This window comes from Muscardinus avellanarius (genome assembly GCF_963383645.1).
Source record: "Muscardinus avellanarius genome assembly, chromosome: 10".
In the NCBI taxonomy this organism is placed as follows: domain Eukaryota; kingdom Metazoa; phylum Chordata; class Mammalia; order Rodentia; family Gliridae; genus Muscardinus; species Muscardinus avellanarius.
Window position 1 is genome coordinate 39,353,903 of NC_137796.1, and position 72,089 is coordinate 39,425,991.

A 72,089-nucleotide genomic window follows, 5' to 3' on the forward strand; every position below is an offset into this window, starting at 1 on the left:
GGAGGTAGAAAGCCTCTGGGTTCTAACCCCAGTACCACAAAAAAGAAAGAAAGAAAGAAAGAGAGAAAGAACAAAAGAAAGAAGAAAGAAAGAAGGAAAGAAGGAAAGAAAGAAAAAGAAACTGCAGCTGGGTGTGATGGCACATGTTTATAATCTCAGTTCTTGGGAGGCTGAGACAGGAGGATCACAGGCTTGAGGCCAGCCTCAGAAAATTAGCAAAACCCTTACCAACTTAGCAAGACCCTGTTTCAAAATGAAAAATAATCCGGGCATGGTGGGTTATGCTTGTAATCCCAGTACTTGGGAGGCTGAGACAGGATTACTCAGGTTTGAGGCCAGCCTCAGCTACTTAGTGAGGCTCTCAAAAGCTTTGTGAAACTCTGTTTCCAAATAAAATATAAAATAGGTCTAGGAGTGTAGCCTGGAGGTAGAAAGCCCCTGGGTTCCACACCCATTTCTGGATTTTTAAAACGTAGCACTCATATTTAAAAATTTCAAAGCCAGGCGTCGTGGCACACGCTTGTAATCCCAGCATTTGGGAGGCTGAGACTGAAGGATCGCGGTTCCTCTGAAACTTAGTGAGAACCTTTTCCAAAATAATGAATAAAAAATAGGGCAGAGGGTGTAGCTCGGAGGTCAAATGCCCTGGGTTCCATCCCCAAAACCCACACACACAAAAAAAAAATTCAAGACCTCTCTTATAATCTATGGTTATTCTTTTTCTATATAACATTCTTCTTATTTTTTATTTTTTGGTGCAAAAGGCTGAACTCAGGGTCATTCTCTCTCTGAGGTTTATCCATAGCCTGGTGTGTGTGTGTGTGTGTGTGTGTGTGTGTGTGTGTGTGTGTGTGTGTGTGTGTATTGCTGGGAATTGAACCTGGAGACATTTTATCTCTGAACTACATCTTGCTAGGTTGCTGAAGCCTTGATAAATTGCTAAGGCTAGCTTGGAACCTGTAGTCCTCCTGTCTCAGTTACCCAAGTACTGGGATTATAGGAGTGCACCATCATCCCTGGCTCTCAGCCTATTTTTAAATTTTTATTTTGAAACAGGGTCTCCCTAAGTAGCTGAGGCTGACCTTGAACCTGCAACCCTTCTGTCTTAGCCTCCCAAGTACTGGGATTATAGGTATGCACCAGAGTGCCCAGTTATAACATTCTCTTTTTTTTGTGGCACTGGGGATGGAACCCAGGGACATTCCACCTCTGAGCTACACCCTCAGCCTATTTTTATTCTTTATTTGGAAACAGAGCCTTACTAAATTGCAAAGTGCCTCACTAAGCAGCTGAGGTTGGCCATGAACCTCCTGTCTCAGCCTCCCAAGTACTGGGATTTCAAGTGTGTGCTACCACGCCTGGTTTTACATCCTCTTTTAATAGAGGGAATAGCCTTTTATACTTTTCTGTGGCTATGGTTATGAATGACAACTTTTTAAAAACTTTCTCCTGCTGGGTGTGGGGGGGCTCGCTTTAATCCCCGCGCTTGGGAGGTTGAGACAGCTTCTCCAGAGACTGTTTCTGACGCTTAGGGAGAGGAGATGCTTTGGCCAGGTTCCATGGCACGGAGGTATGGAAAGGAGGTGGGCTGGGATGGACTCTGGTATTCTGTACTGCTGCCCAGCCTGGGGCTTCAGGTCCATGGCTTCTTTGTCTTGTACAGGGCAAGCTGACTCTACACCTCCTGTATTAGCTTCTTTGCCCAGTTAGGCTGTGGTTTTCTCTTTCTTGTTTTTCTAGTTACCTCTTCTCCGACAGCCTTCATCTTTTGAAGATTTGTGGATAATACTCATCTGACAGTGGCTCCACTTCCATGTTTATGTTCTTTCTTTACTATCACTTTAATCCAGTCTCTGGGAGGGAAGAAGACTGTAATCCCAGCATTCAGGAGGCTGAGACAGGAGAATCTGGGTTCACGGACAGCTTCAGCTACTTAGTGAGGCCCTTTGCAACTCAGTGAGCCCCTGTTTCAAAAGAATAAAAAATGGAGCTGGAGGTAGAATGCCCTGGGTTCAATCTCTGGCAACACACACACACACACACACACACACACACACACACACACACACACACACTGATCTGAGTAAGTCTTGATATCACTGGAAAATGAAGATATTGCAGTTTGCCTTATTTCCTGAGCCCCGAGACTGTTAGGTCACCAGAAGACCAGGGAAGAATCTTGGGGTTCAGTCCACACTATCCCCACCCTAGGGCAAGCAGATCTCAACCTATCTTTTTTTCCAGGAGTGGATCAGCTAGCTGCCCTGTCCTCACCCAGGACAGGGATGTTAGTGGATTTCAGACCAGTCCGGATACCTGGTCTTCTTGCTCTTGGCTTTGGAAGTGGAAGGTCTCCCCTATCCTCTGGGCGGGACCGATGCCCCCCAAATTGCTGTAATATGTGCTTTGTCCTGTGAGAGGTGGAGAGAGGCATACATCAGCCTTTGGGGAGCCCATGTGTGCACAAATTCATTTCTCCTGTAGGGTAAGAAATGAAAGGGATTCAAAGCTGGCCCTCCTGGCTATTCTTTTTCGCGCAGAAGGCTTCAGGACGTCTGCCAGTGTGTTCTGAGCTTCCTCCAGAGGGTTCTAGAGCTTACTTCTGGGGACTGTCAGGGTTTCTTCCCTTTCCTCTTCCTTCTTATATTTAGGATCAAACCCAGGGGCATTCTACCTCTGAACTATGCCCCCAGCTCTCTTTTTATTTCTTGTTTAAAAACAAGGTCTGCCAAGCCAGGCGTGGTGGCGCACGCTTGTAATCCCTGTGCTTGGGAGGCTGAGACAGGAGGATCACACGGGTTTGAAGCAACCTCAGCTACTTAGTTAGTGAAGCTCTCAGCAATGTAGTGAGACTTTGTTTCCAAATAAAAATATAAAATAGACCTGGGAGTATAGCCTGGAGGTAGAAAGCCCCTGGGTTCTGCCCCCAGCACCACCAAAAAAAAAAAAAAAAAAAAAAAAAACAAAGTCTGCCTAAGTTGCAGAGGCTGGCCTTGAACCTGCAATCCTCCTGTCTCAGCCTCCCAAACATTGGGATTACAGATGTGTGCCATACGCCTGGCCTAGTACTTCTTTTGATTGTCCTGGGGAAGCTCAGCTGTTGTCCCTTCCTGCAGGTGCTTCCTGCTATGGTCTTGTTAGTTTATGCCTTCATTACAATTCCATTGAATACCTGCCACGTGACAGGCACATTGGTGCATCTGAGGGTGCCAGGCAAGCTGAAGTGATCTGCTGTGCCCCAGGGAGCTTCAAGGCGACTCTGTGACAGTTTCCTTTGGGTTCCCTTGAACTTTCAAGGTCTTTCCAGGGCTTTATTACCTTAGACTTGCTGTTTGCTCCAAGGAGTTCCACAGCAGTGATAATGTTGAAGCAGCCTGCAGGATGTGTTAATAGGAGCTCTCTCCAAGAGTCTTTCTCTGTAGACATTGTACCAAAATTATTCACACATACTAGAAGAGAGGCATTGGGCTGTATGAGATTACTCTACGCAGACATTTTTCAAAGTTTGATTCAGGGAATTCTGGTTTCACGGGGAAGCATTAATTGTGTAAGAAAATAGTGGTTCTCTGGTTAAATGCAGATGCCTTTTCTGTGGCAGATGAGGTCTTGCACAAGAAGGACTAGAACACAGCGTTCCCCAAATTTCTTTTCCAAGGATACTTTTTTATTTCTGTGTTTGTTTGTTTTGGATACTGGGGATTAAACCTGGGGGGCATTCTACCTTCAAGACATAACCCCAGCCCTTTTTATTTTTTATTTTGAAACAGGGTCTCACTAAGTTGCTAAGGCTGGCCTCAAACCTGTGATCCTTCCTTCTCAGCCTCCCAAACGTGTGTGTGTGTGTGTGTGTGTGTGTGTGTGTGTGTGTGTGTGTGTGCATATGTTTGGTTCTGGGGATTGAACTCAGAGGCATTCTTCACCTTCAAAGGCTTTCACCTTCAAAGCTACACTTCAGCCCTTTTTACTTTTTGTTTTGAAACAGGGTCTCTCTAGGTTGGTGAGAGTCTAAGTTGTTTTTGAACCTGTAATTCTCCTGCTCAGCCTCTCAAGTACTGGGATTATAGGCGTGTGTCACTACACCTGGCTGTGTCTTTGTTTTTAATTACAGTGAATAGAACAGACCAGTATCCTTTTGAACATGCCAAGAGTCATTGAGCCAATGACACCTGTTCTGTTCCCAGAAACTATTTTGGACTTCTATCTATGTGAATTGCTTCAGGACAGCTATCCTGCGAGGGAGGAGAGAAGGATGGGAAGAAGAGGAGCTGTGGTCAGACTGCATTTTCATAGCAAACATATTGTGTTGATAGGTTACCTATGGCTTAAAATGACAAAATCATCTAACAGTGCTTTTGGGTGTCAATTTTCTAGATCAGAGTTATCATACTTGCTTTTATTCAAAAAGAGGAAGAGAAGTGGTGTGTGCACGTCTTTATGCATCACTTTGAATTTCACTTGATGTGTAATTACAATCCATCAATAAAAGGATATATGTTTGTAAAAAAAAAGGGGGGGGGAAAGATGCAGGGAACACTAAAGTCCCTCTCTTTCTGATCTGGCTGACTGAGCCATCCTCAGGAAGCTGTGTGTCTGGGTCCGTGTGACCTTGGACACATTTCCTTCTTGGGGCTCTACTTTATTGTCGATGAGGGGCTGGACGACTGTGGTGTCCTTTGACTCTGAGGTGGCCCTTTGTGCCTCATCTCAGTTTAAACCCAAGCATGTCTGCATGTCTGCTTGTATCGCTTCTGTAAAAATTTCATTCAAACCAAGGATTTCTGATACATTTGGAAACCCCAGGAAGCAGAGGCCTCGTGGCTCTCTAGGCCTCTACTGAATCTGTGTTAGTTTAGAAACTGGGTGCCTGATACCTGAGTAGTTACTATTGGAGTACCAAAGGTCACTGATGAATGTGCCCCAAGGCTTTGCAATGAACATGACCTGTGGTGTGGTCCTTGGTAAGCATCCTAGGTCCTTGTCCCTCAGTTTTATTTTGATTTTTTTTTTTGTGTGTGTGTGTGGTACTGGTGATGAAACCCAGGGGCAGTCTACTCTGAGCTATACCTCTGGCCCTATTTTTTACTATTCTTTCTTTTCTTCCTCCCTCCCTTCCCCTCCCTCCCTCCCTCCCTCCCTCCCTCCCTCCCTCCTCTTTCTTTCTTTCTTTCTTTCTTTCTTTCTTTCTTTCTTTCTTTCTTTCTTTCTTTCTTTCTTTCTTTCTTTCGGTCTGTGGATGGAACCCAGGGGCATTTGACCGCCAAACTATACCCCTTGCCCTATTTTTTTATTCTTTATTTTGAAACAGGGTCTCACTGAGTTGCAAAGGGCCTCACTAAGTAGCTGAGTCTGTCGGCAAACCATGATCCTCCTCTCTCAGCCTCCCAAATGCTGGGATTACAAACCTCAGTTCTATTTTTAGATACAAATGACTAGTGACTGAGAGCCCTCTGTGGGAAGGGACCTGCCTCATAGGCACTCTCCAAACCCTGTGTGGCACCAGGAATTGAACTCAGGGACATTCTACCTCCAACCTACCAGCCTCCCAGTCCTATTTTACTTTTTATTTTGAAACAGGGTCTAAGTTACCATGCACTGGCTTTAAATTTGCATCCTCCCCTCTCAGCCTCCCAAGTACAACATTTTCTTTTAATTTGTAGAAGCATTAAAATTTGTGGCAAAATCAGAACTTGGTTAAAACTGGGCGTGGTGGTGCATGCTTGTAATCCCAGTACTTGGGAGGCTGAGATAGGAGGATTTCAGGTTCAAAACCAGCCTCAGCAACTTGTGAGGCCCTTGAAAACTTAGTGAAACCATGTTTCAAAATAAAGAAAAAAGGGCTGAGGATATCGCTCAGAGGTAGAATGCCTCTGGATTTAATCCCTAGTACTACAAAAACAAAACAAAACAAAAAACTTGGTTGAATGGTCTCAGGTTTCTTTCTATTTTGGTCTTGCTTTTTAATTGTGATGGACCTGTGGTGGTGGAACCCCTATCTCCTCAGTGCCTGAGATCTCAAAAGCCCCCTTGTAGAGTCCAACTGATGAATATATTACCTAAAGGACACTTTTCTTCAAACCTTTAGTTTCAACTATACGAACCCCTGACTGCCCTGGGCAGATTCTTAAAATACTTGCCCGTCAGCAGCCTCTCAGAGAGGAATGTTGAACACTGCCTTGATGTCAAAGGGGCCCCAAGGAGAAGGGCCTGGGCCAAATTAGCCTGTCACTCACAGGTCATGGCTGAGTAGGAGATAAGCAAGAGGCCCTGAGAGAACCTGGTCCCCTGGGATCCCCAACAGTTCAGGCTGTCGAAGCAGGTGGGTGCTGTGGAGTGAGGCCGGCAGCTGCCAAGGACAATGCTCTCCCAGACACCACCGCCTAAGTGAGAACTAGAGGTCCGTGGCTCAGCCGTGTCGTGCTCTTGTCTTTGTCAAGCCTGAATCAGGATGTCAGGAGCCTCCAAGGACACTTTGGGACCCCGGGGTCTTCCAGTGTTGGGTAAGGCCTGCTTAACCACCATGGACAAAAAGATTAACATGCTGAGCGAGAAGGTCGACAGACTCTTGAATTTCCAGGAAGATGTCACAGAGAAGCTGCAGCACGTGTGCCGGGGCATAGGCCACCTGGAGCAAGGCCTGCACCGGCTGGAGGCCTCCCAAGGGCTGGGCCCCATGGCGGCTGACGGCACTACTCCAGCCGACACGCAGGCTGGGTGGCCCGAGGTCCTGGAGCTGGTGAGGGCTGTGCAGCAGGATGGTGCCCAGCATGGTGCCAGACTTGAAGCCCTCTTTAGGATGGTGGTGGCTGTGGACAGGGCCATGGCCGTGGTAGGAGCTACATTCCAGAACTCTAAGGTGCTGGACTTCATCATGCAAGGGATTGTTCCCTGGAGGCAAGGTAGCCTGGCTGACAGCCCCGAGGAGGTTGGTTCCTGCTTCACTGCACTGCCTGGAAGAAAGACCCAATGACCCTGTGGGTGCCGGTGTGTGTGTGTGTGGGTGCGGATGTGTGTGTGTGTGTGTGTGTGTGTGTGTGTGTGTGTGTGTGAGAGAGAGAGAGAGAGAGAGAGAGAGAGAGAGAGAGAGAGAGAGAGAGAGAGAGAGAGAGGCTGGCCAGACATGCATGGGTCTTAGGAGAGTTAGAGGGATGTTGTCCCCTTCTTGTGACTGTCCCATCTGCGGGGAAAGAGACTTGGAATCTTAGAGGTCACAGGTGGTTTTCCAGATATTCCGCTGGCCATTGTTCTCCCTGAGAAAGAGAGAGGTAGTGCAAGCCAGGACTGTGGAGCCTTGCCCAGCTCCAGGCAACTGAGATGTGGAGGCGGCCAATTGGCAGCCAAGGAGAAGTGGGCGTTAAGTTCCTCCTCCTCCTCCTCCTCCTCCTCCTCCTCCTCCTCCTCCTCCTTCTTTTTTCCGTACTGGGGATAGAACCCAGGGGACATTCTACCTCCAAGCTACACCCCAGCCCTATTTCTTATTCTTTATTTTGAAACAGAGTCTCACTGAGTTGCAAATGGCCTCCTCACTAAGTAGCTGAGGCTGGCCGCAAACTAGGATCCTCCAGTCTCAGCCTCCCAAATGCTGGGATTACAAGCATGCACCACCACGCCCAGCTTGGCGCTAAGCTTCTTTAACATCTCTGGCGTTTTTCATCCTTAGGGCTTCTTCCTATTCCTTCACATCTGGGGTGGGAGGGAGGTGGGGAATGCTCAGTGTCCTCTGACAGAGACCCTGCTCAAAACCCAACTCCCTTCCTGTCCCCAACCTTATGCTTTGCCCTCGAGTGGGTGGAGTGTGCAGCTGCCTGTGGGGAGATGAGTGTTGACAGTGACTGTGGGGGACAACAGGCAGGAGTGGGAGCCCGGGGGTGGCATTTCTGGGAGTGGCTGTTTCCAAGGGTTGCATAATCAAACCTGCTGGCTAATGGAAGCTTGGCTGCTAGGGAAGAGTGAGGGTGGTGAGATGTGCAGAGGAACACCCTGTTTGGGAACAGCTTAGGGTCAGCCATGTAGTAACACTCAGACAGCCTGGAGCCACTGTTTGAGATCCCTGCCATTACCCTCCCATCTCTGGTAGGGGATGAGTTGGGGACTAAAGGGACCTGTCTGCTCCTGAGGCTGACAGGGAGATGGAGGGTGCTTTCCTTCCCAGCCCAGGTGGCAGAGCTCACTCTGCAGCCCTCACTGCACTGCCCTGCCCTGCAGCTCCTCCTAGAGCACCCCAAGTCTGCACTATACTCCCTGTGAGTCCGGCAGCAAGGGGAGGGGAGACCCTGAAGAGGCTATTGCCACTGATAAACAACTCCAGCTTTAAAAAGAAAATTAATCCAATTAATCAAATAACATAAGTCCAATAGCTTTAAAAAGAAAATTAACTCAATGTGCACACAGTAAAAAAGAAACACTTATCATATTTGAGTTCCTAAATTCAATCCCTACCACCCTCCCCAAAAAAAGAAAGAAAGGAAATATAAGAAAACTTTTGGTATAAAAAGCATATATTTCCTCACTGGGAGAGGCGGTGCCTGCCTATAATCCAGCTAAGGCAGGAGGATCACAAGTTTGATGTCAGCCTCAACAAATTAGCAAGACTCTGTCTCAAAATAAAAAATAAAAAGAGTTGGGAGTGTAGCTCAGTGGCAGAGCAACTTGGGTTAAGTCCCCGATAACACACACACACACACACACACACACACACACACACACACGAGTCTATATTTTCCTCCTACTCTATCCTCTAGTCCCACAACTCCCCTCACCCCCAATTTCCTTTTCAAGGTACCAATTTCCTCTGAATGTTTTCAGATACCAGCTCTGCATCTATAAGCACATTGTTCACCCTCAATTTTTTTTGATCTCAGCAAAATATTATTCATATTGTTCTGGCCTTCATTTTTTTAAACTTAATGCATTTGGGGACATATTTTGTATTCATACTTAGAAAGCTTCTTTGTGCTTGTTTCTTAAAGTTGGGGACTATCTCTGAATTTTTTAACTAATCCCATAGCATTGTTTATATTGTTTCTCATTTTGAGCTTGATAAATAATTATGCAGTGGATATCCACAGATGTATGTCTGAATAGAAGTGTGAATTTAACTGTGTGATACACTCCTAGCAGTGGAAATGCTAAGCCAAAGGATGAATTTGTATTGATAAGGCCAAACCAAACTTCAGAGAATTTATTCCAGCTTAGTCTTCTAACCATAACATATGGGAATGCTTGTTATCTCCACTTTGGCTAACAAAGTGTACTACTCAAACTTTTGATTCTTTTCCTGTCTGGTGAATGAACTATGAGATCTTATTGTGTATGTGTTTTTAAATATTTTATTATGAAAATTTTCAAACATTTGTAAAAAAAGAGATTACTGCAGTTGTCCCTTGGTATTCCTAGGAGATTGTTTTCAGGACCCTCTTGGATCACAAAATCTGCAGATGCTTTAGTCTCTGATATGAAGTGGCATAGTATCTGCATATACATCCCCTGCATACTTTAAATTTTCTCTAGATTATTTATAATTCTTAATACAATATAATACATATTTGCTATGCAAATTTTACTATACTATATCAAATTCTTATCATATAAAGCCGGGCGTGGTGGCGCACGCTTGTAATCCCTGCACTTGGGAGGCTGAGACAGGAGGATCGCACAGGTTCGAAGCCAGCTACTTGGTGAGGCTCTCAGCAACTTAGTGAGACCCTGTTTGCAAATAAAATATAAAATAGGTCTGGGAGTGTAGCCCGGAGGTAGAAAGCCTCTGGGTTCCACCCCCAGTACCACCAAAAAAAAAAAAAAATTCTTATCATATAGATTATAGTTATAGACAATATAGTTATACTGTATTGCTTAGGAATGATGACAAGAAGAAAATATCTGTACATGTTTAGTCTAGATTCATTTTCCCCCCAAATGTTTTCATTCTGAGATGCATAATTTCAGTTCTCAGATGCATAACCTATGATACTGAAGGGCAATGGTATCATGAACCCCGCAAATCCATCTCTCAACTTCAGCCACCCACAGGAGGCCAATGTTAGCTCATTTATTCCCCACCCACTTCACTCCCCAGATTATTTTGAAGCAAATATGAGACATCGAATTGTGTCTCCCATAAATGTTTCAGCACTTATATCTAAAGGATAAGGTTTTCTTAAAAATATTATCACAATATCATTATTATACCTAAAAAGTGAGTAACATCTAATATTATCAGGAGTCAGTATTCAAATATCCCTGATTATCTTATACTTTACATTTTTTTCACAGTTTATCTGAATCAGAACCAAATAAGGCGGTTAGTTTTTCTGCCTTTTTCTTGATTTTAAGAGCTCTTTGTATATGAATTAAATTAACTATTTTCTATGTCACAAATATTTAGGCATTTCTGGATGGGGATAAGTAACAGAACCTTCTCTTTTCTAACTTCTTGCAACATTTCTTATTTGTATGCTTCTCTAGTACTTGGTCTCTCTCTGATCTTCATGTTTAACATGCATATTAGTAACTGTCTTCAGATATGGATCCAGTCTCCCAGTCAGCTCCCATCAGCTGCTATTGGACTATAGCACTGATTAGAGGCTTACATTAAGCCTCTGCTTCCCAGAGCTGGTCTTGCTGGAGGTGTTCAAAGATTGGGTAGGGAGCTGAGGCACAGCCACAGATACTGCATGCTGTTAGTGCCGGGAACTATTCAGTGTGGATACTTTCTGTAAATCCTCTGTTTCCTAAGAGAGTAGAGGGGTAATAATCATCTGTGAAACTGGATTAAGTCCTAGTACTAACTGTTAACTTTGAAAATTATGCTATGACTTTGTGAAAGTCCATTGCAGGTCTTCGGAAGTGCTTATCACTTAGTTGTGACAATGAATTAGATTATTACTAGAGGCTAGGTGCTCTCTCAGAGAAGGTAGCTTCAGGCTCACCCAAGGTTGGGCCCAAATGCATCAGTCTTCTAGAATGATACCACTGAAGTCTTCTCTACTTCTTCGGCATGAACAGACAAGGCTGGGTCCGGAAGGCTGAGTCCTGATAACGGAACCCAGCTGTGTGTGTGTGTGTGTGTGTGTGTGTGTGTGTGTGTGTGTGTGTGTGTGTGTTGCCTACACAAAAGTCAGAGAGAAGAGGACAGTCTGATCCCAACAAGGTCTGCCAAAGGACAGTTTGTACCAGTCCTTTTCTACCAGTTCAGTGAAACAGGAGGAGGCCTGTGATAAGCTTCTAGTTCCTTCAGCTACAGGGGTGGCAGGACAGAGCTACAGAAAAAGGATAGGGTGAGCTGACCTCTGAGCAAAGGGTCTGGGCCACACTGTTGATGCTGGTGATAATAATAAGAGCAGGTAGCATTTTTTTAAGTGCCTACCACATGCCAGGTGCTGGCTATATGTCATCTATGGGTTCTGTCTCTATTAAAAGGGCAAAACTTAACCTGGCATGGTGGTGCACACTTGTAATCTTAGTACTTGGGAGGCTGAGACAAGAGGATCATAGATTCACAACCAGCCTCAATTACTTAGTGAGGCACTCTGCAACTTAGTAAGACCTTTTTCAAAATAAAGAAGAAAAATAGGACTAGAGTGGAGCTCGGAGGGAGAACGCCCCTGGGTTCAATCTCCAGTACTGCCACACACACACACACACACAAAAGCAAAACTTGGTATTGTGAGTCCTGAAGGAGTGAGCAGATAATAAGATTGAAAGAAGTGGGCACAGTGTAGGAAATACAGTGGAACCAACCCTCAACTTAGAGGCAAGCACATTCAGAAGATTCAAGCACCCCAGTTAGAGGTAGTTGCCCCAGCCAATATTTGCCATTTGGGCCTAGAGTGGCCAGATCTTCAGATTTTTTTCATGAGAAGCTGGAAACCTAATTTTTTTGAATCAGTTTTATTAAAGAATAATAACTAAATAATGATTGTTAGTAAGGTATAATTTATTTACAGTAAACTCCAAACACACACAAAGTATGCACCATCACTATAATCAAAATGTAGAAAAATTGGCTCTGGATGTAGCTCAGTGGGACAGTACTTGCCTATCATGCCTGAGGCCCTAGGCTCAATACCCAGTACCGTAAGAAAAAATAATATTGCACATGTGAGAGAGTGAGGGAACAATTCTATAATCTCAATTCTATAGCCTTAAACTTTAATCTAAAGACCTAGATTTTAAATATTGGAAACAAATTTAATAAATTTAAGTACTGTGCAAGCCAAATAAATTTAATATGTAAATTTAATAAATTTAAATATTGTGTTCTGAGCTGTTTTTTATCTCTGGGTTCTCAGTTAAGGGTTCTAGGGCCCAGGTTCTTTACTGGAGTGTCGTGTGCCTGGGAGGCCAGCCCAGGCTTGGGCTGTGATCAGATCTGCTGCTGCTGGAACCTATACCAGGAATTGTAGTAGAAACTTTGCCAGTCAAAGGCTCCAACCCCTTGGAAGCACCTGGAAGACTGAGCAAGAGGTCAGAACGTGTAGGAACTTTTGCTTGAGAGGTCGCGCTGGACCATACTGCAGGCTGTTTCAGGACTAAAAAAGCATGTGTGCCTGGCATTGTTTTGGTGCAGAGCATTAAGATGTATATGGTTCAGCTGCTGAGAGCCACCCTGGGCTAGCGCCAACCAACCTCCTCCAATGGGCCCACTTGACACCGACAGCACTTTGTCTCAGGCAGACCAAAATCACCAGACCTACTGAGTACTGCTATATTCTGAGCTCACTTCTCCAGACATTTCACAAATTAACTACTCTAATTCTCCCACTGAGTCTACAAGGCAGATAATTATTTCCATTTCATGAGAAGGGGCTAGGGAGATGAAGATACAAAAGTGAGATGCAGAGAAATTAGTGAGTGTGGCAAAGTGGTGGAGAGGGGTTCAAATCCAGAAAAACTAGCTCGAGAGTCAGTCTCCTGACTGTCCTGTGTCCTGGAAAGGATTACCATGAGGTCTCCCCTCAGCTCCCAGCACATATTATGAACTGAGAGTAGCACTTCTCTACTAAGCATAGACTTATTCGACTTCAGAATCCAACCTAAACTGACACTCTACTCGCCATAAACAGTTGATTTTAAGTTCATCTTCCATCCTTGGCTTAAGTCATTTGAGGCTGAGTCTATCAGCACCAGGCTGGGCTCACCTCTCACCAGCAACACACCAACACCAGTGAAGTGTTGGAAAGGACTTGGGTTCTGGGATTGAAAGTGAGCTCCTCCTTTTTTAAGTTTTATGAACTTGGGAAGCCTTCAGTGTCCTTAGCTCTAAAATAATCATAAGCAGAATCTACCTTCTAATATTCTGGGAGGCTATGCTATATAACCTAAATACCTGTGTCTTAAGCACAGCTAAGTGATTAACAAATGTCTGTGGCCTGAATGGTGATGTGGCTGATAATGATGATAGCTTTGTGGTCATTATTTTAGAATAAAGAGCAAGTGGATGAGAAGGGAGCAAAACCACAGCATACACTGAACACCAGAGGTGTGCAAGCTGACATCGAGGGGCCTCAGGAAGGTGAGTGGGCCAACACTGGGGGCCTCAACAAGGTGAGTTGGCCCCTTTGCTGTCTCCCATGTTGCACACAAAATGGTTTCAGAATAAAAACATCAATATCACCCACAGTGTGATTACTGAAAAACTATTGAAGCTGGTTTTCTTTTTTTGCAATTCTTTTTGTCTCTTATGTGTACCCCACTATATATATTATATATAATATATTATATATACATATATAACATATATAATATATAATATATATATATATATATATATTAAGCAAAGCTAGCTTGAGAGTCAGTCTCCTGACTGTCCTGTGTCCTGGAAAGGGTGACCATGAGTTCTCCCCCAGTTCCCAGCACACATTATGATCAGAGAGTAACACTTCCCCACTATATTTACATCTATATTTCAAAGCATTGCATATATATATATGCAACATTGCATACATATACATACATACATATACACAATGTTTTGAAATCACATGGAGTTGGCATGGTGGCATGTAATTTCAGCTCCTCAGGAGTCTGAGGCAGGAGGATAGCTTGAAACAGGAGTTTGGGGTCAGTCTGGGAAACACAGAGAGATACTGCTTTAAAAGATAAAAGAAGGCTGGGCATGGTGGCACACCCTTGTAATCCCAGCATTCCGGAGGCTGAGAGCTGAGGATCGTGGTTCACAAACAGCCTCAGCTACTTAGTGTGGCCCTCCGCAACTCAGGGAGACCCTGTTTCAAAATAAAGAATAAAAAATTGGGCAGGGGATGTAGCTTGGAGGTAGAATGCCCCTGGGTTCCATCCCCAGTACCTCAAAAGAAGGAGGAGGAGGAGGAGGAGGAGGAGGAGGAGGAGGAGGAGGAGGAGGAGACTCAGATATGGTGGTGCACGCTTGTAATCCCAGCATTTGGGAGGCTGAGACAGGAGAATCACAGTTCAAGGACAGTTTTCAGCTACTTAGTGTGGCCCTTTGCAATTCAGTGAGACATTGTTTCAAAATAAAGAATAAAAACTAGGGCAGGGGGTGTAGTTTGGATGTAGAATGACCTTGGGTTGCATCCCCAGTACTGCAAATAAATACATAAATACATAAAAAAGAAAAATAAAGCCAGGCATGATGGTTTTATGCTTGTATTCCCAGCATTTGGGAGGCTGAGACAGGAGGATCTGGGTTCATGGCCAGCCTCAGCTATTTAATGAGGCCCTCTGCAACTTAATGAGACCCTGTTTCAAAATAAAGAATAAAAAATAGGGCAGGGGGTGTAGCTTGGAGGTAGAATGTCCCTGGGTTCCATCCCTAATACTGCAAAAAAAAAAAAAAAAAAAAAAAAGAATAAAAGAAAGAAATCATTTGGAATAGCTTTTCTCTTTTTACCTTGATAATCATATATTCGTTTTGTTGCTTTAAGTGTTTATGGATGGCTTATTTAAAGTTTGTCTTTTTAAAATTTCCCATCATATTCACATGGTTCCAAAGTCAAATAAACAAGACAAAGTATTTTGATTGAGAGGATAGTTTGTTATAGTTTCTATTCTTGCTTCCTGTTTCTCAGATAAAGCAGTTTTTGTTTTTGTTTGATAGTTCTGGGGATTGAACCCAGGGGCATTCTACCTTAGAGCTATATCCCCAGCCCTTTTATTTTTTATTTTGAAAAGGGTCTTGCTAGGTTGCTAAGACTGGTCTCAAACCTGTGATCCTCCTGTTTCAGTCTCCCAAAGAACTGGGATTTTAGGTATGACATCTGGCTATCATCATACCTGGCTAGATATAACCTTTTTCTTTTAGGTACTGGGGATTGAACTCAGGGACATTCTATCTCTGAGCTACACCCCCAATCCTTTTTATTACTGGTTTGAAACAGGGTCTCACTAGGTTTCTGAGAGCCTCACTAAGTGCTGAGACTGTTCTAGAACCTGTGATTCCCTTGTTTCAGTCTCCTAAGAGTACTGAGATTACAGGCAACACCATGTCTGGCAATAGTACAAACATATAAAAGACTTTTTTTGTGTTATCTTTCCTCTGTGTTCTAGTCTGTTTAGACCACATTCTAAGTACATATGCACACACACACACACACATACACACACACACACACACACACACACACTCAAACAAAAACACACCCTCCCTTCATAAGTAAATATACTTCCATACACTGTTCTTCCCCTTGCTACTTTTTACTTCCAGTGTATCCTGAGGTCACTGCATATGGTGATATTAATTTCTCTTTTTTTTATGGCGGTGCAACATTTCATTGTGTGGATGTTCCATGGTTGACACAAACTCCTGATGGTCATTTGGGTGTTTCTAGCCTTTGGCTATTATAAACATGGTACCTTTAATGGCCCATATCTTTGTGACAGACTCCATCAAATGAGAGCATATTTTTATCCTGTTTATTTTCCTGTAGAGAACCAGAAGATAGACCTGCCAGAGGGGCCAGTGGAGACACAGCCACCCATCAACACTGCAGGTATTGGAGCTGACCTCCTCACTCAGGCAGGGGCCTCACCAGGGCAGGGAGATGGAGCTTCTGGTCCAGGCTTTGTGCCTCCAGGCCACCTGCCGCCACCTGCAGAGGCAGACACCAAAGTTCCCGAGACTTCCAGCAAGAATCCTGGCCTGGAGTTGTCTGCAGCATCTCACAGGGTCAGGGAGGCCTCCACCAGCCAGGAGGTTGTACCAAGTGCAGGGCAAGGAATATCTTCCATCTGTCCTGGCCCTTGGTCCTCAGAAGAAGGCATGCAGCTGACTTCAGGGCCTGGCCCTCAGCTCCCAGGGCCTCCAGGGCCACTGGTCCTGGCCAAAGCAGCTCACAATGGCAGAGAAGCTTCTCCAAGGTAAGGAGTGCTCTTCCATGCTGGGGAGGCCCAGCTGCAGCATGCATGGCCAGTGATGTGAGTTGAGTGACCACGGATGCATAGAAGTGGGCTAGCTTTCTGAGAGGAAGACCTTGCGTTTCAGAATTTAAAACACTGGTTCTCTCCTGCTGCCCAATAGAATTCCCTGGAGGGATTTTTAGAAATTCTGATACTTAAGCCAGGATTAGAGGCCTACTTAGGTGCATGCCTATAATCCCATTACTTGGGAGGCTGAGACAGAAGGATCACAGGTTCGAGGCTAGCCTCAACAACTTAGTGAGATCTTGTTTCAAAATAAAAAATAAAAAGGGCCAGAAGTGTAGCTTGGAGGTAGAATGCTCTGGGTTCAATACCTTAGTCCCCTAAAAAAAACCCTTAAAAAAAAGAAAGCAAAACTTATGCCCAGAGATTCTGAGTCATTCTGAGTCTGTTGATCTGGAGTGAGTCTCAGGCAGGGATTTTTGTTCATTTTGGTGCTGGGGATTGATCTCAGGGGCATTCTACCTCCAAGCTATACCCCCAAGTTTTTTTCATTTTTTATTTTTAAAATGGGTCTTGTTAAGTTGCCAAAGGGCATCACTAAGTTGCTGAGGCTGGCATTGAACCTATGATCCTCCTGTCTCAGCCTCCCATGTACTCAGCCACCATTATAGGTATACACCACCGTGCTTGGCTTTTGTTTTCATTTATTAACAGAGTCTCCAGGTGACCCCAGTGGAGTCATTCCAGTTGAGAATCACTAACTTTTGGGTCTAAGAGCTAATAGCTAAAAGATGGGGTTTATAGGCTGGGGCCTCACAGGAGTTCACAGAGCTGGAATCTGGATTCAGGTTACTGGAACCCAGAATCTGTCCCCTTAACCACTGTGCCATCCTGCTTCTTCAGACCAACATTTAATTAAGTCCTAATGAATACGGTGGGAAGAGGACAGGGCAGGGCGAGTCAATCCAGGGGGCTTTGGGGATGATTATGGCAGGTTCTGGAGGTTGAGATTGGCAGCTGCCCTGATCTTTAAGACCTGGCCTCTGATGTGTGCTTAGCAGACACAGTGTAGGAAAATGGAGAACATGCTGACACCTGAGCTGCCCCGAGCCCTGCATTTGCCCGCCCTGTGCGCAGCACATTCCAGCCCCCAAGGTAGCCTGCAGCAGGAGAGAACCAGTGTTTTAAGCTCTGAAATACAGGGTCTTCCTCTCAGGAAGCTAGCCCAGTTTTAGGCTTCTCTCAGAGGCACTTGGTGCCTCCTGCGCCTTAGGTTGCCCTTACCCATAACTTAGATGCCACAGCCTTGCTCAGGGAGTCAATCTGGAGTGTGTTTGCTATAGTCTGGCAAAGAAGTCCATATCATTCATCTGCCTTTTTTCTGGAAGGAAATGGGAGCTCCCCAGAGCACCTGACACACTTGAGGGAGGGATTCCTGGCAGGTACTGGATTTAGGCCAGGGCTCTAAGTGTGGAATCTGGGGTTCGGGGTGAACCTTCCATGAACTTGTTAGGGGCCCAAAACAATTCTGAAGAAGAAGAAATGATCTCTATCTCAGTTTCATCCTTGAGCTGAATTTCAGACATACCAGGCCTACAGCAGGTTTTAGGAAGTGGGGAGGTCACTACCTGCCTAAACATTTGACTACCACAACTTAGAGGAGGGAAAATTTATTTACTCACAGTTCTGAGATTTTAGGGGTTCAGTCCCTGTTAGGCTGGATGAAGTCTGTGGAGATCAGGGTATGGTATGGCAAGCAGAGAGAGAGAAGTGCTTAAGGACTCTGCTCTCACATCATGGAGGCCAAAAATGCATGAGAGAAAGCAAGGGAAGGGGAGGCAACTAGTCTTTGCCTCCAACTTGGCTGCCTTGTCTCATTCTAAACCCAATTATAACACTGGCCTTCCTCCCCTAGTACAAGAGTATTTTTTAGGAAAACAGTTTGGAACTCAAGTGTCTGTTCTAATTGGGAAGGCTGGCTATGTAGAACAACCTGAGGCCATATCTGAACTTGGTGCAGAGTGTTGTAATTGATTGGCAGTGCCTGCACTGGGTGTGCTGTGCAATAAATGAGAAAGTTTTGGATGCTAAAAGTGGTGTGTAACTTCATGGCAGTGGCTTTAGGGTCATCCCATCCCTCCCTCCTTCCCTACCCCCAAGGGAAAACCAGAGAGAAACACTAATTACTGACCTGCACTGACAACCAGACGCTTCTCCAGCGGCTGGGTTGTTACGATTTCCTGTGGTCCTTGGCCTGGAAGGAGGCCTGAGCTAGATTTGGAGTGGCTTGGCTTAGATGCCACTCTTCCTGTCCTACCGTTATCACTGACCCACACTTAGTCCTAAGCAGCACAGTCTTGTAAGGGTTTTTGCCTCCTGCCCAATTCGTGGCTGTGGCCAGGCTGCCAAGTCTCAGATACCCCACCCTGGATCAAATACTGCTCCTGAGGACCAGCAGCTCAAAGAGGGGGCTGGTCTTTAGCTGCTAGAAAAAGGCCTCTTTGCCGGGTATGGTGGTACATGGTTGTAATCTCAGCATTTGGGAGGCTGGGACGGGAGGATCACAGTTCGAGGACAGCCTCAGCTACTACTTAGTGAGGCCCTTTGCAACTCAGTGAGACCCTATTTCAAAATAAAGAATAAAAGATAGGGCTGGGGGTATAGCTCGGAGGTAGAATGCCCCTGGGTTCCACCCCTAGTGCCTAAGAAAAAGAAAAAGGTCCCTTCTTCTTCTTTTTTATTATAAAATCACAGTATGTAATTTTATTATAAATCACATATTGTAGGCTCTTTATCATTGTGACCACAACTCAGAGGAGAAGAGCTTTGTTTGGCTGACAGAGCTTCTGTCCCTGGTCAGGCTCCAAGGCGGAAGTGCAGCAGCAGCAGGGTGTGTGATGAAGAAAAAGCACTCTCAGCATACAAAGGTGGGAAAGAGAGAACAAGAGGAGAAGCCGAGGATAGAGTCCCAAGGCACACCCCACATTGTTTTTAAGGTTTAATCATGTTGTATTATGTGTCAAAATTTCCTTCCTTTCAGCCGGGAATGGTGGTTCACTCTTGTAATCCCAGTACTTGTGAGGCTGAGACAGGAGGGTCGCAGGTTCAGCAACTTAGTGAGGCTCTCAACAACCTAGTGAGACCCTGTTTCAACATAAAAAATAAAATAGGGCTGGGGTGTAGCACACACACACCCTTCCTTTTTAAGGCTGAATAATACTGTACGTATATGCTTCATTTTATTTATCCATTGACCCATCAGTGGACATTTGGCTTGTTCTGCCATAACTTTATTGTGAATAAAGTTGCTGAGAACATGGGTGTACAAATGTCTCATGAAAACCCTACTTTCAAATCTTCTGGATACATATCTAGAATATTTAGAACTGGAGTTGCTGACACATGTGGTAATTTGCTTTTAGTTTTTTTTTTTTTTTTTGGTTTTGTTTTTTGGTGGTACTGGGGTTCCTGGAAGCCCTTCTACCTCCGGGCTACACTCCCAGACCTATTTTATATTTTTGAAACAGGGTCTCTTACGCCAGCGCGGCTGGCTTCGAACCTGCGCGATCCTCCTGTCTCTGCCTCCCAAGCATGAGGATTACAAGCGTGCGCCACCACGCCCGGCGTTGCTTTTAGTTTTTTAAAGAACTGCTACAGTTTTCAATAGTGATTGCACTATTTTAGGTCTCACTATTTATTTATTTATTTTTTGGTAATAGAGGATGAACCCAAAACATCCCTTTGAACTACACCCCTATCCCATATTATATTTATTTACTTATTTTTGTGATACTCGAGACCATACTCAGGGACAACCTACCTCTGCCTACACCACTAGCCCTATTTTTTATTTTTTACTTTGAAACAGGGTCTTAATAAATTGCTGAGGCTGGCCTCAAATCTGCAATTTTTCTGTCTCAGCCTCTCAAGTACTAATATTACAGGCATGTGCCACCATACCTGGCTTAAGATAGTATTTTAGTTTTTTATGGTACTGAGGACTGTACCTGAGACCACAGAGCTACACCCCAGCCCTATTGTTTTTTTAATTTAGTTCTGCTAGAGATTGAATCCAGAGGTACTCTACCACTGAGCCACATCACCAGCCCTATTTTATTTTTTAATTTGAAATAGCGTCTCTGTAAGTTACTGAGCATTTGGCCTCCAACCTGTGATCCTTCTTTCTCAGCCTCCGAAGTACTGGAGTTACAGGCATGTGCCTCTGAGCCCAGACCCTTTTTTTGTTCTTTTATTTGTTCATTCTTTCCTCCCTCCCTCCCTCTCTTTTTTCTTTCTTTATTGTGGTATTGGATATTGAACCCAAGGGTGTTCTACTCGATTTATACCCCACCCCTATTTTTTTTTCCTTGGTGGTACTGGGGTTCCTGAAAGCCCTTCCACCTCTGGGCTACACTTCCTATTTTATACTTTTTATTTGGAAACAGGGTCTCTTAAGCCAACACGGCTGGCTTCGAACCTGCGCGATCCTCCTGTCTCTGCCTCCCAAGCGCAGGGATTACAAGCGTGTGCCACCGCGCCCGGCTTACCCCAGCCCTATTTTTAAATTTTGAAACAGGGTATTAATAGTCTAGTGAGGCTAGTCTCCCCCCCCCCCCCCAGTACTGGGGATTGAACCCAGGGAATTCTACCTTGAGATACACCTACACTTGTATTTTTAAAAAATTATTATTTAGTTTGAAACAGAGTCTCACTAAGTTTTGGAGGGCCTCACTAAGTAGCTAAGGCTGGTTGAGAACCTATGATCCTCCTGTCTCAGCCTTCCAAGTACTGGGATTACAAGCATGTGCCACCACGCCTTGCTAGGACTCACTTTTTGACCTTGCATTTTTGCTTTCCTCTCTTAGTTGACTCTCTCAGCACATCTGTAAGTAATTGCTGTCTCTGTTTGATAAGAAAGGGAACAGAGCTGGGCATGGTGGTACACGCCTGTGACCACAGTACTTGGGAGGATGAGACCAGAGGATCGCAGGTTCAAGGACAGCCTCAGCAAGTAGTGAGATTCTTATTAACCTAGTAAGACTCTATTTCAAAATAAAGATAAGGGCTGGAATGTAGCTCAGAGGTAGAATGCCCCTGGGTTTAATGTCCTGTATGACATATGCAAAAGGGAACTGAGGCTGGACTTGTCCAAAGTTGTCCAGCAGGAATTAAGACTAGAATTGAGTCCCAAACCTTGCTCTCTGTCCAAGACTCAATTCATGTAAAACACTGTACCTCCTTACCCCAACACACAGACCCTGTGTCAGTGGGATTGTGATCCAGCAAGAAAAATCCCTCCATGAGTTACAGCCAGAATGTTGAGGGGTCAATTCAGAGAAAGAGGGTCTAAACCCCTGAAGGACATGACTGCCAGTGTCAGGGTCTCTCCCTCTGAGCATCAGGGCCCAGCAGGCTTCTTGACTTCCAGTTGGAGTCACAAATCCCAATGGCCCAGTGTCTGGGTGGTGACAATTAATGAAATGGGTGGGGGAGGCATTTCTCACAGCACAGCATGGTCTATGGGGAAGCAGAGAGCTGCTCTCCAGCTATGTGGGAACATAGGCCCTGCACAGCTAGGTCTGTTATTTTATTTTTACTTGGGGTGGAACCCAGGGGCTTTTCTACCTCTGGGCTATATCCCAGACCTATTTTATATTTTATTTGGAAACAGGGTCTCACTAAGTTGTTGACTCACTAAGTAGCTGAGGCTGGCTTCGAACCTGTGTGATCTTCTTGTCTTAGTCTCCCAAGTGCTGGGATTGATTATAAGCGTGCGCCACCACACCCAGCTGTTATTTGTTCAAGAAAAATAAAAGGCCCACTCTTTTCTGAGAACTTGCCTTATTTTAATCAAATATATCTGACCTGGGGCTTCCAGGGTGCTCTTTGACTTAGTTCCTCCTTTTCAGAGAAGGGTGGGAGGAACCTAGGTCTCTTGCCTGAAGGCCACAATCCTTCTGGAGCAGAAGCAGGTTTGCAGGACTCTCAGGGGCATCTGGTCCCCATCTCAGTCACTACACATTGTTTCAAGCCCTCCTGGATCTACATCCAGTGGACTCCCAAGAACTGATGGTACCATTTATTTTTTAAACCAGTTTCTTCCCTGGTCATAGGTGATCCGTTATCCAGCTGGAGTCTGCTGGTTCCAGCCATAAGCTAACTCGTGTGTGTGTGTGTGTGTGTGTGTGTGTGTGTGTGTGTGTGTGTTATTGGAGTCTACTTCTGATCTATACCCACAGCCCTATTTTATTTTTATTTTGAAACAGGGTCTCACTAAATTGTGGAGGGTCCAGCTAAATGGCTGAGACTGGCCTTGAATTTGTAATCCTCCTGCTTCATCCTCCCAGGTACTGAGATTACAAACATGTGCCATATAACAACTATAAGGTCTGAATATTACAGATGAGAAAACAAAACTGAGTGGCAGGAGTAGGCCTTTTTTTGTACTTGTTTTTAATCTCAGGGCCATATTTCTCTCTGCTCCAGTATCTCCATCCACGTACAAGAGATGGATATTCCTGGGGAGCTGCTTGTGACACGAGGGGACAGCTTCAGACTTACACCCTCTGTAGAGGTTCCAGCAGTTGCCCAGTTGGGTGAGCAGGACCCACCTGGGCCCAGATTCTCCCCGCAGGCTCCCAGGACTGAGTTGGGAGAACAGACCTGCAAAGAAGCCAGACAGTCTCCCCCACTGCAGAAGAGGAATGACAATGGGGGAGCAAATGCAGAGAGGCCAGGGCCTGGGGCTGAGCCTGTCATGGTCTCAAGCTTGGCTAGAAGGGACACAGGAGATGCTGCTGTGGGGGCCCCAGGCCTAGGAGCAGAACACCCTGAGCTTGAGAAGGACTGTGCAGCTGGGGTCACCACAAGAGCAGACGAGGGAAGGAAGATGCCCCCTGGTGCAGAGGCTGGCAGCCTGGTTCTGGGTAAGTGAGGCTGCTGCTTGGCTTGACCCAACCTGAGGTGAGCAGGCTGGAAGTCTATACTCTGGTGGTGGTGGTGGGGGGTTCTTTCTACAGCTTCCAGTGTTAGATGGTGGGTCTGGGGGAGTCCAAGACTCAGGAGCAGCCTGCCAGTATACCCTGGAAATAAAAGGCTAACTCGGATCAGCGGTGGTGGTAGGAGAAGAGGGGTCCCTTGTCTTCTCATATTTCCATTTCCCTGAACCATACACTTTCTACCATTGGTGCCATTTTGGATTGAGACAGGGACAATTATTAAAAAGCAAAGATAAGTGCCTATAATCGCCATGAGCCATTCACATGCAGGGAGCTGATTCTCATCAGGATAAGCAGAAGGGGGTAGTGCTCCTGACTTGCTTGCCATTCCGATGCAGGCATCCTGTGTTTTTGTGACCCAAATGCCCTCAAATCCTCCAGCCCTGAGTCATCTTCTTTGTTGAGAGTTGTCTTTAACCTTCGTGAATGCTCCCTGTAGTCAAAGAGCAAGCAGGGCACTCCCATAGACCCTAAGGAAATGCCATCCAAGCCACTGACCCCCTGCCTCAGGTCTTCCAGCTTTTCACGCTCAAGCTGTCATTCTGTCTGCTGCATATTCTGAATTGTTTTATTCCTTTATTCTATTTCATGTAACATTTCTAGTATTCATGTCACCTCTGAAAGACAAGAAAATCCTAAACTTTTTTTTTTTATGGTGTTAGGGGTGGAACCCAGGAGCATTCTGCCTCCAGCTACACCCCCAGTCCCTTTTTTGTTTTATTCTTTACTTTAAAACAGGGTCTCGCTGAGTTGCAAAGGGCCTCACTAAGTAGCTGAGGCTGTTCGTGAACTGTGATCCTCCTGTCTCAGCCTCCCAAATGTTGAAATTACAAGCATGTGCCACCATGAGGTGACTATTTTTAATGGTAAAAGAGGGCATGGAAATCAGCAGAGGTGGTTTGTAAGGGAGGTAGCTGGAAAAATGAACACCCACCCTTTTCTCTCATTCCCGGTCTCCTGATAGCTGATCTCGACCAGACACCAAATGGCCAGGCTGTGTCAGAGACCCTGGATGGGAAGGGGCAATGGATTTGGGGGGGGAGATAGAGGACAACCAGCACTTGAGAAGATTTTAAAAAAACAGTTTAGGCTGGGCATGGTGGTGCACACATGTAATCCTAGTATTTGGGAGACTGAGACAGGAGGATTGCGGTTCACAAACAGCCTCAGCTATTTAATGAGGCCCTTTGCAACTCAGTGAGACACTGTTTCAAAATAAAGATTAAAAAAGGGGCTGAGGGTGTAGCTAGGAGATAGAATGCCCCTAGGTTCCATTCCCAGTACCACACACACAGAAAAAAAGTCCCTTCAGATGGGGGTGGTGACAGCCACCTAATAATCCCAGTACTTGGGAGGCTGAGGCCAGCCTTAGCAATTTAATGAGGTTCAGCATCCAAGTGAGAACTGTTTCCAAATAAGAAATAAAATCAGGCTGGGGACATATCTCTATAGATATATAGAATGCCCCAGCGTTCAATCCACACTACCACACACACAAAAAGTACTCCCACTAAACTCTACCGATCCTGTTCCAGTATGTACCGTTTCCTGCAGCTGCACTGACCAGGACTCCCTGCTAGACTTCATTAACATGCTGGTTTAACTTCTCGACCTTGTAAAGAGCACTGTTCTAGTGGCCGGGGGGGCTGGGTTTAAATCCTGACTCTCACTTGCTCAATGCATGACCTTGGGCCAGTTACATCATCCCTCTGAGACTCAGCTTTCTCCTCTGACAAATGGGTGGCTCCAGTGAAAGTTCTTGAGAAGGGACTTTCAAATACCAGTGCTGTGGAAGGGCAAAAAATTGATACCTGTAAACCAAATTAAGTTTAGTGGGTCTGGGATGTATGTAAGAGGCTCACAAGCCCCTGTTGTCCCTTGAACAGATGACAGCCCAGCCCCACCAGCCCCATTTGAACATCGGGTGGTGAGTGTCAAGGAGACATCGATCTCAGCAGGTTACAAAGTGTGCCAGCATGAAGTCTTGGGAGGGTAGGTGGGCCATATGTCTTGAGGAGGGGTGGGAAGAGGGGCGGCAGGGCAGAACTCCCTGGAGAAGGAACTGGAGCCCTGCTGAATGTTTTCCAGGAACTGGTAGTGGAGCCAAAGCCAGGAACAGGGCATCCTATGCAGCATGAGAGTGAAGAGATAGTTTACAGACAGTGGGGTCAAGAAAATAACCCTGAAGTGCAGGTACCCACAGGATGCGGGTAAGGGGAGGTGCAGGGGTCCACACAGTGGGGTGTGGGAAGTGCATCCTGGAGGTAGCAGGAAATCTAACATGACAGCAGTAAGCAGGATGTCCTTCCATAGTGCAGGATAACCCTAGAGAGTGGGGTGACAGTCATATTCCCTGGGGTGTAGGATAGCCCATGTGTAGTAGTAGGGTGAAATTTCTCCCCAGAGTATAGTGTAGACAACATGGTATGGGTGGTGAAATTATTTTCTAGATTTTAAGAGAGCCCACATTGTTTGAAGGTGATGACTAGGAAACTCTCTGGAGTGTAGGATAGTTTTTATGGTGTGTGTGTGTGTGTGTGTGTGTAGGAGGGAGTAGGACCAGAAAGTTCAGGGGAAAGGTGAGCTACCATGCATGGATGGGCTTCTTAGACTCTAAACTGCTGTGTTTGTGTTTCTGTAGGGGCCGATTCGGCCAGGTCCACAGGTGCACAGAGAAGTCCACTGGCCTCCCACTGGCTGCCAAGATCATTAAAGTGAAAGGCACCAAGGACAAGGTGAAGCATTTGCCCTGAGCCAACTAGGTCCTTCTAGCCCAGTTCAAGACTCCTTCACTTCCTCCACAGCCCCCTGGGTCCACACTGCCCCAGCCTTTCCATACTGAACAGGGAACCTGTTGCCTTTCCTGCCGCTCTTCCACGCTTCCCACTCCAGCAGTTCACCTCACACTCCCCAATCCATATCTGCTTGTATACACATGGGTGCCCTGGCATGGCTCCACCAAGATACCTGCAGGATTCTGGGCAATAAGATGCTTTCATTTTGGGGCCTCAGGTTTCTTATCTCTGAAATGGGAGGGTTGAATTAAGGTCTTTCTGTTGTAAGAACCTGGTTTGGGTGGGGAGTCAAGAAGATCTGGTATGACAGCAGGATGTATATTTTTTTTAATGGATGAGGTGTGTGTGTGTGTGCATGCGCACACGCGCACACACACATATGCATCTTATTGGGAAGCACAGCTATCTCCTCTTCTATCCTTTTTGCGCGGAAATCCCTTTCTCCCTGATTCAACAGGAGGATGTAAAAAATGAGATCACCATCATGAACCAGCTCAGCCATGTGAACCTGATCCAGCTCTATGATGCCTTTGAAAGCAAGAACAGCTTTACCCTGGTCATGGAGTAGTAAGTGTCAGAGGTGGGGTGGCAGCTTCTCCTCAGGCCAGGGCTTAAGGCTGGGTCTCGAAGCCTTCATTCTAGGCAAAGGTCTCAGCTCCCCTCACAGGGACCTTCAAGGCTGTGCAATCTCCTCTTCTCTGGATTGGTTACCCGAACTCATCTGTAAAATGGAGAACAAAGTCATTTCATCACAAGTCAGCAGCCTATAAGCCTGACTTGACCTGCAGTTATATTATCAGTTTTGCCTAAACAACTTTAGGTGACTTTATATGAATTAAACTAATTGTTGGAAATTGGGAAATTTAGGTAACAGAAATTGGAAAGTCTAGATATCTGACTTTTCTTGAAAATGTAAAGGATTTAGTAATGCTTGGTCTGTATTCCTGCTGAAAATGGTGAGCTGGAGCTCACAGTGGCTGCCCTTTGTGGAAAGAACAACCCATCTCCTGTTTGCTACAGCCCCATCACCTCCAGCAAACCTTTGGTGTTGAAGCCATGGACTCACAGAGGCCATTTGTGCTTGTGCCCCTTTTAGCAGGGCTGAGGAGACTAAGATGTGTCATGTCTCTATCAAGAGTGGAAAAAGAAAGCCGGGTGTGGTGGCCTTGTAATCCCATCATTCGGGAGGCTGAGACCAGAGGATCGTGGTTCGCGGACAGCCTCAGCTACTTAGTGAGGCCCTCTGCAACTCAGTGAGACCCAGTTTCAAAATAAAGAATAAAAAAATAGGGCAGGGGGTGTAGCTTGGAGGTCGAATGCCCCTGGGTTCCGTCTTGCCCATTTAGGCTTTTTAACACATAGATACTAGTTGGCTTCCCTAAGCAGGTGAGTTTGCAACTAACTGATTTTGATTATCCAGAGCCTTGATTATCAACATAGAAGATTATCCCATACTTTTTACTGGGAACAAGCCAGAGCAAAGGCCGCAACAAAACCCCAGACAGCAATGGCAGCGGCCCTGTGACTCATGGGGTGTAGCCAACTTTGAGCTTACCTGGGCCAGCCTCTTTTGGCCCCTGGCAAAAACAGTGAACAAGTCCTTGCTCAGGCTGGTGCTTGCCTCTCCCTTTCCTCTGGCAGTGTGGATGGGGGTGAACTCTTTGATCGGATCACAGATGAGAAGTATCACCTGACTGAACTGGATGTGATCTTGTTCACCAAGCAGATCTGTGAGGGTGTGCATTACCTCCACCAGCACTATATTCTTCACCTGGACCTCAAGGTAAGTTCTGCCCTGGGTGTGTGGTAGGCAGGCCCCCAGTTCCTGGGCCTCTGGCTCACTCTTACCACTAATAGATCTGTTGACAACCAATTGCGACTTTTCTTTCTGGTTCTGCCCATTCTGGAGCCTTGGGCAGGCCAGTCATACCACCTCTCTGCACCTCAGTTCTTCCAACTGTAACTTCTAGATAATTGTACCCGTTTAAGTGTTATTTGAAGATTAAATGATACAATGAGCCGGGTGTGGTGGTTTAATCCCAGCCTTCAGGAGGATGAGACTGGAGGATTGCGGTTAGTGGACAGCCTCAGTTACTTAGTGAGGCCCCCTGCAACTTAGTGAGACCCTGTTTCAAAATAAAGAATAAAAAAAATAGGGCAGGAGGTGTAGCTCGGAGGTTGAATACCCCTGGGTTCAATCCCCAAATCTGCAAAAAAAAAAAAAAAAAAAAAAAAAAAGATACAATGATCTTTTTAAAAATTTCTTTCTATTTTGGGGATTGAACCCAGGGGCATTCTACCACTCATCTATTCCTTGAGTCTCTTATTTATATTTTGAAACAGAGTCTTGCTAAGTTACTACATACTGTCCTCAAACCTGCATATACCAAGCACTGGAATTATGGAAGTATGCCATTGTGTCTGACAATGTTGTTTTCTTTAAAAATATTTTTAAAATTAGTTTCTAAAAAGCTCAAAAGGGAACAGATGCGTGTGGTAACACACACACACACACACACACACACACAAATATAAAAGTGTGTAAACTGCACAGTATAGAAGTTCTTTCCACTCAGTCTCCATGCTGAGAGATCTCTATGAGTGACCTGACTCACATGATTCACAAATATTTACAAACATACACACAGATGATCATATGATGCATTTTTTTTTGCAGCTTGCTTTTTTAAGTCAATAATACTTTGTAGACATCTTTCCTTATTTATTTATTTATTTGTTTGTTTATTTATTTGGTACTAGAGATGGAACCCAGGGGCATTCTACCTCTGAGCTACACCCCCTGTCTTTCTTTCTTTCTTTCTTTCTTTCTTTCTTTCTTTCTTTCTTTCTTTCTTTCTTTCTTTCTTTCTTTCTTTCTTTCTTTCTCTTCCCTCCCTCTCTTTCTTTCTTTCTTTCTTTCTTCTGGTCTAGGGATGGGACCCAGGGCATTTGACCTCTGAGCTACAAACCCCTGCCCTATTTTTTATTCTTTATTTTGAAACAGAGTCTCACTGAGTTGCAGAGGGCCTCACTAAGTAGCTGAGGCTGTCCGTGAACCGCAATCCTCCGGTCTCAGCCTCCCGAATGTTGGGATTACAAGCATGTGCCACCACGCCCGGCTATATTATTTATTTTGAAGCAGGGTTGTATAGGGCCTAAGTTGCTAGGCTGGCCACAAGCCTCTATCCTCCCATTTCAGCCTCCCAAGTACTAGGATTATAAGAGTGCACCACCACATCCAGCTTTTCCTTATTTTTTAAGAGCCATATGATATTCTACTGGATAAATGCAGTATACTTTCTTTTATTTCCTGGGAATGTCTTGGACATGTCATACTATATAGCCCTGGGCACAGTTTCTGGATGCCAGTAAACACTTTTCTTGATTGGCATTAGGCCATAAGGTTAGGGTACTCAGAAAAATGGTGGAGAGGGTAGAAAATTGGCCTCAGTCTTCTCTGCTCATTATAGATAATTACAAGTCTTCTGGACCTGATTCTCTATGGGGTGAGCAATTAGGAAAAGCTCAGGAATCTGACATGTGGTTCTGGGTCAAGTCTTTGGGTAATTCGTATGACCCCATAGCAGAAAGGCAATAATTACCAAAGCCTATTTCCCAGCCAAGATCAGGGCTTATGTTGTTGGTTCAGTCCTTGGGAATGTTCCTCAAGCTCATCAATTGCAAAGTAGGGAATTATAATCTATCTCCTATGAGTGTTGTGTGGATTAAAATATAAAGGAAGAGCTTCTGAGCTACTGTTCAATACAGTAGTCACTACCCACATAAGGCTAGTAAGCACATGAAACATGGCTTATGTGATCGAATAACTGAATTTTAATTTTTTTTCTTTGGAACTGGGGGTTGAATCCAGGGGCATTCTACCTCTAAGCTACATCTTCGATCCTATTTTTTATTCTTGTGTGTGTATGTGTGTCTGTGCGTGCATGTGTGGTACTAGGGATTAAACCCAGGGGTATTCTACCTCTGATCTACCCCAGCCCAATTTTTTAATCCTTAGTTTTTTTTTTTTTTTTTTTTTTTTTTTGCGGGTCTGGGGATGGAACCCAGGGGCATTTGACCTCTGAGCTACACCCCCTGCCCTATTTTTTATTCTTTATTTTGAAACTGGGTCTCACTGAGTTGCAGAGGGCCTCACTAAGTAGCTGAGGCTGTCCACGAACCGTGATCCTCTGGTCTCAGCCTCCTGAATGCTGGGATTACAAGCATGCACCACCATGCCCGGCTCTAATCCTTAGTTTTGAAACAGGGTTTCACTAAACTTCAGAGGGCCTCACTAAGTAGCTGAGGCTGGTCACAAACTCGGATCCTCCAGTTTCAGCCTAGCAAGTACTAGGATTACAAATGTGGGCCATTACCCCTGGCCGAATTTTAAATTTTATTAAACTTGGGCTGGCATGGTGGTGCATGCCTGGAAAGCTGAGATAGGAGAATTGAGTGTTTGAGGACAGTCTCAGCAATGTAGCAGGACTCTTAGCAACCTTTCAAGAGCCTGTTTTCAAAATAAGAAATAAAATAGGATTGGGGGTAGAATGTCCTTGAGTTCAGTACCTAGTACCAAAAAATTATGAATATTAATTTAAAAGCTGACATTTGATTTAGTTATCAGAAAACTTTTAGTATGTTTAGAAGAACTTGGGTATAATTTTCGACTATATATTTTATGAACTCTAAATATGGATCAAATAGTTCTAATGAAAACTTAGGGTCTGAACTGAAATGCACTCTAAGTATAAAATACTCAATTTCAGCCAGGTGTGGTGGTGCACGCTTGTAATCCCCAAGCTTAGGAGGTGGAGACTGGAGGATTGCGCAGGTTCGAAGCCAGCCTTGCTGGCTTAAGAGATCCTGCTTCCAAATAAAAATATAAAATAGGTCTGGGAGTGTAGCCCGGAGGTAGGAGGGCTTCCAGAAACCCCAGTATCACACACACACACACACACACACACACACACACACACACACACACACACACAAAATCAATTTCAAAATTTACTAAGAAAAAAGAATGAAAATACTTTCTTGATATTTATATTGATGATCTATTGAAATAATTAACATTTAAAATATATTGATTAAATAATTAAAATTATATTTAAAAAAAGAAGCTTGAAAAAGAAGAGCAAGATAAGTTCAAAGCTGGGCGTGGTGGCGAACTCTTGTAATCCCAACATTCTGGAGGCTGAGACCAGAGGATCGTGGTTTGCTGTCAGCCTCAGCTACTTAGTAAGGCCCTTTGCAACTCAGTGAGGCCCGGTTTCAAAATAGAGAATAAAAAATAGGGCAGGGGCTCCAGACCTGCAAAAAATAAATAAATAAATAAATAAAATAAAAATAAATAAATAAATAAAATAAAATAAAAAAAGATAAGTTCAAAAATAGAAGAATGAAGGAAATCATAAAAATTAGAGCATAAGTAAAATAGAAAAGAAATAGAGAAAATTAATGAAACCAAAAGTTGGTTCTTTGAAAAGGTCAATAAATTGACAAATCCTTAGCTATATGACAAATTTAAAAAAAAAAAAGGGAAGACTCAAGTGACTGAACCAAGAATAAAAGCGGGACCATCACCACTGGCCTTATAGAAATAAAAATGGTTATAAGTAATTTATATGCTAACAAGTTAGCTAACTAGATGAAATGGAGAAATTCCTAGGAATACAGAAAGTACTGCAGCTGACTCAAGAAGAAACAGAAATCTTCCCCCTAAAAACAACAGCTCGTAAGTGAATGCCAGCTTCTTCCTTTGGTAGTGCTGGGGGAGTGGCAAACCTCCACCACCAGTGCCCAGCTACAGAGCTACTGCCTCAGCTTCCTCTAAATTTCAAGGTTTTCTCTGCATTAATGCAGCCTGCTTTTCTGCTGGCTCTGGTAAATGGAGGCCCTTCTGTAACTGTGTAGTGGGATCTTGTTTTGGGAGTAGATGAGGGGAACTTGGCTTTATTTCACAGTTTGTCTGTCCCCTAGAGGCAGTAGCTTTTCTCTCTGCTTTGTACAGGTCAAACAATGGCTTCCTTACAGAATGCCACCCAACCTTTGCAGCATAAAAAAGCAATCCCCAGGTTTAGCCTTTCTGGAAACCCCAATTTATGTCAATGTTAATAAAAGTTATGTGCTATTCAAAAAAAAAAAAGAAACAAAAAATCTAAATAGACTTATAACAAATAAAGATTTAATATGAATTAAAAGCTACCCACAGCCGGGCATGGTGGCACACGCTTGTAATCCCTGCGCTTGGGAGGTGGAGACAGGAGGATTGCACGCAGGTTCAAAGCCAGCCGCGCTGGCTTAAGAGACCCTGTTTCCAAATAAAAAAAAAATATAAAAAGGTCTGGGAGTGTAGCCTGAAGGTAGTACCCAGTACCACCACCAAAAAAAAAAAAAAAAAAAAAAAAAAAAAAGTAAAAGCTACCCACAAATAAAAGCCCAAGATCATATGCATTCACTGGAAGAACTAACACCAGTTCTTCACAGATTCTTCTAACAAATAAAAGTGAAGAGAACCTTTACTTACTCATTTTAGTTATTCAGTATTAACTTGATTCCAAAGGCAAAGAAGCTACAGAACTATTCCTCTTATGAAGAAAGATATAAAATTCTCAATAAAATATTAAACTGAATATAACAACATATGAAAGAGATTATACACATGACAACATGAAACTTATCACACGCATGCAAGGTTGAACATAATAACATAAATCAAGGTAATGTACCATACGCATAGAATAAAGGGCAAAGTTATATGGCCACTTAACAGATTTAGAAAAAACTCTTGATAATATTCAACAATGCTTATAATGAAAGTGATAAGAGTAGAAATAGGAAGTAACTTCTTCAACTTGATAAGGGCCATCTATTTTTGTGTGTGTGTGGTACTGAGGGTGGAACCCAGAAGCCTCCTACCTCCAGGCTATACTTGAGCCCTATTTTATACTTTATTTGGAAACAGGGTCTCACTAAATTGCCGAGAGCCTCACTAAGTGGCCAAGGCTGGTTTCAAAACTGTGCGATCAGCCGGGCGTGGTGGCGCACGCTTGTAATCCCCGCGCTTGGGAGGCTGAGACAGGAGGATTGCACAGGTTCGAAGCCAGCCTCAACTACTTAGTGAGGCTCTCAGCAACTTAGTGAGACCCTGTTTCCAAAATAAAATATAAATGGGTCTGGGAGTATAGCTCGGAGGTAGAAAGCCTCTGGGTTCCACCCCCAGTACCACCAAATAAATAAATAAATAAACAACACATAAAACAAAACTGTGCGATCCTTCTGTCTCAGCCTCTCAAGTGCTGGGATTATAAGCCTGCACCACCATGTCCTGCAGGCCATCTATTAAGAACATTATAGATAACATTATACTTACTGATTGACCTTCCCTTTAAGAATAGGATCAGTTTTTCTCCATTCATATTGAATGGAGAAAAACTGCAAGAATTCCCTTTAAAATCAGGCACAAGACAAGGAGGCCCATTGTCACCTCTCCTTTTCAATATAGTCCTCGAGACTCTTGCCACAGCAATAAGACAAGAGAAGGAAATCAAAGGAATTCAAATAGGAAGAGAGGAGCTAAAACTATCCTTATTTGTAGATGATATGTTTCTTTATCTATAAGATCCAATGAACTCAACCAAAAGACTTCTGGAGCTGATTAACCAATTCAGCAAAGTTGCAGTATACAAAATCAACCTAAAGAAATCAGTTGCTTTTCTTTATGCCAACAATGAATCCACAACGAAAGAAAGAAAAAAACTATTCCATTTACTATAACCTCTAAACCAATAAAATACCTAGAAATAAACCTAACCAAAGATATAAAAGACCTCTACAGAGAAAACTACAAAACATTAAAGAAGGAAATTGAAGAAGACCTTGGAAAATGGAAAGATCTCCCTTGATCATGGATAGGCAGAATAAATATCATCAAAATGGCCATTATGCCAAAACTGATCTATAGATTCAATGCAATCCCCATTAAAATACCAACAACATTTCTCATAGACCTGGAAAAATCAGTTATGGATTTTGTATGGAGGAAGAAAAGCCAAAGCAATTCTCAGCAACAAGAAACAGGCAGGAGGCATCACAATCCCGGACTTCAAATTATACTATAGAGAATAGTAGTAAAAACAGCATGGTATTGGCACAACAATAGGCAGACTGACCAGTCAAACAGAATAGAAGATACAGAAACAAACCCACACATCTATAGTCAACTGATCTTTGACAAAGGGGCCAAACTCATACACTGGAGAAAAGACAGCCTTTTCAACAAATGGTGCTGGGAGAACTGGCTATCTATTTGTAGAAAGTTGGATCTGAATCCTTACTTCTCACCATGCACAGGAATCAACTTGAGATGGATCAAAAACTTAGAAATTAGACCAAAGAAAGGCATAGGATCTATACTCCAACATATAGGTACAGGGAGTAACTTTCTCAATAAGACTTCCAAAGCGCAGGAAATTAAAGCAAGAATTAAAAAGTGGGATCTCTTCAAACTAAAAAGTTTCTTCTCATCAAAGGAAACCATCAAGAACCTAAAGAGGAAGCCTACAGAATGGGAGAAGATCTTTGCCAGCCACCACTCTGATAGGGGGCTAATATCCAGAATATACAAAGAGCTCAAAAGACTCTACACTAGCAAAACAAACAACCCAATCAAGAAATGGGCAACTGAACTGAATAGACACTTCACAAAAGAAGAGATACAAATGGCCAACAGATACCTGCAATGATATTCAACATCACTAGCCATCAAGGAGATGCAAATCAAAACTACGCTGAGATTCCATCTAACCCCAATCAGAGTGGCAAGCATAAAGAAATCAAACAACAATTGCTGGCGAGGATGTGGGGAAAGAGGAACTCTTTTACACTGTTGGTGGGAGTGCAAAGTAGTTCAGCCACTATGGAGATCAGTATGGAGATTCCTTAGAAAACTGGGAATAGATCCACCATTTGATCTGGCTATAGCACTCCTGGGTATCTTTCCAAAGGGGTTGAAATCAGAGAACTACATTAACATATGCATACCCATGTTCATAGCAGCACAGTTTGTAATAGCCAAAATATGGAACCAACCTAGATCTCCATCAACAGATGAGTGGACTGCAAAATTATGGGAAATAGACACAATGGAATTCTATTCAGCTATAAAGAAAAATAAAATAATAGCATTTGCAAGAAGATGGAAGGAACTAGAGAATATTATGTTAAGTGAGATTAGTCAAGCACAAAAAGAGAATGGACATATGTTTTCTCTAATATGTCCAAGCTAGGGAGTAGTGGTAATACCAGAGGGACTCCAGATGATGGAGGGGAAATCTCAGCAAAGCTTGAATGGAAAGATAGGAGAGGAAGAAAGCTGAGGTTGTTCAATGGAGGAGCTACATACAAATATGTGTAATAGCATAAATGCAACATGATTACCCTGGACACTCTCTATTGGGGGGAAGGGGGAAGGGCATGAAGCACAATGTAAATGTACACCACTCTTAATATGTTCCACTTATAAAAAATAAAAATTAAATTTAAAGAAAAAAAACGAATAGGATCAAAACAAGGATGTTAGCTGGGAGTGGTTCATAGACAACCTTAGTTACTTAGGGAGGCCCTCAGCAACTCAGTGAGACCTTGTTTCAAAATAAAGAATAAAAGCTGGGTGTGGTGGTGCATGCTTGCAATCCCAGTACTTGGGAGGCTGAGACAGGAGGATCTCACAGGTTCAAAGCCAGCCTCAGCTGCTTAGTGAGGCTCTCAGCAACTTAGTGAGAACCTGTTTCCAAATAGTTTAAAATAGGTCTGGGAGTACAGCCCGGAGGTAGAAAAGCCCCTGGGTTTCACCCCCAGTACCACCAAAAATAAATAAATATTTCAAAAATTAAAAAATTAAAAAATTGTCGAAAAAGCTGTGTGTGGTGGCACATGCTTGTAATCCCAGTACTTGGGGAGGCTGAGACAGGAGGATCCCAGGTTCACAGCCAACCTCAGCTACTTAGTGAGGCCCTCTGCAACTTAATGAGACCCTGTTTCAAAATAAGGAATAAAAATAGGGCTGGGGGTACAGTTCAGAGGTAGAATGCCCCTGGGTTTAATCCTTAGTACTCTAAAAAAATAGTTGAAGTATTTGAATAGACATTTATCTAGTGAAAATATATACAATAGCCAGTAAGCACATGGAAATATTCTCAACACTATTATATATCAGGGAAATGCAATTGAAAGCCATGAGACACTATTTTATACTCACTAAATTAAGATACTAATAAAAATAAAAATGACAAAGACCAAGAAATATTAGCAGCTGGGTGTGGTAGAATATGCCTGTACACCCAGTACTTGGGAGGCTGAGACAGGAGGATGGCAGATTTGTGAATAGCTTCAGCAATGTAGCAAGACTTTGTGAACTTGTGATCATCCTGTCTCAGCCTCCCAAGTACTTGGATTACAGGCATGGGCTACCATGCCCAGCAAGACATAGATTAAAAAAAAATTTTTTTTCATACTTATCTAAATAAGTGTACAACCACATTTTAACAGATAACGATTAAACCTTCTGTTCGGAAAATCAGTACCTGACATTTTTTTCTTTGGGGAAATTGTAAAGTGTTTTCTGCATATTGTAGTATTTGATCCTCACACCCCCTAAGAAGATAGGCAGGTGTGATATTGTTTTCATTTTAAATATGGAGAAACTGAAATTTAGGAATGGGAAAGACTCATCTAGGGCTATGAAACCAGGTAATGGATGCCTGAACAGGTACTGGATCCCGAGTCCTAGGTCTCTGAGTCCTTCTCATCATAAGTCCTCAATCTTCACTCGGCTCTTCCCATCCAATTTGTCAAGCACAAATAGCAAGGATTTTTTCAGCTCCCTCATGGCTTCAGAGCTGACTTGACCTAAAAAAAGGAGAAGCAGCTGGGCGTGGTGGTGCACGCTTTTAATCCCCGTGCTTGGGAGGCAGAGACAGGAGGATTGCGCAGGTTCGAAGCCAGCCGTGCGCACTGGCTTAGGAGACCCTGTTTCCAAAATAAAAATATAAAATAGGTCGGGGAGTATAGCCCAGAGGTAGAAGGGCTTCCAGGAACCCCAGTACCACCACCAAAAAAAAAAAAAAAAAGAATAAATAAGATAAAATGAAAATAAAAAAATAAAAAAGGAGAAGCATGTTAAGGCCACTATCCCTGCTCCATGGGCCACAGCCATTGCTACAAAATGCTATGTTTATATTTTTGATCTGAGATTCTGATGTCATGGGTGAGCATTGGGGCCTGGGCACTGGGGCTTCTAAAACTCCCCTGATAATTCTAATAAGTCCCCAAGCCAATATGCCCAAGTAGCAAGTTGGTCAACTCTACATAATAGAACTAGAAGTTCTGATTTGGCCTTCCTACATGATTAATGTGTTTAAATTTGAATTAGTTCTCAACATTTTAATGCATGAAATTTTCACATAAAAATCTGAATTTCTGGCCTCACTTGAAAACTGAGAAGTTGATAGCTGTGCCTGTAGTCCTGAATGGTGACCAGTGCCTAGAACTACACAGTGGTTGCTTTTACATGCAGTAAAAGTCCTCCAGTTTCCCAGGCTATGCCAAACCATATTGTCTCATCAGCCTAATCCATTTATTTTCATTTTGTACCTAATCTCTGTAGGGCTGCACTATGCCACTCATCTCTCTCTTGGAGGCTGGGAAACTGAGGCCTATGGACAAAAGTGTGGGAGCTGTGGGCCTCAAAGCTGTTAATTGGGCTAAACAGATTTCTTATTCCTTTTCAGCCAGAGAACATACTGTGTGTTAATCAGACAGGACACCAAATTAAGATCATTGACTTTGGGCTGGCCAGAAGGTAAGGGAATTTTATTTTGATATTTTGACAAAATTCCTTGGGACTCATTGCAGCTTTTTTGGGAAAAGATACTTGCCCAGTGAATTCTTAAATTTTGGGACAAATGCAAACATATCTCACTCAATAGCTGGTGGTCTTCAGCTTGAAGATAGGCCTTATTTCTACTGCTGAGAGCGGCCTTGAGCTTTGGTCTCCATTTCTCCCTAAAAGGCTATGGGATCTGAAACTGTATTTCAAATTACTTGAGCAGAGAGGAAGTGATAGTTAAAGGGGGCTGGTGAATGGGGTGCTGGGCAACTCAATTCAATGGCTTCTGCAGGTCTCCTGGGACCAGGTTGTGCTGGGCTATGTAATCCATTATTGGCATCCTTGGCCTCCAAAAAAGGACTAGGTAAAATATGAAAACACACATGTGACAGTGTAGTGTTGTATCAAGGGTAAGTGGTTCTGATGCCACTCAGGACTGAGTTAATCAATCCTGGTAAATGGTGACACAATAGAATTAGCTGCTGACATGGGGACAGTTAAGAAGGTTAACCTATAAGGATGGTTAGGCTCTTAAATTTAAGTGCATTAAAATGAACATTTTAGTAGAGCTTGGCACGCTTTTAATCCCAGCATTTGGGAGGCTGAGACAGGAAGATCGCGGTTCATGGACAGTCTCAGCTCCTACTTAGTGAGGCCCTTTGCAACTCATGAGACCTTGTTTCAAAATAAAGGATAAAAAAAATAGGGCTGGGGGTGTAGGTCGAAGATAGAATGCCCTTGGTTTCCATCCCCAGTACCACACACACACACACACATAAAAGAACATTGCACATACACACACACATACACACACACACACACACACAGACACAATACACACATTTTTTTTTTTTTTTTGGTGGTGGTACTGGGTATTGAACCCAGGGGCATTCTACCTCTGAGCTACACCACCAGATCTATTTTCCCTCCCCCCCTCCCTCCCTCCCTCCCTCCCTCCCTTCCTTCCTTCCTTTCTTTTCTTTTTTTTTGGGTCTGCGGATGGAACCCTGGGGTATTCGACCTCCAGGCTGTACCCCCTGTCCTATTTTTTATTCTTTATTTTTGAAACCGGGTCTCACTGAGTTGCAGAGGGCCTCACTAAGTAGCTGAGACTGTCCGCAAACCGTGATCCTCATCTCAGCCTACCGAATGCTGGGATTACAAGCGTGCACCACCACGCCAAGGCTTCCTATTTTATTTTTCATTTGGAAATAGGGTTTCATTAAGTTGCTGAGGGCCTCAATAAATTGCAGAGGCTGGCCACAAACCTGTGATCCTCCTGTTTCAGCCTTGTATAGTTAAAAATATAAGCCTGTACAGTCAGATATATGATGAACACTGTGCTGCTACAGGGCTATCTGTGGCAGGCACACCTCGTGGTGTGAATGCTTAGCAGGGGTTGTAGCATTTAGAGGATCGATCCTCAAAACCTCAAGCATTTACAATTCATAAATATGGCAATAGTATGCCCATCCTCCAGGCTTCCTCCAGAATTTTTTCTCTAAGAATAATTTTTCTCTGGGAATCACATATTTCTGGGTAAGTCTTCATATCATAGCTAAATTCTCAATATTCATGAAGTTTTTCTGTCATTTTGATAACTGTTTCCCACAAAGAAGTTGTCTTTGTTACTTTTATGAGCCTTAAGGTATCTTCTACTCCATCCACAAGTAGTAGAAAGCAGAGCCTCATCCCCATGGGGCAGAGCTGCTTGCCTGAGCTTAGCCTCTGGTTTCGATGACCTGTTTCCAGGCAGCACCCAAAACTACAATGGCAGTCTTCCAAGGTCACTCCTTATGTCACTTGGTAACATGATGAATGTTACCTATCCACAGGGGTGGAAGATACATTTTTATTGCCATGATGTTGTTGATGTAACAGCAGAAGGAAGTTCATATCATCTCTCTGCACCTTTAGGATCTCCATTATACAGTGTTCTCTGTCCTGTGAAAATATAAAATCCTCCCAATTCAAACACTTAAAACCACATTCAAGCCAGGCGTGGTGGCGCACGCTCGCAATCCCCATGCTTGGGAGGCTGAGACAGGAGTATTGCACAGGTTCAAAGCCAGCCTCAGCTACTTAGTGAGACCCTGTTTCCAAATAAAATATAAAATAGGTCTAGGAGGATAACCTAGAGGTAGAAAGCCTCTGGGTTATACCCCCAGTACCACAAAAAAACAAAAACAAAAAACAACCAGAAAACCACATTCAACTCCTAATGTATATAAATCTGCTTCATATTTTCCCAAATGTCTTTTATAATTTGGATTACCCACACATTTGCACATCTTAAACCTATTTTTCATTATGGTACCTGTCCCCCAATAGGCCTTTTTAGGCTTCTCTGCCTAGTTGTCCACTCCCTCTCACTCCATGACAAGTAATGCCACAAATGCACTGTGTCTTTATGTGCCACGGCCCTTTGGAGAGTCACAAGCCACTGTAATAGTCAAGTTAGTCTTGTCCCCAAGAGCACATTTTCACCCCCTGTGAGGCAATACTGTCAATATGGTCTTCACTGAGAATGCACACACTAGAGCATGCAGCATACTCTCAAACACCAGATGCCTGTTTGCCATGTGAGTATAAAAAGTACGAATGCAGAGCAAGAAGCAACCACAGAAGCTCCTGGAGTCAGAGAAGGCCTCTTTGAAAAGCCAGAAGGGATAAATGAACAAAAACAATTTTTTTTTTTGGTGGTACTGGGGGTTGGACTCAGGGCATTCTACCTCCAAGCTATATTCCCAGCCCTGTTTTTTATTCTTTATTTTGCTCTTTTTTTTTTTTTTTTTTTTGCCGTACCAGGGGTGGAACCCAGGGGCATTGTACCTCTGAGCTAGACCCCTAGCCCTATTTTTTAGTGTTTTTATTATTTTCTTCTTCTTCTCCTCTCCTCCTCCTCCTCTTCCTCCTCCTCCTCCTCCTCTTCCTCCTTCTTCTTTTTTGTGGTACTAGGGGTGGAACCCAGAGGCTTTCTACCTCTGGACTATATTCCCAGACCTTTTTTACATTTTATTTGGAAACAGGGTCTCACTAAGTTGCTGAAAGCCTCACTAAGTAGCTGTGGCTGGCTTCGAACCCATGTGATCCTCCTGTCTCAGCCTCCCAAGCACGTGCGCCACCATGCCCGGCTGTTTTTATTATTTTTTTGAAACAGGGTCTTGCTGAGTTGCGAAGTGCCTCGCTAAGTCGCTGAGGCTGTCCGAGAACTGCGATCTTCCAGTCTCAGCCTCCCAAGTATTGGGATTATAAGTATCCACCACACTTGGCTTGGACAAGATTATTTTTTTTACCTTTTTAGAAGCCTAAAAAGGCCTATTGGGGTACAGGTACCATAATGAAAAATAGGTTTAAGATGTGCAAATGTGTGGGTAATCCAAATTATAAAAGACATTTGGGAAAATATGAAGCAGATTTATATTTATATTAGAATGCTGGAAAATGTTTAACCACCAGCTTGGGAGGTGGGGAATGAGAGGAGTTAGGGTTGATTTGTAATATTTGTCGGTTTTTGCTAATTCCAAGATAACCAACAGGACACAGAGCTCTATGAAAGCCAGTGATAGCCAGGCGTGGTGGTGCACACTTGTAATCCCAGCATTTGGGAGTCTGAGACCTGGAGGATCACAGTTCGCGGATAGCTTCAGCTACTTAGTGAGGCCCTCTGCAACTCAGTGAGACCCGGTTTCAAAATAAATAATAATAAATAGGGCAGGAGGTGTAGCTCGGAGGTCAAATGCCCCTCGGTTCCATCCGTAGACCCGAAAAAAAAGAAAGCCAGTGATAGCATAACAGGGATGAAGGGGGGGGGCGGAGTTATGAAGTCAGAAGAGGATGTGTGCTGTGTATGAGCAGAACAGTCTGAGGGAAGACACAACAGAAGATGGGAGCACCTATGTGTCCTATGGCCCACTGAATCTTACTAGTGGGGAGGGTGAAGGGTTGGAGGTCAATTTACCAAAATTACAGAAGCCAAGTCAGGTATCATGGTGCACACCTGTAATCCTAGTACTTGGGAGGCTGAGACAGGGGAATCCAGGTTCATGGCAAGCCTCAGCTACTTAATGAAGGCCTTTGCAACTCAGTAAAACCCTGTTTCAAAATAAAGAATAAAAAATAGGGCTGGGGGTATAGCTCAGAGGTAGAATGCCACTGGGTTCCATCCCCAATATGCAGAAAAAAAGTATACATATATAAAAGTATATACAAAAATGTGTGTGTGTGTATATATATATATATATATATATATATATATATATATATATATATATATATGCCTGGGGACATAGTTTAGAGGTAGAATGTCCCTGAGTTCAATCCCTAGTACCACAAAAAAAATATAAAAATAAATCCCCAGTGCCACAAAAGAAAGAAAGAAAGAAGGAAAGAAGGAAAGAAAGAAAGAAAGAAAGAAAGAAAGAAAGAAAGAAAGAAAGAAAATTACAGAAGCCTGCTTGTGAGTGGCCAGCATGGGTCTCTGGGTTACCTCCAGCATGTTCTCCTAACTCCAGACCAAGGCACAGATACACATCAGAACACAAATTCACCAGGTTTTTGGGCAATCATTACCTCAACTGCTAGATCACCCTATGGTCACAGAGGGCCCTGTGCTAGGAATCTGGCAGGAAGGTTTTGATATATAAATACATAATATATTTTATATATTTTTGCAGTACTGGGGATGGAACCCAGGGTATTATTCTACCTCCAAGCTACACCCCCAGGCCTATTATTATTATTATTATTATTATTATTATTATTTTTTTTTTTGGTGGTACTGGGGTTCCTGGAAGCCCTTCTACCTCCGGGATACACTCCCACGGGCTATACTCCCAGACCTATTTTTTAACTTTTTTATGTGGGAACAGGGTCTCTTAAGCCAGCGAGGCTGGTTCCGAACCAGCACGATCCTCCTGTCTCTGCCTCCCAAGTGCGGGGATTACAAGTGTGTGCCACCACGTCCAGCTATTCTTTTTTTTAAAACATGGTCTCACTGAGTTGCGAAGGGCCTAAGTAGCTGAGGCTGTAATCCCAAATGCTGGGATTACAATCATGCATCACCATGCCTGGCTTGATAGATATTTTTATACAGATTTGGGGTGAAGGTGTCAGTTAGCTATTACCACAATATTGTTTCATAACAAACTATTCTAAAACCCAGTGGCTAAAAACAACAATAATTTATTCTCATCTACATTTTTTTTTTTTTTTTTTTTGGTGGTAGTGGGGATGGAACCCTTCTACCTCCGGGCTACACTCCCAGACCTATTTTATATTTTATTTTATTTATTTAATTATTTATTTATTTTGGTGGTACTGGGGGTAGAACCTAGAGGCTTTCTACCTCTGGGCTATACTTCCAGACCTATTTATGTTTTATTTGGAAACAGGGTCTCACTAAGTTGCTGAGAGCCTCACTTAGTAGTTGAGGCTGGCTTCGAACCTGTGTGATCCTCATGTCTCAGCCTCCCACGCGCAGAGATTACAAGCGTGCACCACCACGCCCAGCTTATTTTATATTTTAATTGGAAACAGGGTCTCTTAAGCCAGCGTGGGGATTACAAGCATGTGCCACCACGCCTGGCCTTCATTCGCATCTACATTTTTGTGAGTGACCTCAGGGAATGGTATGCTGGACCTAATTCAGCACCTATTGTACTAGCTTGTGACACAGTATTTGTAGTCCAATTGTTAAACATAGCCATTATTAAAAGTTATATTAAAAGTTAAAGAAATTACATTAAACTGAGTGTGGTAGCACATACTCATAATCCCAGTACTTGGGAGGCTGAGACAGGAGGATTGCACGTTTGTGATCAGATTTAGCAACTTAATGAGACCCTCTGCAATTTAGTGAAACCCTGTTTCAAAATAAAAATAAAACAAATAGGGCTGGGGTGTAGTTCAGAGGCAGAATGCCCCTGGATTCAATCTCTAGTACCACAAAAATTAAACAAAGATACCAAATATTAAAAATATCACTTCCTAGATGGGCATCGTGGTGCATGCTTGTAATCCCAGCATTTGGGAGCCGAGACAGGATGATCGTGGTTCACGCACAACCTCAGCTAATAGTGAGGCCCTTTGCAACTCAGTGAGACCCTGTTTCAAAAATAAAAAGACTAAAAAAGCAGGCGTGGTGGCACACACTTGTAATCCCCGTGCTTGGGAGGCTGAGACAGGAGGATCGCACAGGTTTGAAGCCAGCCTCAGCTGACTTAAGAGACCCTGTTTCCAAATAAAATCTAAAATAGGTCTGGGAGTGTACCCAGAGGTAGAAGGCCCCTGGATTCCATCCCCAGTACAACCAAAAAAAAAAAAAAAAAAAAGACTAAAAATATAGGGCTGGGGTGTAGCTTGGAGGTAGAATGGCCCTGGGTTTCATCCCCAGTACCGTTAAAAAAAAAAAAATCACTTCCTAATTTTCACATTTTACTATTTTCCATGTTCCTGAGGTAATTTATGCCTATCATGTCTGTATGGTACACTATTCCAGAATGGGTGCTACTGTGTAGTACTTCTTGAGTCTTCACTTAGTGACTTTATGATGGTACCTTGAAATTGCCCATGGGAAATACACCATAAAATTGGCCAACATTACAAATCAGACTTTGGAAAAAATCCAAATAGTTTGTTAAACATTCACCTACACACTACTGCTTGAGAGTCACTGATCTAGGCTGAGCTCAGCTGGGCCCAGATTCAAGATACAGGTCAGTGAGGCCAGGTCTACTCCATGTTTCTTTCATTCTCTTCTCATGGTGATGGCAGGGAAGCAAGAGGGAAGCTCTGATGGCTCACTTGTAGTTGGCCCAAGGTCACTTCCACTCAAATTCTGTTGACCAAAGCAACTCATACAACCTGAGCATCAGTGGGATAGGGTGATACAACAAAGTCACATGACACAGGGTACAGATAGAGTATCCAAAGAGGCATTGACAATAATGCAAGCTGGAAAAGCAGCTTCCAGGTTCACTGAACGAATGGACCTTCTCCTTTAATGTGTCTCAGTCCTAAGTCTTGGGTCAGTTGCCAGTGCAGGGGGACAGGCTGCCAGTGGGAGGTTATGCTCTCCCAGCTTCCCAGCAGCTTGTTCTGGCCCTAGGTCTGTATTTGCCTGGCTTCTAGTAAATTTGGAAGAGAGACTATTTGAAAACTGGTTTGAAAGAAGTCGGGCACTTTGGAAGAATAATTAGATTTTATTATTTTTACCTCAATTGCCTCATCTATAAGATTGAAATGATAATCTTACCTATTTCACAGTGCTATTGTGAGAATGAAAAGAGATGATATTGGTATGTAAAACTTAGCACTATGCTTAGCAGTTAGGAAGTACCCATTACATTTTATCAAGAGATTTTTCTTCTCCTTTAACAGTGACTAAAAAGCAATATTTGCCATCTTTTTTTACTCAGCCATCAACTCTCTTGCTTATATTTTATGACCATGACTTTGATTCTTTTTGGAAGCATGGTTTTAAATAAACCACATAATAGAAAACTTACCATCCAGTGTCCATCAATGGATGAATGAATAATGGAAATATGGAATATATTTATAATAGAATACTATTCAGTCTTTTTTTTCCTTCATGGTACCAAGGATTCAACTCAGAGGCATTCTACCTCTGAGCTATACCCTCAGTCCTATTTTATTGTTTTCATTTTTTGAAACAGGGCCTTATTAAATTGTGGAGAGCCTCACTAAGCTGGCTGTGAACCTGTGATCCTCCAGTGTCAGCCTCCCAAGAACCAGGATTATAAGTGTGTGTCACAATGATGCTTGTAATCTCATGTCCCACTGAAATTCTTCCTCCCTCCCTCCCTCCCTCCCTCCCTCCCTCCCTCCCTTCCTTCCTTCTTTCATTTTCTGAAAAAAAGGTCTCAATAGGTTGCTTGAGAATTTCCTGAGGGTGGTCTTGAATCTGCAATCCTCTTGTCTCAGCTTCCCAAGTACCATACCGGGATTACAAGCATGTGCCACCATACCTAGCCAATTCAACAGTCTTAAAAAAGAAGGAAATCGCTGGGTGTGGTGGCTCACGCTTGTAATCCCCGCGCTTGGGAGGCGGAGATAGGAGGATCACGCAGGTTTGAAGCCAGCCATGCTGGCTTAAGAGACCCTGTTTCTAAACAAAAATGTATAAAATAGGTCTGGGAGTGTAGCCCAGAGGTAGAAGGGTTTCCAGGAACGCCAGTACCACCAAAAATAAATAAATAAATAAATAAATAAATAAATAAATAAATAAGAAGGAAATCCTGTCATTTGAGATTACATGTATACACCTGGAGGATAATATGTTAAGTAAAATAAGTCAGGCATAGAAAGGCAAATACAGCATGATTGATAATTTTATAGAGGCAAAGAGTGGTTACCAGAGGCAGGGCCAGTGGCTTTGGGAGATGTTGGCTAAAGGATATAGGATTTAGACATAAGGAATAAGTTCAAGAGACCCATGTACAATATGGTGACTATAGTTAATATATTGTATTCTTGGAAATTGTTGAGAATAGATTTTACGTGGTTAATTAGCTTGATCTAGCCATTCTAAAAGGTATGTATGTTTCAAAACACCATATTGTGCACCGTAAATACATGCAATTTTTTGCAACTTAGGAGAAAATAATTAAAGAAAAAGAAAAAAATACCATCTTAATTTTATTTATATATATATTTTTATTTTTTGGTGGTACTGGGGTTCCTGGAAGCCCTTCTACCTCTGGGCTACACTCCCAGACCTATTTTATACTTTTTATTTGGAAACAGGGTCTCTTAAGCCAGCACGGCTGGCTTTGAACCTGCGCAATCCTCCTATTTCCACCTCCCAAGCACGGGGATTACAAGTGTGCGCCACCACACCCGGCTTACCATCTTAATTTTAAAGTGCATTGTTTAGTAGTGCAACTGTAGTAGTAGTGCATTATTGTGCAACCAAACTCCAGAATTTTTTCATCTTGCAAAACTGAAACTCTATGCTCATTAAATAAATTCCAATTTTCCCCCTGCTTCTAATCCCTAGAAACCACCATTCTACTTTGTTTCTACCAGTTTGGTTACTCTAGGAACCTCATATCAGTGGAATCATGTAGTATTTCTTTGTGGCTAAAATTTATTTTTTATTTTGAAATGAGGTCTTGAAAAGTTGCTGAGGATGGGCTTGAACCTGTGATCCTTCTGTCTCAGTCTCCTGTGTACTGGGATCACAGCTGTGTGCCACTGTGCCTGACTTCCTTCTTTTTTAAGAAGGAATAATATTCTATTTTCGTTATTCATTCTAGTGTCAGTGAACACTTAGGTGGCTTCTACCTTTAAGCTATTGTAAAAGTAATGCTGCTTTGAACATGATGTAAATCTATCTTTTGGAAACCCTATTTTCAATTCTTCTGGATATACATACCCCAAAATAGAATTGCTAGGTATTATGGTTAATTCTACTTTTCAGTTTTTGAGTAACCATGTGTATTTCATATTTGCTGCCCCATTTTATATTCTGACAAACTGTACACAAGTCTTTAAAATTTTGAATATTCTAGTTAGCACTTGCTTTTTTTTCCCCATTCTGACCCCCAATATGGTAGCCATCCTGATAGATGTGAAATAGTATTGCATTGTGGTTTTGTGTGTGTGTGTGTGTATTGTACTGGGGATGGAACCCAGGGGCATTCTATCTCCAAGCTACACCTTCAGCCCTATTTTTGTATTCTTTATTTTGAAACAGGTCTCACTGAGTTGCAAAGGACTTCACTATTAGCTGAGGCTGTCTGTGAACCGCAATCCTCCTGTCTCAGCCTCCCAAATGCTGGGATTACAAGTGTGCGCCACTACGACCAGCTGCATTGTGGTTTTGATTTGCATTTCCTTAGTGATAAGAGATGATGAACATTTTTTCCTCTTTTTCTATTTATTTCCTCTGGTACTGGAAATTGAACTCAGGCATGCTTTACCACTGAGCTATATCCATAGCCTTTTTTACATGGGTGCGTGTGTGTGCACATAGTGTGTGTGTGTGTGTGTGTGTGTGTGTGTGTGTGTGTGTGTAATTATTTTTTGTGTGATTGGGGATTGAACCAAGGGGCATTCTACCTCTGAGCTACACCCCCAGTTCAATTTTATTTAGTATTTGGAAACAGGATCTCAATAGGTTGCTGAGAGTATCACTATTTGCTGAAGCTGTCCTCTAACCTGTGATCCTCCTGTTTTAGCCTCTCAAGTACTGGGATTAAAAGTGTTCACCAACATGTCCAGTTCATATTTTACTTTGAGACAGGGTTTTGCTAAGTTTCTCAATAGCCTTGAATTTATGATTTTCCTGCCTTGGCCTCCTGAGTAGCTTGGATTTTAGGTGTGTGCCACTGTGACAGGTCTATGTCCGTGTGTGTGTGTGTGTGTGTGTGTGTGTGTGTGTGTGTAGCACTAGCAATTAAATCCAGGAGCATTCTACCTCTGAGCTATATCCTCAGCCCTATTTTATTTTGAAACAGGGTCTCAATAAATTGCAGAGGGTCTTGCTAAGTCATTGAGGCTAGCTGTGAACCTGTAATCCTCTGGTCTTAGTTTTCCAAGTACTGGGATTATAGGGTAAGCCACCATGCCTGGGTACAGGCCTCTTTTTCTAATTCTTATTGTCATCTCTTCAACTATGTTGTGCCCAACAGAGCAGTCCTTGCCCAACATCTTCCACCACTTTGATTTGTACTCCTTCATATGGCTGCATAGCAGTAAGATACATTAATATTCTCTCTACTTCAGACTGTAAATACCTAAAGGGAAAAGACTGTGGTTTTCCAATTCCACTGCTAATTTAGAAAGACCTGAAGTTTAGGACCTAGGGGTACAGTTTCCCCCCAGTAAACATATGTGTACTGTGAGTGCGAGGCCCAGACAACATGCCTGACAGGAAGGGTCAAGGAATTCTAGGAATCAGTCCCAGCATCCACATCTTCTTCAATGCCTCATTCCCACGGTCCTCTGCTCCCCCTCCTCCCCAGGTACAAGCCTCGGGAAAAGCTGAAGGTGAATTTTGGCACTCCTGAATTCCTGGCCCCAGAGGTTGTCAACTATGAGTTTGTCTCATTCCCCACCGACATGTGGAGTGTGGGAGTCATCACTTACATGCTGTGAGTGCTTAGGGGATTGGCTCTGAGGTGGGGCTGGGGGCCATCGCTCTTGCTTTGAGTACCCACAGAAGCAGCAAAAATGTGAATACAAGTAGTTGACTTGAGAAGTATTCACAGGAATCATGAACACAGGTATGGGCTAGTGAGACAGGGAAGCAAAGGCAACCAGTTAAGGGTGTATTACCAAGTGCTAGTACTTACACATGACTACCATATTTACAAATTGATCCTATTCCTAAGTTATCACTAATAGGCTAATATTTTTAAAAATTGAGATATGCAGAAGTTACTCCCCAGAATAAAGGTGTGTGTTGGGGGTAGAATTAATTTCTTGGCACTTCTGACAAAGTAAGCTTCGAGTGACAGCTCTCTAACAAAGAAATGCAGGTGCTTTGGCATGAGTGGGGCTGGAGTGTCCTAAGGCAGGGGTGAGCCTGCAGGACTTTACCGCATCAGCTAACCTTGCTATTTCTGACCCTGTTTTCTTCTCTCACTGTAGAGTCCTCTTGCTATGTTCTAAGAGACCAAAGTCCTGCTTTGCCCTTTATCATTCCTGTATAACTGCTACCCTGTGTCCCTGCACTTTGTATGTGTCTGTTACACCAGACTGGGTAAGGTTAGAGCCCCAGGACCAGCCAGATAGTCTGTCCTGTCCCTGTCCTCACTCTAACAGAAATCCAATAAAAACAATTTCCTTTTGGCCCAAGGCAAGGGTAGTATCTAAATAAGCCTGGTTGTTTGAGACATGGAAAGCTATTTTTTAAAATAAATCAATATATGCTTAGTAGCTGGTCATATTGAGTTGGGCCCAAATTAACTGTTTACTTTGGAGATAAAGGGAAATACATATGTATTATAAAGGACTTATTCTGAACACCATTTCTGAGTCTAAAATTTTAATCCTTCTACTTTCTCCCCTTAATGAACACAATGAACTCTATCCTGTGGAGAAATAATAAGAATACTTTTCTTTTGAACCCTGTTGGTTCTGGTTAGGTCTGTTTGACCCTGCTAGTTTTTTCTTTATTCTGTTGAAGCATGTTGGAAAATGTAGCTTCTACCTACTGATAGTACTTTCTCTCTTTTATAGACTCAGTGGTTTGTCACCATTTCTAGGGGAAACAGATGCAGATACCATGAATTTCATAGTGAACTGTAGCTGGGATTTTGATGCTGATACCTTTGAAGGGTTGTCAGAAGAGGCCAAGGACTTTGTCTCCCGGCTACTGGTCAAAGAGAAGAGGTACCCTTTATTGCCCGTCACTCATGGACCATTCTGATGGTGACCTTGATCTGCATGAGAGGCTGGACTGCTATAGCCTTTCTTCTTTCAGAATTTCTTAGTCTGCTACATTGGAACAAAAAAGGGGGACAAAGAAAATTAAAAAAAATTTTTTTTTGCAGTACTGGGGTTGGAACCCAGGGGCATTCTACTTCAGAGCTATGCCCCAGCCCTATTTATTTTTTTTATTCTTTATTTTGAAACAGGGTTTCACTGAGTTGCAAAGGGCCTCACTAAATAGCTGAGGCTGTCCACAAACCTGGACCCTCCTGTCTCAGCCTCCCATGTACAAGTGTCTACCACCATGCCCGTCTTAGAAAATCAGTTTAAAAACAACCAGGAGTACAAGCTGTAGATAGTTTTAGAAAGGAGAATATTTATAAATAGGGCCCATTTCCAAGGTATCACTTAAGGCAAGCTAATATTAAAAAAAGTCATGATATGTAGATGTCATTCCTTAGACTAACGGTCTGATAAAGGCCTACTTTGGCTCCAGCAGCTCTGTAAGTCATGGGTTGAGTCACTGATTTTTTTTTTTTTTTTGCTACTCGATATAAAACAACAACTGAAAATGACCAAAGGTACTGATGGCTTAGGAGTAAGGTCTAAAAGTCTGAACTCTAAAAGAGCTCATCATTCTTTAATTGATTCCTCCTCCTCCTCCTCCTCCTCCTCCTCCTCCTCCTCCTCCTCCTCCTCTGTCTCCTTCTTCTTTTGTGATGTGAAAGGAAAAAGAAATTCAAATTCAGAAGAATCAATTGGCATTATACCTTGAGCTTTTTTTTTTTTTTTTTTTTTTGTACTGGGGATTGAACTCAGGGGCATTCTACCTCTGAGCTATACCCCTAGCTCTATTTTTATTTATTTATTTTTTGCAGTACTGGGGAGGGAACCCAGAGGCATTCTACCCAAGCTACAATCCCAGCTCTATTTCTTATTCTTTATTTTGAAACAGGGTCTCACTGAGTTGCAAAGGGCCTAAGTAGCTGAGGCTGTCCATGAACCTGGATCCTCCTGCCTCAGTCTCCCAAATGCTGGGATTACAAGCGTGCACCACCACGCCTGGCTTCCCCAGCCCTATTTAATTTTTTTATTTTGAAATAGGATCTCTTTAAGTTGCTAAGACTGGTCTTGAACCTGATCCTCCTGTCTCAGATTACCAAGCACTGGGATTACAGGCATGGACCACCATGCCCAGCTGTTCTTTTACTTTTTAAGAACAATCCTGGGCATATTTGGCCTTCCTACTGCTCTGCCTCAGTTTCCTAGCCCTTTCTGGAGGTGGTATTTAATCATTGGAATATATTCCCTCTATAGAAGTCAGGGAACATTTTGCTGACAATTTACTGGCACTTTTAAGGAGGGAAATTTTCGACAATGAGGAGTTCCTTTTTTGGTACATAGCATGAACTGGCCTGTCTGATTAATCTGTTCCATCAACTCAAGCTTCCCACTCAGTGGAACAGAGTTTTGGACAACTGGAAAGAGCCACCCCAACAAAAATTTTTGACTGTTTGATTTCACAGCTGCAGAATGAGTGCTACACAATGCCTGAAACATGAGTGGTTGAATAATTTGCCTGAAAAAGCCTCAAAATTCAAGGTTCATCTCAAATCCCAGCTCCTGCTGCAGAAATACATGGCCCAGAGAAAATGGAAGGTATTTTGGTTTTCTTTTCTTTCTTTCTTTTTTTTTCTTTCTTTCTTTTTTTTTTTTTTTTTTTCAGTTCTGGGGAATGAACCCAGAGGTGCTCTACCACTGAGCTACATCCCCAGACCTTTTTATTTTAAAATTTGAGACAGAGTCTCACTGAATTGCTTTGACTGGTTCCAATTTGCAATCCTGCCTCACTTCCCAAGTACTGGGATTAAAGATGTTTACCACTGTGCCTGATTTATCTTCAATTCTTTAATAGAATTGTAGCAAAGTTCTTACTTACATTTTGATTCTAAGTAGAAAGATTATAAGGTAAAAAAAAATCTCCTGTTAAAAGCTATTAGCTTAAACTGGGCATGGTGGTGCAGGCTTGTAATCCCTCTGCTTGGGAGGCTGAGATAGGAGGATCACACAGGTTTGAAGCCAGCCTCAGCTACTTAGTGAGGCTCTCAGGAACTTAGTGAAACCCTGTTTCCAAATAAAATATGTAAGCCGGGCGTGGTGGCGCACGCTTGTAATCCCTGCGCTTGGGAGGTGGAGTCAGGAAGATTGCGCAGTTTCGAAGCCAGCTGCGCTGGTTTAAGAGACCCTGTTTCGAAATAAAAAAGTATAAAATAGGTCTGGGAATGTAGCCCAGATGTAGAAGGGTTTCCAGGAACCCCAGTACCACCAAATAAATAAATAAATAAATAAATAAATAAATTAAATAAAATAAAAAAATAAAATATATAAAAAAGAATAGGTCTGGGAGTATAGCTCGGAGACAAAAAGCCTCTGGGCTCCACCCCCAGTACTACCAAAAATAAATAAATAAATAAATAAATAAATAAATAAATATTATTAGCTTAATTGAAAAAATAACACAAACCAAATACTGGCATAGTTAGGCCCCATAAATTTTTTTTTGGTGGTACTGGGAGTGGATGTTCTATGATTATTCTAGCAAATTGTTTTCCCCTTTAGATCTTTTTTTTTTTTTTTTTTTTTTTTGCGGGTCTGGGGATGGAACCCAGGGACATTTGACCTCCGAGCTACACCCCTTGCCCAATTTTTTATTCTTTATTTTGAAACAGGGTTTCACTGAGTTGCAGAGGGCCTCACGAAGTAGCTGAGGCTGTCCACGAACCACGATCTTCTAGTTTCAGCCTTCCAAATGCTGGGATTACAATTGTGCACCACCACGCCCGGCTGATCATTTGTTTTAAGCAAAACCAAGTGACTAGATTTGCTTAAATCTTTTCTTTGTTTATTAAAGCAATTGCTCTAAAATTTTTCTTTTTCTCTCTCTTTCTCTCAAGAAACATTTCTATGTGGTGACTGCTGCTAACAGATTAAAGAAATTTCCAACTTGTTCCTAATCTTTAACTCTGCTGCTCCAATGGGCCCAGGAATTATTGAGGCCAGTGGTGATATGAAGAGATGACAAGATTTTAAATAATATGGCTTTGTTATGAATTTCTCTAACATTGTAAAACAGGTCGGGGCTGTTTATAGCCACTTGTGGAAGAAGTGGCTATAAAGAAACTGTCCTAGGAACTTTTTTCTGCCTTGTAAGATCACTAGGTTTAAAATGCTGTGTTTACTTTTCAAGTATTCCTACTTTGGTTAATAAGTACAGGCATGTTTAGGTAGGTAGGAAAGGTCCTACTTTGCATAGGTCAAATTAGAAATCTAAACTTACTGTGACTAAAGAACTCAGTAGAGTATTACACAGGGCATGCTATTCTTCTAGTGCAAAGAATTCCTAGAATTTTGATATTCTTAATTGTGTGCAATTTTTGGATTTACCTGCTCTATATAGATTTAAGACAGTGATCCCTATTTTTTTAAACTTATGCTTCCTTTTGAGAATCAACATTAATATGTACTTGTTAGTAGTTTCAAATTTGAAAATATATCAATTATCATGGCAAGGTCTGGTAATTCTGAATTCTTTTAACTCTCCACATCTTTACCCTATTAATTCTGCCCTATCCTGATCCCTTTTTCTTGGTTATAAATTTCTGGTCTTTTAAATCTGGAAATTGATATACAATATATGAAAGAGAAATAGGAATATAGTGATGTTCATCTTCCTGAGATAAAACTAGAAATGTTACATTATGAAGTAATAAAGGAAAACTGCTTTCTTACTGCTTATTAAAGATATACTACTTTTGTCAGGAAGGGCAGCACACACCTGTAAGCCCAGTATGTGGGAGACTGAGACCAGAGAATTGCAGGTTCGAGGCCAGTGTCAACAATTTAGCAGGACCCGTTTCAAAAAAAAAAAAAAAAAAAGGGCTAGGGGTGTAGCTCAGAAGTAGAATGTCCCTGGGTCCAATCCTCAGTACCAAGGGTGAGAAGAGGGAAAAATATTACTTTTCTTTCTTGTGTGTGTAGTACTGTGGATGGAACCCAGGGACATTCTACCTCTGAGCTACACCACCAGCCATATTTTTTATTCTTTATTTTGAAACAGTGTCTCACTGACTTGCAAAAGGCCTCACTAAGTAGCTGTGGCTGTCCTCAAACTGTGATCCTCCTGTCTCAGCCTCCCAAATGCTGGGATTACAAGTGTGCACCACCACACCTGGCAATATATTTCTTTCTTTCTTTCTTTCTCTTTCTTTCTTTCTTTCTTTCTTTCTTTCTTTCTTTCTTTCTTTCTTTCTTTCTTTCTTTCTTTCTTTCTTTCTTTCTTTCTTTTTGGTGGTACTGGTGTTCCTGGAAACCCTTCTACCTCTGGGCTACACTCCCCAGACCTATTTTTATATTTCTATTTGGAAACAGGGTCTCAAGCCAGTAAGGTTGGCTTCGAACCTTTGCAATCCTCCTGTCTCTGCCTCCTAAGCGCAGGGATTACAAGCATGTGCCACCATTCCTGGCCAATATATTACTTTCAATGTTGTCATTCTTTAAATATATACTTCTCTGTTATTGCTTTTTATTTTGTCTATTTTTCACTTTTTTTTTTGTACAGGTAGTTGAACTCAGAGGTGTTTTGCCTCTGAGCTACACCCTTAGTTCTTTTTATTTTGAAGCAGGGTTTTGTTAAATTGTTAAGGCTGGTGGTCTCAAACATGAATTCTCCTGTCTCAGCCTCCCAAATACTGGGGTTACAGGCATGTGCCACTGTGCCCAGCTCTATACTTCTTACATAGGGGCATGACTGAACACTTCATTACATGTATCAGAATAGTTATATCATTTGCTCACCGAAATAATACTAATTTCAAAGCGATACACAACAATTTACAAACTTATACAGTTAAATCTTTTCTTTTTTAAACTGGCACGAGGGATTGAATCCAGGGGCATTCTACCTCTGAACTACACTCAAACCCTTTTTATTTTGAAACAGGGTCTTGCTAAGTTGCTGAGGCTGCCCTCAAACCTGCAATCCTTGTCCTTGCTGAGTAACAACTTTTCTTGGCAGAGAAGCTGGGTGAGAAGGAGGCAGAAGGTGGAGACATTATCCTTCTGCTGTAGTATTCAAGTTATAACTTTTCTCCAGATAGCTACCTTTTGTCTGAAGGTAAGGTTTCAGTCAGTACAAACACATCTAGGCTTGCTCCAGGTTGGGCAGATAAAGAATGGATCGGAAGAGATGACTGCTGGAAACCCCCTCAGTGAGACAGTAGCAGTGATTTGGTAAATGTTGTGTTTTATTTTTGTGGTACTGGGAATTGAACCCTGAGGCATTCTACCTCCAAGCTACACTCCCAGATTTTTTTTTTTTTACTTAGATATAGGGTCTTGCTAGGTTGATGAGTCTCACTACTTGCTGAGGCTATCCCCAAATCTGAGATCCTTCTGTCTCATCATCCCAAGAACTGGGATTACAAGCATGCATTATTATACCTGGCTTAAAATACTCTTTTTTTTTTTTTTAAGTATCAGTTATCTTTCTGGAAAAGGGTTTTTGAGAGTTCCAGAAGCTAGAGAGAATATTTTGTAGTCCTATTTTATATCATTGTTAGGTCTCTCTTTGGGACTTAAAATCCTTTGCAAATGCTAAGAGTCTTCTCCCCAGAAAAATGTACAGTTAATTACCTTGGTCTATCCAACAGAAATATAATTTGAGCCATATACATAATTTAAAAATTTCTAGAAGCTCCTCTGAAAACATGCATTGAATTAATTTTAGCTACTTATTTAAACTAATATATAAAATTTATCTTAATACATAATCAATATAGAATTGAGATTACTTCATATTTTTTTTCGTACTAAGTCTTCAAAAAATCTGGTGTGTAATTCTTTTTTTGTGTGTGTGGTGTTGGGGATTGAATCCAGGGGCATCCTACCTCCGAGCTATACCTCCAGCCCAATTTTTTATTCTTTATTTTGAAATAGGGTCTCACTAAGTTGCAGAGGGCCTTACTGAGTAGCTAAGGCTATCAAGAACCCAGATCCTCTTGTCTCAGTCTCCCAAATACTGAGATTACAAGTGTGTGCCTCTGTGCCTGGCTTCTGGTGTGTAATTTATACTTAAAACATGTCAATTCAGTGGAGTGTGGTGGCACAGTACTGGGAGGCTGAGACAGGAGGATTTCGGGTTTGCAGCCAGCCTTAGCAACTTCGTAAGGTTGTCTATAACTTAGTAGAACCTGTTTTCAAAATAAAATAATAAAATAGTTCAGAGGTAGAATGCCCCTGGGTTCAATCCCCAGCACACACACACACACACACACACACACACACACACACACACACACACATGACAATTTAGATGTTAGATTTTCACTAGACATGCCAAATCTATATCTAGATTTCATAAAATTTAGTGTGGAAAAATTATTTATATACTCAAGATTTTTTTTTTCTTAGTGGTACTGGGGTTGGAACCCAGAGGCTTCCTACCTCCAGGCTATACTCCTACACCTATTTTTATATTTTATTTGGAAACAGGGTCTCACTAAATTGCTGAGAGCCTCACTAAGTAGCTGAGGTTGCTTCAAACCTGTGTGATCCTACTGTCTCAGCCTCCCAAGCACAGGGATTACAAGCGTGCGCCACCACGCCCAGCTTATACTCAAGTTTTTAAAATATACTTCAGTTTTTTATGCAAAAATTCTAAACAAAATAATAGTGATAGGCATTCAAACTTACATCAAAATAACTGTACACCATAATCATCTTGTTTTCATTCTAGGCATGCAAAGCTGGTTCAACATACACAAATCAGTGCTCAACACACATTATCCATTCATGTTAAAAAACAGTGCAGAAAATCAGAGTATATGAAATTTACCTCAACATTATAACAGCAATATAAACTCAAAGTCAACATCATACTGAATGGGGAAAAACTGCAAGAATTCCCTTTAAAATCAGAAACAAGAGCTGGTGACTCTAATCCCAGTGTGGTGGTGCATGTCTCTAATCCCAGTTCTTGGGAGGCTGAAACAGGAGGACTGCAGGTTCAAAGCCAGCCTCAGCAATTTAGTGAGGCTTTCCGTAACTTAGTGAGACCCTGTTTCCAAATACAAAATAAAATTGGTCTGGAGGTGTAGTTCAGAGGTAGGATACCCCTGGGTTTGATCCCTAGTACCATTAAAAAAAAATCAGGAACCAGACAAGGATGTCCAATGTCACTACACCTTTTCAATATAGTACTCAAACTCTAGCTAGAGGGATAAGAGAAGGAAATAAAAGGAATACAAATGGAAAAAAAGAACTGAAATTTTCTCTATTTGCACATGACATGATCCTATACTTAGAAGATCCAAAACACTCAAGCAAAAGTCTTAAAGAGCTGATAAATTCAGCAAATAGAAGGCTACAAAGTCAATCTACAAAAAGCATTAGCTTTTCTATATGCCAATTATAAGTATACTGAAAAAGAAAACAATTTCATTCACAATAGCTTCCAAAAAATAAATAAATTAGAATAAATCTAACTAAAGGAGTAAAAGACTTATATAACAAAAATTATAAAACATTAAAGAAAGAAATTGAAGATCTTAGAAGATGGAAAGATCTCCCATGATCAGAATAGGCAGAATAAATATTATCAAAATGGCCATTTTACCAAAAGTGATCTGCAAATTCAGTGCATTCCCTATTAAAATGCCAGTAGTTATTCATAGTCTTACAATTTATATGAAAAAAACAAAAGACCAAGAATAGTCACAGCAATTCTCAACAATAAGATCCATGCCTGAGGCATCACAATACCTGATTTCAAATTATACTACAGATCTGTATTAATAAAAACAGAATGGTACTGGTATAAAAATAAGAGATATAGACTAATGGAATAGAATGGAAGATACAGAAACAAATCTACATGCTTAAACCCAGTTGATTTTTGACAATGGTGCCAAAAACATGCAGGGGGAAAGACAGTCTATCAACAAATGGTGTTAGGAAAACTGGTTATCCATTTGTGAAAAAGTGGATTTAAACTCAGCAAAGTCAACTCAAGATGAATCAAAGACCTGGAAATAAGACTTTGAAATTATTAGAGGAGGACATAGAACCAATACTTCAACATATCGGCACTGGTAAAAACTTCCTCAATAAGACCCCAAAGTTCAGGAAATTAAATTAAAATTAAATAAAAAATCCAATACTTCGAAGGTTGAGACAGGAGGATCACAGGTTTGTAACCAGCCTCAGCTACTTAGTGAGGCCCTCTGCAACTTAGTGAGACCCTGTTTCAATAAAAACAAAGAATACAAAGTAGGACTGGGGGTGTAGCTCTAAGGTAGAACACCCCTGGATTCCATCCCTCATACCAAAACAAATAAACAAGAATAAGTGGGATGGCATTAGACTTAAAAACTTCTATGTAGCAAAGGAAAATATCAAAAGTCTAAAGAGAGTTTATAAAATGGGAGATCTTTGCCAGCTACCCCTCTGATAGAGGGCTAATATCTAGAGTACAGAAAGAACTTTAAAAACTTAACACTAGAAAAAAAAAACCCAATCAAGAAATGGGCAATTGAACTATTAGACACTTCACACACACACACACACACACACACACACACACACACACACACACGGCCAACAAATGGCACAGGCAGTAACTTTCTCAACAAAACCCCCAAAGCTCAGGAAATTAAAGCAAGAATAAACAAGTGGGATAACATCAATAACCTAAAGAGGAAGCCTACAGAATGGGAAAGGATCTTTACCAGCCACCATTCTGATAGGGGGCTAATATCCAGAATATACAAAGAGCTTAAAAAACTCTACACTAGCAAAACAAACAACCCAATCAAGAAATGGGCAAATGAACTAAATAGACACTTCACAAAAGAAGAGATACAAAGGGCCAATAGATACATGAAAAGATGCTTTTCATCACTGGCCATCAGGGAGATGCAAAACTACACTGAGATTCCATCTAACCCCAGTCAGAGTGGCAAGCATAAAGAAATCAAGCAACAACAAATGCTGGTGAGGATGTGGGGAAAGAGGAACTCTTTTACACTGTTGGTGGGAATGCAAACTAGTTCAACCACTATGGAGATCTGTGTGGAGATTCCTAAGAAAGGTGGGAATAGATCCACCATATGATCCAGCTATATCACTCCTGGGTATCTTTCCAAAGGGGTTGAATTCAGAGAAATACAGCAATATATGCATACCTATGTTCATAGCAGCACAATTTGTAATAGCCAAAATATGGAACCAACCCAGACCACCATCAACAGATGAATGGATAGCAAAACTGTGGGAAATACACACAATGGAATTCTATTCAGCCATAAAGAAGAACAAAATTATATCATTTGCAAGATGGAAAGCCCTGGAGAACATTATGTTAAGTGAGATCAGCCAAACACAGGAGAAGGTACATATGTTTCCTCTAATATGCCCAAACTAGGAAACACAGAGGATACCAGTGGGACTCCAGATAATGGAGGGGAAATACCAGCAAAGTTTGAATGGAAAGATAGGAGAGGAGGAAGGCTGATCTTGATTAATGAGGGTCTACATCTGAACATGTGTAAAATTATGAATAAGACATGGTTAACCTAGACAACCATTGGTGGGAGGGGGGAAGGGAAAACGGGGGCGGGGGGAAGAGGGCACCAAATATAGTTTAAATGTATACTATTTATGTTCAATAATAAAATTGTTAAAAAAAATCAGGAAAAGAATAAAAAGCTATCTTACCTTTTCTTTAAAAAAACAACAACTTAACACTAGAAAAAAAAAACCCAATCAAGAAATGGGCAATTGAACTATGGCAAAAAATGGGCAATTGACACTACACACACACACACACACACACACACACAAATGGCCAACAAATATATGAAAAAATACTCATTAGCAATCAGGGAGATGCAAATCAAAACCTCAGTGAGATTCCATCTAACCCCAATTAAGAATGGTAATCATCATGAATACAAACAACACACCAAGTGTTGTGGCACATACTTGTAATCAAAGTACTTGGGAGGCTGAGCCAGGAGAATCCCAGGTTCGAAGCCAGCCTCAGCAACTTCCTTGTCTTAGGATTCTCACAGCTATAATCTAAAGAACTGACCATATAATTTGAGGAAGAAATATTTATTTGCTCAGTTTTCTTGGATATTTGGTGATTCAGTCCATTTGAGGCTGGGGACCACAGATCTCAGACCATAGTGGAAGTGGAGAGAGAAAGAGGAGGAGAGAGAGGGATGGGAGAGGGGGAAAGCACATGAGAAGGAGCACACAAGTTTTCACTCTCACATTACAGAGGCCAGAGAACAAGCAAGGTGAGGAGGAATCATACAGAATCCCCACAGCCACACACCCAGGGTCCTGCCTTCCCCAGCCACATCCTACCAGCCCTGGCCACCACCCAGATAAATTCATTACATGTTAACTCTGAGTTTAATACATGAGCTCTTTAGGGGCACTCTATAGCTAACCAAAATACCTTGTTTCAAAATAAAAGAATAAGGCTTGAGGGATAGTTCAGAGAGGTAGAATGACTCTGTTTTATCCCTAGTACCATAAACACAAAAGAACATAAACAATAAATGCTGCTGAGGGTGTGGGGAAATAGGAATTCTTGCACACTGCTGGTGGGATTGCAAATTAGTGCATCCTCTATGGAGATCAATGTGGAAGTTCCTTAGAAAACTGGGAATGGAATCACTATACAATCTAGCTATATACTCCTGGGCATCTTTCTAAATGAAATGAAATCAGATTATATTGATACATGCATATTCATGTTTATAGCTTAACAACTCTACAAGAGTCAAATCATGGGAGCAGTGTTGGTGCCGCCCATCAACAGATGAATGGGTTACAAATTATTATATATATATATATATATATATATATATATATATATATATATATATGATGGAATTCAATTCTGCAATAAAGAATTAAATTACATCATTTACAGGAAAATGGATGAACCTAGAGAACATTATGCTGAGTGAGATTAGTCAGTCTCAGAAAGTGAAGGTGATGTTTTCTCTCATATGAAAGCTAGGGAGAAATTGAGGGTCTTAAATAAGGAGAGCGGGCCAGGATGTAGCTCAGTGGCAAAGCACCTGCTTTGCAAATGTGGCGCTCTGGGTTTGATCCCTGGTTCCAAAAAGACAAAACAAACAAAACAAAACAAAAAAGACAACCCTTTAAATAGGGAGGAGAAACTCCAGTCTAGTAATAGAGGGGATCTAGGCTAGGGTGGTGGTGGGAAGTAGAATTAATGAAGAAAACAGGGTCTTACTAGGTTGCTGCAAATTTTGCTGAGTTGCTAAGGCTGGTCCCAAACCTGTAATCTTCCTGTCTCAGCCTTCCAAGTACTGGAATTAGAGATGTGAGCCACACCTACCTTATGGAGTGCTTTTATAATGAAAAAATTAGCAACCCATTGTCTATTGTGGACCTTGTTTTCACCTTGATTTGAATAGAAAAAAGATGTTAGAGATATTGGCCATTTTAATTATGAATTTTACATTTGATGGTAAAACTAGGCTTTCAAAGTTTTTATAATAAAAATTGGTACTGAAATAAATGGACTAATTAGTAAACTTCTATCAATGGGAGTGTGGAGAATCGTCAAAAGAATTCCTGCCCTATAGAGGGAAGGCATTTTGATAAGACTGTGTTTAGGCAGTTCCTCCACTCTCCAAGTAATTTAAGAAATAACCAAGTATCTACTACATTCCAAGTAACCAATAATCACCATTGTGTGTGTGTGTTACTGGGGATTGATCCCAAGAGCATTCTACCTCTGAGCTACACTTCCAGCTCTATTTTATTTTTATTTTGAAATAGAGTCCCATTAAATTGCAGAGGGCTTCACTAAATTGCTGAGGCTGTCTAACCTGTGATCCTTTTGTCTCAACCTCCCAAGTACTGGAATTTTAGGAGTGTACCACAACATTAAGCTTCATTATCTGCTTTTAAGGCATGAAGAAAAAAAGTCACAAACAGTACTTATATTTATTATCATGTTGTATATAAACAAGGCTCTGAAATTTCAGATTTATCAGAATCTTAATAGTATAATTTCAAAGTGAATGTGCCAATAAACTAAAAATGGATGAAAGATATTAATATAAGAATTAAAATAAAACTTTTTTTCAGCTTTAACAAGTCTTTATTACAAAATCAGTAGGAAATAGAGAAGAAAAAGCACCCTGCAGGCATGCTCGAGAATCCAAAAATGGAACTCTCAAAAATAAAACTCTTAGTACAGAGGGGAAATCTTCATAATGTTGGACTTGGCAAAGACTTCTTTGACATAAGAACAAAAGTGTAGGCAATGAAAATAAAAATATATCCACTGGATTGCATCAAAATTTAAAACTTCATTAAAGAACAGTCAATAGAGTGAAAAGGCAACCTAAGAAATGAGACAAAATATTTTCCAATTTTCCCTGATAAGGGTTAACATCTAGATATACAAAAAAACTCAACTACAAAAAACAACCCCATTTAAAAGGGGCAAAGGACTTGAATATTATTGCAAAGAAAATGTGCCATGCTGGTGCCGGTGCTTGCAGGATTTCATGGTGAAATGAGAGCGTTGCAATTATGCTGATGGCAGCAGCCACACTTGTTACTTGTGCTGGAGATGGCATCTTCTTGTTTCTAAAGTAAAAACCTCTTTAGAAATCACCCAGGGATTCATAGCAGCTTTGGAAAAGGCTTGCAGCAAAGTCCTTTTCGATTTCTTTCTATAGCAGCGATTCTCTCTGTCCAAGAGGCAACTCCTTGTTCTTCCAAGTTCAATTCCTTGTTCTTGGGCTCCAAGGATCCAGAACCCAGAAAGGTGTGTTAAATGACAGCTGCCAAAATGAAATGCCAGGACTTTACCCACCTTGCCTCTTTAATATCACAGGAGAAAACATGTATCTGAAATTTCTCTGAACCATGGGAACTCTAAACACAAAGCAATTGCTTTCTGCTGTCTCATCATGGCCATGTGCACAGAATAACACTTCGTAGATTGGAAAAGATGCTATCTCCACATTGCTGGATTGGTCTATGATTCTCAGAGAACCTTCTGGAACATATGGCACATACAGAGTAACAGGAAAGGGGTAATGATTGGATGATCTCATGGTTGCCATTGCCTGTAAAGCCTCTAATTCATTAAGGGGGGAAGACACCTTCATACATCCTAGGTAGGTCAGTTTGTTAAATAAAACACTATCTTCTTCAGGTGGAGAAGGCGGTCTGAGTGTGGAAATTTTTGTGTTTGATGGATCTAAAATTAGCTGAAGAGATGGCTTATTTGTTTGGATAGATGGAGCACCCCCACAAGAATGGTTTGCAGTGTCACTGTGACCTTTAGCATCAGTAGGAAGACTGCGCTGCCCTTTTTCAGAATATCTCAAAATCTCCTCCATGGCTTTCTCCAACCGTACACTGCCATTAGACACGATCTTCAGCTGAGGTTTTTTGTTGTCTTTTGTGAATGTCTCGTCTGAATGCTGTGGAACTAAAATAAAATCCTCACTGTTGAGTTTGGCCTCTGACCTTTTGTAAGGAAGCTCAGACCTCCATGGCAGCCCTGCTCATTTCTCTCTCCCACATCACTAGGCAAAGCTCCTCACAACTCTGCGGGTGCCGCTGGACCCACAAGTACACCAGGGCTGTGTCCCACCACCCCCCAGCAATCACTGCCGCCAGGGTAGGAGGGCAGGGGAGCAGCAAGGAAAGAAATTTAAACACATGCTATAATATAGATAAATTTCAGGATGTTATACTAAGTAAAATAAATCAGTCACAAAGAAATACTATATATTCTACTTAAGTGAAATACCTAGTCAAATTCAGAGATAGAAAGTACGTTGGTTACCAGGGAAGGGAGGAATAAGGTATTGTTTAATTGATAGTTTATAATATAAAAAATTCTAGAGATTAGTTGCAAAATAATATGCACTACTGAAATAGACACTTAAAAGAAGTATAAGATTAGCTGGTCATGGTGGCGTAGGCTTGTAATCCCACTTCCTGGAAGGCTGAGATGGGAAGATCACAGGTTCCAAGCCACCTTGGCAACTTAGTAAGACCCTGTTTCTAAATAAAAAACAATTTTGGCTGAGGGTATAACTTGAAGGTACCATGCCTCTGGGTTTTATCCCCAATACCCCCCCACAAAATTAAGCTAAGATAGTTAGTTCTATGTATATTTTATTATAATTTTAAGGTAAGTGAATATGTATGTAATTGCAAATGTGATTTACATTATGATGTGAGACTATATGCACCAATAAAAGCACATAAAAAAATAAATGAACGGGTGGATTTGGTATGTAGTTCAGTAGTATAGCACTTACTTACCATGTGCTAAACCTTGGGTTTGACAACTGGCACAACAACAAAAAAAGGAAACATGCTTAACTTAATTTTACATAGTGATAAGTACATTTCTTTTGATTCAAAGCTAGAAATCTAAATCTTGGCACCAAATAAAAACTCACATACATTCTTAAAATAAATGAGGACAACTTCCTTACCGATATTATTTTACTTATTTATTTAGTACTGGGGACTGAACTCAAGAGACATTGTACCTCCAAGCTACACCCAAGCCCTATTTTATTTTTATTCTGAAACAGGGTCTCACTGGGTTGACAAGAGTCTCACTACTTGCTGAGGCTGTCCTAGAACCTGCAATCCTCCTGTCTCAGTCTCCTAAGTACTGGAATTATAGGTATGCACTTCCACACTTGGTTTTTCTCTTATCCATTCTAGATCAAAGTAGTAACAAAAGCTACTATTTAACACAGGGCTTGCCAGATATTATGCCTATGTTGGGATCATTTGATTATGACATTTCTTTAGCGTTAGTTTGATAGATTTCTAGAATTAAAAAGGGCAGGGGGAAAAAGAGAGAAGAAACACACCTTTAGTCACTCCAGGTTCTTTGTAGCAGGTTTCATATCTTAATTTTAGTAGATAAAAGGCAACTATTATTGCTGATGCCATTCTGAATATATTTCTAAAATTGGATTACTTCAAAATAAAAATTCTTTATGGAAATACTAGAATGTGTAAAATCATGTGTGGCATGACGCCCCAAACAACTTTTAACTTCCATAAAGGCCTTTTTCCATAGTTTTTTTTTTTCCCCCAGTACTGGGGATTGAACCCAGGGGCATTCTACCTCTGAGCTACACCTCCAGCCCTATTTTTTATTCTTTTATTTTGAAACAGGGTCTGAGTCGTTAAGGGCCTAAGTAGCTGAGGCTAGTAACAAACCTGGATCCTCCTGTCTCAGCCTCCTAAATGCTGGGATTAAAAGCATGAGCCACCACGTCCAGCTTCTGTAGTTTGTTTTATAATATGGTGCTAATGTATACTTTATTATATGAAACTTCCATATGTGAGAATATCTTTATATTCTATATTTACTCAATATTTACGCATAGGAGAATTGTGCTAAATATATTGGATCTGATACTTCCCCAAATTATTCTGTACGGCAGTATTTTTATTCCTACTTTGTAGATGAGGGAGAAAGAAGTTGTCTAATTTGCTCAAGGTTTCAGAAATGGTAAGTGCCTTAGCAGGGATTTAAACCCAGGAAGTCTGATTTGAGTTTGGGTTCTAGTGAGCAGCAAGGCTCAGTATAACAGGAACTTGGGCTTTTTCCTTGCTTGAGGCAAAAAAAGAGCAAATTTTGGCCTAACAAAGGTTCCTCCAAACTGTGACACCTACAATTTGAATGCATATAAAAATAACATATATTTACTTTGGCTATATAACATGTTGATTTAGTCAAACCAAAAAACACAAAAAATTAAGTAATCTGTAAGATTCCAAATAGCACAAAAAACTGCCTTTAGCTTAAAACAAATTTTCTTTCTTGTAGGAGAGCGCAGTCTTGTGGGAAGTTAAGGCTCTGTGTAGCACTGTAGTTGATTTAATGTCAGGGGCCAGACCACTGCTCAGAACTCAGTCTTAGTGTTAGCTTCCTTGCTATTATGACAATGGGTCAGGATCTTTATTATAAAGGTTCACATGAAATCCCAAGGCCCTCAAATCTTCCGGGAGGTGGCAGTTTACAGTACATACCAGCCAGGAAACTGAAATTACTCTGCTGTAGTCTTCTGAACACTGGCAGCATTTTCCAAAATTTTCCTTTTCCATTCTTCATAATCCTGTGTTAGATCTTCATCTTTCTGTTGTTTATGTGGGATGTATGTTACATTTTCTGTTTCTATGAGAGAAAATTATCAGAAGTAGTTTTAAAATTCTTATGTTTGCAAAGACTTTAGAAAAAGGTAAACAGACATCTAGTAATAGTTAACATTTACTAAACACTACTTTGTGTTTAATAGCCACTGAATTAAAACACTTTCAGCCGTATCTCATTAAAAACCCATCACAGCCAGGCGTGGTGGTGCACGCTTGTAATCCCTGCGCTTGGGAGGCAGAGACAGGAGGAACGCGCAGGTTCGAAGCCAGCCGCACGCGCTGGCTTAGGAGACCCTGTTTCCAAATAAAAATGTAAAAATAGGTCTGGGAGTGTAGCCTGGAGGTAGAAGAGCTTCCAGGAACCCCAGTACCACCAAAAAAAAACCAAAAAAAACCACAAAAAAACCCCCAACAACCACAAAGCCGGGTGTGGTGGCACACGCTTGTAATCCCCACTCTTTGGAGGCGGAGACAGGAGGATCAAAGCCAGCCTTGCTGGCTTAAGAGACCCTGTTTCCAAATAAAAAATATAAAATGGGTTTGAGTGTAGTCCGGAGGTAGAAGGGTTTCCAGGAACCCCAGTACTACAGGGGAAAAAAAACCCCACCACAATGCCAATTGAATTGGTGGTTGCTAATATTAATCACACATATATGGTATAAAAAAACCCCACCACAATGCCAATTGAATTGGTGGTTGCTAATATTAATCACACATATATGGTGTGTCTATATATATATATATATATAGGTACAGGGGCCTTCTACTTTGGAGCTACACCCCTACCCCTATTTTTTATTCTTTATTTCTTTATTTTTGGTAATACTGGGGTGAAACCCAGAGGCTTTTTACCTCCGGGCTATACTCCCAGACCTATTTTATATTTTTACCTGGAAACTGTCTCACTAAGTTGCTGAGAGGCTCACTAAGTAGCTGAGGCTGGCTTCGAACCTGCGTAATCCTCCTGTCTCAGCCTCCCAAGCATGGGGATTACAAGCATGCACCACCACGCTTGGCTTATTCTTTATTTTTGCCTTAGTGAGGCAGAGGGCCTCACTATGTAGCTGAGGCTGGCTATAAACCTATCCTCCTTTACCTCCCAAGTACTGGGATTACATGTGTGTGCCACCATGCCCAGCTTAATCATATTTTATAGATTAAGAAATTGAGGCTCGCTGGGCGTAGTGGCACACGCTTGTAATCCCCGCACTTGGGAGGTGGAGATAGGAGGATCGCGTAGGTTCGAAGCCAGCCTCACTGGCTTAAGAGACCCTGTTTCCAAATAAAAGTATAAAAAAAGGTCTGGGAGTGTAGCCCGGTAGAAGGGTTTCTAGGAACCCCAGTACCACCACCACCACCAAAAAAAAAAAAAAAAAAAAAAAATTGAGGCTCATAGAAATTGTGTAACTTTCTTAAAAAAATCATACTCAGCCGGGCGTGGTGGCGCATGCTTGTAACCCCCGTGCTTGGGAGGTGGAGACAGGAGGATCACGTAGGTTCGAAGCCAGCCACGCTGGATTAGGAGACCCTGTTTCCAAATAAAAGTATAAAATAGGTCTGGGAGTGTAGCCTGGATGTAGAAGGGTTTCCAGGAACCCCAGTACCACAAAAAAAAAAAAAAAAAAAAAAAAAAAAAAAATATATATATATATATATATATATATATATATATATATATATATATATATCATACTCTCAGAAGCTGGTATTGAGATCATTAGCTTGAGATTGTATTTGTAGCTAGAGTTCCTATGTAAGCAAATTGGGAATATTTCTTAAGTAGAAAACTTTTTTAGAAGAAAAACAAAAAAATTAGCCTTAACCAACTAGACACCCACTATCAGACGGTGTTCAAATAAGGCAAAGGTCTAATCATAGCCAATTAGATTTCTCTACTTTGCTTCCAGGTTCAGTCTATAAAAGCTTCCTTTCAGGTTGCTAAATGGGGCTCTCCGTACCTCTTTCAGGTTTGAATACTGCCCAATTCATAAGTCATTCTTTGCTCAAATAAACTGTTAAATTTGTCTAAAGCCTTTTTTTTGTGTGGTACTGGGGAGTGAACCCAGAGTCATTCTACCTCCAAGCTACATCCTCACCCTTATTTTTAAAAAATTTTTGTTTTTGAAACAGAGGCTCTGTAGGTTGATGAGTTTCACTACTTGCTGAGGCTGTCCTGGAACCTGCAATCTTCCTGTCTCAGCCTCCAAGTACCACCATGCTCAGCTGGATTTATACCAGGAAAGTTTGGCTTCAAACATATTCCTGTTTTGTTTTTTTTTTGGCGGTACTGGGAGTGGAACCCAAAGGCATTCTACCTCTGAGCTATACCCTGATAGCCCTATTTTTTATTTTGAAACAGGGTCTCACTGAGTTGCAAAGGGCCTCACTAAGTAGCTGAGGCTGTCTGTGAACCACAATCTTCCTGCCTCAGCCTCCTGACTAGGTGCCACCACACCCGGCAATATATTATTATATAACATCTCTGCTTATTTCCACTAATGATTGGAAAACTGGTCTTATGAAGTGATTAATAGTCAGGATTTACTTTAAAGCTGGTTCTTGTCAGGAAGGATAGTAGAGCTGGACTACTCACTGCATTAACTGCATGAATCACACTGTACTAATTTCAGAATCAGTACAGTGTGAGTAAGCCTTACCCTTTGCTTGTGGTTCAACCATGGTCTTCTTTTTCTTCTGTGGTAGACCAGCCAAATCTCCAGGTTCTCCTTTAAGGAAAGAAAAAAGTGTTATAAAGGTTAATTTCTCTCCTATTCTCAATTTTAGCATTTGGACATACTTTGGATCACAAACACTAGACACCTTGATGGACTAAAGACTAGGAGGAGGAGAAGGCAAATGATCTCACCCACTTTTCAACTTGTTGCTGCTGTGTGTGTGTGTGTGTGTTTGTGAGACTGGGGATGGAAACCAGGGGGATTCTACCTCCGAGCAACATAATCGGTCTTATTTTTTATTTTTATTTTGAAACAGCACCTCACTAGGTTGTTGAAAGTTTTACTACTACTTGCTGAAGCTGTCCTTGAACCTGTGATCCTCCTGTCTCCTTCTTCCAAGTACTGGAATTACAGGCATGTGCCATCACCATACCTGGCTCTTTTCTGCTTTTCTTGTCACACTTGAGAATTACTTCCATCCTATCTTATGTACATAGAGACTGACATTTAACATTGGCCATTAATAGACAATCTATTTTCCAGGGATGGACTCATAGAATCATAGTTCTTTGCTGGGCGTGGTGGCGCACGCTTGTAATCCCCGCGCTTGGGAGGCAGAGACAGGAGGATCGCGCTGGTTCGGAGCCAGTCTTGCTGGCTTAAGAGACCCTGTTAAAAAAAAAAAAAAAAAAAAAAAAAAATATATATATATATATATATATATATATATATATATATATATATATTATGTCTCAGAGTGTAGCCCGGAGATAAAAGGGCTTCCAGGAACCCCAGTACCACCAAAAAAAGAAAAAAAAGAATCATAGTTCTTTTTTGTGTGAATAGTACTGGGGACTGAAACCAGGGGCATTCTACCTCTGAGCTACACCTGCAGCCCTATTTTATTCTTTTGTTTTGAAACAGGATTCCATTAGGTTGCTGAGGCTACCATTCCCAGATTAAATTTACAATTCAGAAAGCAACAAGCTTGAAAAAAATCCAACTTTTACCAGCAAGTCTACATTTCCAAATGACACATTCTTGAACTACAGAATACTCACTGTTAATTTGCTGCCCAATCTTCTCTAATTGTTTACACAGTCGATCAAATATGGCTTTTTTTACACCAGCTGCAGCTATCATTTTGTTTTTATCAACTTTTAGCTTTAAAATCCTATAAAAGAATTTCAAAAATTAATTTTTCAAGACCAGTACAGCTCTATTCTCTGATCAACCAGATTATATACTTAATTTTTTTTTTTTTTTTTAGTACTGGGATTGAACCCAGGGGTATTCTACCTCTGATCTATACTTCCAGCCTTTTATTTTGCAAAGGTCTTGCTAAATTGCTGAAGGTCTCACTAAATTTCTAAGGCTGGCCTTGAACCTGCAATTTTTCTATCTTAGCCTCCCAAATATGGGGTTATAAGTATATACCACATCCTGGCTACTTATTTCCTTTTTGCTCATGCTTTTTTTTTTTTTTTTTTTTTTGCGGGTCTGTGCATCTGACCTTCGAGCTACACCCCCTGCCCAATTTTTTATTCTTTATTTTGAAACAGGGTCTCACTGAGTTGCAGAGGGCCTCACTAAGTAGCTGAGGCTGTCCGTGAACTGCGCTCCTCCAGTCTCAGCCTCCCAAATGCTGGGATTACAAGCGTGCGCCATCACGCCCGGCTCGATCATGCTTTATTAAGAAGCCCAATTTTCTTTTATCCCAAACATATGCTATTAGCTAGAAGCATGCAAATTTCTCTCTCTCTCTCTCTCTCTCTCTCTCTCTCTCTCTCTCTCTCTCTCTCTCTCTTTTTTGGTACTGGGCATTCTACCTCTGAGTTATATACCCCCAGCCCTCTTTAATTTTTTTTATTTTGAAACAGGGTCTGGCTAGGTTGCTGAAGTTGTCCTCAAATTTGCAATCCTTCTGTCTCAGCCTCCCAAGTACTGGGATTATAAGCATTCACCACTCCATCTGCCTGCGAATTTGCCTTTTAAAGCTCTTTAGTTGTTTATTGGATCAAGATAGTTAAAATGCACATGAAAATTATAACAAATAAGGTACATAAAAATATTTGCTGTAGAGCTTTATGCCTTTTCTCTTTTTAACAAACCTTAGATGTTACTAATTTGTAGATGATAATAACATATTCTTAAAATTTCAACTCGCTTTCAGCCATGATACTTAACAATCACTAAAAAACAATCAAAAAAGCCTTTCTTATTCAGGATAATAGACCTGTTCAAACCTTACTTTGCTCAGTGTATTATTAAGGTTTTGGGGGGCTGATTACTTTTACTTTTTCTTTCTTTTTCTTTTATTTTTGCAGTAATAGCCACATTCTCCCTATCTACACATAGTTTTGTTAAAGAGATAATTTCTGTAAATGATAACTCATCACTCTTAGATATGGTATGCTACCATGCCTTGTTGATAACCTATAATTTTCAGATTCAGATGTAGGTATTACAAAAATGTTTCACAAAGAAGCTGGGGCATAGTATGCTTGTAACTTGGGAGGCTAAGACAGAAGGATCTCAGGTTGGAAGGCAGCCTCAACTGTTAGTAAGACCCTGCTTCAAAACAAAAACTAAAATAGGGCTGGGGGTGTAGCTCAGAGGTAAAATGCCCCTGGGTTCAATTCCCAGTACCACACACAAAAAAATTTTATAATTTAATTGATGAACAATTATAGTCAGTATTGAAAAATACAACTGGAAAATTACACAAGAC

General features: G+C 41.8%; 2 protein-coding genes across 2 annotated transcripts in view; one reads left to right on the top strand and one right to left on the bottom strand.

Moving 5' to 3' along the window:
- Nucleotides 1-6,445: 6,445 nt before the first annotated feature.
- MYLK3 (myosin light chain kinase 3) lies at nt 6,446-53,437 on the top strand (the record flags this gene model as incomplete). Its single annotated transcript, XM_080703539.1, has 13 exons — nt 6,446-6,922; nt 13,420-13,510; nt 15,903-16,332; nt 22,822-23,261; nt 25,220-25,325; nt 25,975-26,068; nt 26,586-26,695; nt 27,770-27,911; nt 37,924-37,994; nt 49,013-49,141; nt 50,232-50,384; nt 51,950-52,082; nt 53,378-53,437. The coding sequence occupies 13 exons, from the start codon at nt 6,446-6,448 to the stop codon at nt 53,435-53,437; spliced, it is 2,436 nt and encodes an 811-aa protein (XP_080559665.1).
- Nucleotides 53,438-66,577: 13,140 nt separating this feature from the next.
- The window catches only part of ORC6 (origin recognition complex subunit 6), a gene marked incomplete at its 3' end in the record, with an annotated part of 9,773 nt that continues 4,261 nt past the window's right edge, over nt 66,578-72,089 (bottom strand). Inside the window, exons 5-7 of the mRNA XM_080704658.1 lie at nt 70,420-70,532; nt 69,341-69,409; nt 66,578-66,705 (exon numbers count right to left, since the gene is read on the bottom strand). Of these exons, the coding sequence (XP_080560784.1) occupies nt 66,578-66,705; nt 69,341-69,409; nt 70,420-70,532 (310 nt within the window). The remainder of the gene's footprint in view (nt 66,706-69,340; nt 69,410-70,419; nt 70,533-72,089) is intronic.